This window comes from Pithys albifrons, chromosome 7 (assembly GCF_047495875.1).
Source record: "Pithys albifrons albifrons isolate INPA30051 chromosome 7, PitAlb_v1, whole genome shotgun sequence".
Taxonomy (NCBI): Eukaryota; Metazoa; Chordata; class Aves; order Passeriformes; family Thamnophilidae; genus Pithys; species Pithys albifrons.
Genome location: NC_092464.1, coordinates 15,382,699 through 15,443,646, shown reverse-complemented (window position 1 = coordinate 15,443,646; position 60,948 = coordinate 15,382,699). Strand labels below are relative to the sequence as shown.

Sequence of the window (60,948 nt, the reverse complement as noted above, 5' to 3'; positions counted from 1 at the left end):
CCAACAAAACCCCTCAAACTCCGTCCCTCTCAAACACAAACCAAAACATTCACAACTAAGAGAAGCCATTAAAAATTAACTACATCGTGCTTGTGTCTTTGGGGAAGTTGAAATAGACTGGAGGGGCTCAAAGTCAGATATATCCTGGCTGTAACCAATTTCTAACATTTCCATAAGCATCAACTAGAGGTTTTTTCCAGTTATTTTGTTTGGTTTTGGATTTTTTTGTGTGTTTTTTTCTATCATAAACAGTCTTCTAAAGATATGACTTACATATCCACATTTGTGTGAGGGAAAGCTTACTGGTATTAACTAACACAGACATAGGAGATCAAGAGACATCAAGGGGTCATGATTTACCAAGAGAAAAGCAATCATGAAACCTATCAAGAATTATATGGAGACAATATAAAAAACAGGTGTAGAGAGAATAAATAGAATAAATGCACAAAGAAGTTCAAAGATTTTTCTTCTCTTTATTTAAACACAAATACATTTACAGCATGCAGGTAAGTTAAAACTATATGGCGTCTTCCCCAAACCAATTGTTTTAATGCATCTTAAGTGTACTGAAGTTAAATCATATTCCACAGGTAGACTTGTCCTCATGTCAAATTTAGAGTTACACACAGTAGTGAGTCAGCATTTAAGTTATGTAAATAATTTAGTTGTTCACCAGAAATAAATATTATTTCACCAAGTTCCTACCCTAAACCATCTTTTAAAAATATGATCTAGAGGAACATAAAAATAAGAACCATTCAAAGACTGCAAGTTGAAATAGCAGTGTTGAACATTCTCCATATAGACTGAATATTTTAATTTACAAAATACAGTAACTGTCCCATCTGGCTGACCTATGACAGCCAAACCAGAAAGCAAAGAAAGTTGTGTGTTTGTTTTTTATTTTTTTTTTTTACATTTTAAGAGGCAGTTCTTGGTAAACTTCATAAAAGGTTTAAAATAAAAAAAAAGTTTAAATATAAAAAGGTGATGTACACGGAGCTACACACTAGTTACTATTTAATCTAATTTTTTAAACACAGCAATTTTCAGCACCAAAACCCATGAAAATTACCTACAGGAATGAAACCCCCACTCACAGGCATGAGAAAAAAATCCTGCTTCATTTGAGTGTGTTGGTTTGTTTTTATGATTGCACATTGACAAATGAAGGTCTGAAAACCTGTAGTTAATATTGAAAAACATAATGGACAGTGCTGTTTCCATTATGAGAAATTTAATTCAAAATAGTTTGCTGTTCCTTTATTTGTCTTTCCTCAGTATGCTGTCTCCAACCGTGCTCTAAAACAATTGCAAGTTTGGAGTGTCTGGCAGCCTTAATGAACAAAACTGTCTTAAGAGCTGAAAACTCCAAAACAGTGAGATTTCCAACTGATACACTCAACCTTTAAAAATCAAACTATTAAAAATTCAGACTACTGTAGATATAGAAAAAAGTGGTTGAAGGTCTAAAATTTGACTATACTCCATCATAATATAAATATTTTGCCTATTTAAAATATAAAAGTTGAAAGTGTTTTGCTGTCTGAACAGTCACAGAATTTCTACTGTTTCCACAATAATGGATGAATACCCAGCAAAAAAATTCAAGCCAGAACAAAAAGTGATACCAACCAGGTCTGGAAGGCTCACCAAATTCTTCCAGTATATTAAGCTCCTTCTTTCTCTTTCTCAAAGACCTGGTAAGTAATTTCTATACAGAAGAAGGGTGTTCTGAAAATTATAGTGGCTAAACCCTATGAATAAATTAAGCAAATTATACTACACAAATTTTAAACCCTGGACTCAGTTCAGTGGGAGTACTGGAGCTCAAAACAAAACATAAAACCCCCAAGTTTTGTTTTGTTAGCCACTTTAGAGGACTTTATTGCAAAGAGAAGAAAAATATTCAGTAACTACTACTTTGGACATTTCATATACCTACTTACAAATGGATTACAAATACAATTCAGGGTAGCACTTTATGGTTATTTTAAACACATGTCTCTGGGATTTCCAGATACATCAGTTTTAAAAAGTTGCGTCCTTTATTTATGTATACGAATTCATTCGCCTGTTGCTGAAAAAGGTTTTTTTAAATTGAAAATTTAAATTTTAGCCAAAAATTCCAGTACTGTATGTTGCAGAATATAAAGTTACATTTTGGATTGCGCCCACTGCACTATTACGACAGTGACAGTGAGCCATCACAGATACAGACAAATGGACAGACAGGCTCATCATAATGAAGCAGAACGTTTTCTCTCCACCAGACTGTACTGTGTGCAGAACCAGGAACAGGACAGATGGCATAATCCATTGCCAGAGTCTTTTTTGTAAACTTAGGTTTACTCTTATTACTGTACAATATCTAATTCTACGTTACCCGATAACCGGGCATTTATTCAGATAACAGTTATACAGCCTTGTTCATATTGAACTCGAGATCTGTGTGTCGCGGTCACAGTGCCTCATGGCAGTTGTCGTGAGCACTTCAGTCTTCTTACACTGTACAAATGAATTTAGTTCCGATACTCTTTGTAGCATTCCAAAAGAAAACCGTGACGTCGAGTGCCGCCCTAGTTCAGTGGGACATGTAGTGTTACGTGAAGTGATAAAAATGAAAGTATACTTAAACACTGTTGCATATTGCCTAAGACAGTAAGATGTACACAAATTAAGCTAGAAAATTCGAACTAAGATTTTCTCAACGTACATTCAGCTTGGCACAGTGCAGACTAAATTTAAGACATGAAAGACAAACTGTGTAATAAGCAGAGCTACACTTTAAGTAACATGTCATTTTTCAAGACGCCAAAATTGCACTCTAGGTTTTTTTTTGGGAATCAGTTAGCAGAATTTGTAGAAGGGGGAAGAGCTGTACAGGCCAGGTATAATTTATACATTTTCAGAAAATAATCCTACAGTCCCCAAACGGAGAGATTATTGTCATGGAATGACTCCCTCTACACAACATCCAATCCTCCTCATGCTGCGTTTACTTTTCAGCAACTGCAAATGAGAAAAATCAGAATTAAGCCAAAAAACCCAAGTTATTTACATTTACTGTAGACTACATCATTGTTTACACAGACAAGAGTCCAGTTCTTAGACCCCTCAGATAAGTGCTAATAAAACACCTACTTGAAAATAAGAAATCACTCAGGACAAAGCATTAAGCACTGCTGTCTTTACCAACCAATTTACAGCACTACAAAATGACTGGGTGTGCAATGTTGGCTGTGTTAATGGGGTAAACATTACAGACCACTTAAAACCCAGCTCCATTTTCTATGGCTGTTGCTGCTTAGTGACCACTGCATGGATATCACCTATCAGTTATTGCAAAATTTTGATTTTGCTATTTTGGAAAGATGGAATGGGAATGAAAAGATCATTTGGCATTAATCATCCTAAAAAAGTTTGATTTGCATAGGGAAATAATTTATCATCTCTGTATTTAAAATGTCTAGAATAATTTGTTTAATAGTCATCTCCAAAAGTGAAACAGTACATCATGTTCTGACTATTCCCAAAGTTCTTCTCTAACTAAAAGTTCAGATGCTTCTAATCTGTACTAATCCTCAAAAGAAGTATAGACATTACTAGAGAAAAATGATTCCGGCCACCAGAGTTTACACAAGCTCAGAACGAGTTTATATTTAATAGTAAAATAAGTTCAAAAAAGTTTTGTTCCTTTACTTCCGTAGGAGAGGAATCACACATTTTAAAAAAAACAATCCTGCAAGACAAACTTACACTTTGTCTTGCCGTCCCCCTCCTCGCAGTACGACTGGCTGGCTGTTTGGAGTGAATGCACCCCCACCACGAATTGCACTTGGATGAGTTGGAGAAGCTGCTGGATGCTGGCCAGGACGGATAGGCTTGGCTGCATGGAAAGAAACATGACTTACAAATACACACATCACAATTGTACCTTGGATTATTCAAATCTACTGATGCTTTATTACATTTGGATAATGTAAAATAATCAGAATTGAATACACTTTGAATAAGAAAACAAGTTTAGGGGATAGTATTCTGAGAACCTAACAGGTTAGTGTCAGCTACAACAAACCCTGGAAAATAGACAGTGTTTTGTTTTTCTTGCCCCAACCAGAACTAAAGCTTTTAAAGCTTCTGACAATGATTATCTTCACATGAATTATCTGCCCCACCTAATCTATTATCCTGCGAGAGCTGTATTTTTTGGCAATAAGAACTCAAAAAAGACACAACCTTGAGAATCTCATGAGGGTTATGTCCCTGAAACTAATTATTACTAATCATGTACTTCCCACATCTTACCTGACTGGTAAGTCACTACCTACTCCGCTCTGCAAGTGGTTCTGTGTTCCAATTACTCCACAGATAATGCTGCTTCATGAATCTACCACCACATAATAGAACTTGCTCAATAACTGAAGTAAAAACCCAGCAGTTTTGACAGGACATTCACAAGCTGCATACACTTAATAAACTGTATTTTCAATCAGTTTTGCACTTAGCTCTTAACAGAACATGCACAATGGTATGACTTTACAAAGCTCTTTAATATTAAACAGAAGCATTTAAAGTTTCAACAGGCAAGAGGGGATATAAAGCACCTGCAGGTAGCAGCTGCATCAGAGAAACACATCTCTATTTCTGTGTTACAGGAAGCTGATCTCCATGAAGACACAACTAGTTCATCTAGACATTTAAGCAAAAGAGGCTGTGTACCTCTGTAAGCTCACTAGAGAACTCTGGGGTTTTTTTCTTGAAGACCACTTGAGAGAAAGGTAAGACAGAAAAGCACCTGTCTGCAAGCTGCCACTTCAAGTGACCAACTATTTTGCAACAGCTCTTTGCAGACCTACAGAATATGAGCAAAATTTAACTGCAACACTCATTTCAGCTGTTGCTGTTAAAGGTCGACGGCTTCATATTTCCCCTTCCCTTGAAATACCTCCTTAGTCTTAGAAACTGGAATGGTCTAAAAGATTAAGAGTCACATTCAGTGTATTGCTTTATTCTAGGAAATGCAACACACGTTCAGGCCAGAATTCTAGGCTGGTAAGCCCTTTCCAGAGCCATTCGAAAATAAATAAAAAGCCAAACAACCATGCAGCACCACCCCTACACACTTAAGGTCTATTAACCAAAATATAACTCGTGGTAGAAAGTACCTCACATTCACACATGCAGCTCCAATGAGGGCTGAAGGATGCACATACGCACAAAGGTTAAAAAAACCCAAAATGAGAGAGATGAAGCTTTAGGGGGGGAAGGGATTCTTTACTAACCAATCTGCGCAGAATGTCCTCTTCTGGCCATATTCTTGGATCTTACAGCTTCCTTTATACGATCGACTTCTTGCTGATACCGTTTGCGATCCCGAGAAGCGTTTTCTTTGGCTTCCTTCAGTGCAGATTCCAAAGCTTTAACTCGTTCAGCTGTAGCTCTAAGTCGCTTCTCCAGTTTAGGAAGTTCACAGCGAAGATCAGCATTATCACGTACCAGCTACAAACCAGAATTGATTATTTCCTTGGTACCTCTTTTTCTCCACAGGGAGAGCTAATCAAATACCCTCCCACCTCTAAACAGGCAAAGCAGTAGGGGTAATGTATTAACTTTGCTTCAGCTTTTAATAAATCTGTAGTTCAGTAACAGCAAGACTGTCACTTGAAAAATCAGCTACTGTGGAAGAACCTGCAACCCAACATAAGCACTTCTACATCCTTCTTCCATCAGAGACAGGCAAGAATGCCCTAGACTGATATACTATGTCAAAACATTAATTTGGATCTTTCTCAGGTTTTAATGCAGCTATTTTGTTACATACCCACAAGTACTGAAAATAGCTAATTAATTTACATTATAAAACAACAGACAAAAGTTTTTCTGTATCAAGAGACACGCTACAGATATAGAAGTACTTAATTAAAACTTGAAATTAAGTCTCACTGTACCTGCTTGTGAACCTTTGTAAGCTGTTCAAGATTATTCTCAAGGAAGGAAATCTTCTGTTTTTGTGCAGCACTGCCACCTGTGTCATCTGAGTCAATCTCAGCGCTCTGCAGTAACAAAGCATGAGGAGGGAGACAGGAGGCTGAGTACAAATCTGAACTGTAATATTAAGATTGAGCCAGAAAATTACACTGCATAAACATCAATTCCTAACTTAGTTTGAAACTGAAATTTATGCAGCAATCTTAGCAACAAATTTATTACCTTTTTCACTCTAGTAGCCAGATCTTGAACAAACAGCTTCCGAAGATTGTGAAGAGTCTGAAGTTCTTTTGCCTACAGTGAAGAACAAGAAATTAACAAAACAAAACAACCCATACAAATTCTGAAAGAACAACAAAACAAAAAAGTGGCAAGTGTTGATATTTGCTTTGGAATATATTCTGAGTATCTTACCACAGTCTCTTCCAAACCCTTTAAATCTTGCCTTGCTTGTTCCCGTCTGTCCTGCATAACCCTAAAAGAAAATAAATTCATCATGAACATCATATTTTAGAAGACTAGAGTAATAAACACTCTCTAGTACAAACAAAAAATGTTTTTTGGTTGAAGTCTTAAATCAAAGATGTAACCAACAGATGATACCACACTCAGAAATCCACGTGGGATGGACTGGGAGAGGGGAAGTTGCAGGAGGAAAAGGGAAGTACTTCTAATACTGAAGAAATACAAACAGGTACATTCAGGTGCATAAATTATAAAAGTTTCTAGAATAGTGAAAGATGCAAAGTCAGCTTTAGACTGAATATTTGAGATCTTATCCTAAAAATGTTCTTAGCTCTGATCAGCTGATAGTATGTATCATGTGACAGATAAAGGATTTTTATTTTATTTTGTTCAAACACCTCACCCTAAACACCTGTGCCAAAGCCAGCAGCACAACCCACAATCTCAGTGTACAGGAATATAGCCAAATGATTATCCCTGTACAGAGCTCCTGTCTTCCATGGAACATGAAAGTGTTTTCTATGTGGGTCATGTCCTCTCAGAACTATAAGCCAGCAGTTACCAAGATGACAGAATGCAGGAAAGGAGTGGGGACTTCTCCTTTTATGACTCAAGGTTGGAAAACAAAGGTCAGGAAATGCATGAAAATGAAGTGTTCCTATTAATTAGCCAAAAAGCTTCTTTTCCTCTTGGAATTTCTCCTTACTCAGCCAGTTTCCCTGCTAGTTCAGTTAAATGAGTAAGTGTTCGAGGTAACAAAACATCCTAAACAATATCTCAACATCCTATCCATTTTTCAGACCTCTCTGGAAAAGTAGTTCCAGGAACCTTATACAACTCTAAATGAAAACAATCTGCATTATTTATGGTCTGTCATTTGCCACACACATTTATGACATACAGTGGAAAACAACTGGATTCAAAAAGGCTGAGGGAGAATACAGAATACCAAACTGCCTTTTTAAAGCTCTTTTGGACATCTTTTGAAGAGGAAAGTTTCTAATACAGCAAGTGCTTTTAAGTGCTCAATACCAGATATAGTTTAGGCTGCAAACTGAAATAAGAAGCAATAATGTGGCATATGTTTACCAAATCTTACAAGATACAAAAACCTACCATAATTAATATAACTTTTGTAACCAGTGTGGCATATAAATAAATCAATGTAAGATTGATTCACAGGACTAGAATACTGTTGACAGGAAAAAGAAAGAAAAAAAAAGGAAGCATTGCTTATTGGTTACCAATGCAGACCAATCAGGTCCATCTGATTACTTCAAATTCTATGACAAAAACCAGAAAAGCCACTGTGGGTGTTTTAAAGATAGCCAAAAAGCACTTTACAAAAAGTATTATGTATTTTTAGCTTCTGTAAGGATAAATTTGTATGTGCCAGAAAGGGGCTGCTACTGATCCTCTAGAAACATTTCCAGGAGACACTGGTCAGATTTCCATAAGCAGAGAACTGTTTTGCAGCTTGACTCCTGGATACACCTGCAAGCTGAACCCAATTTTTGCACTAACTTTTCAGTTTCTAATTCACTAATACATTGTATTTAGTTAATCAATGAGGCATGTGACTGTTTCATTTTAAGAATAAGTCAGGTAGAACCACCTAACTAATGAAATCACATAAACAAAAAAAGAGTCAGGGAACTGTTACAAGCCTTTTCCAGCCTTAAGAGCAGGCAACACTTGGCTGTAAATTGTAAAGTTCATTACTTCAGTCCTTAGTATATTAACAAAAAAATAGTTGTGGCCTTCATATATTTCATAATTTTATTTCCAATTTTAAATATTCAGGCAGTGCCAAGGTTTAGAAGAAGTTAAGTTCTAGAAGGCCCCAGAATCCCTCTCTTTAATAGGCATACTATACAGTGAGAGCCACTTCATCATATTAGGTCGCTAGTGTATAGACTAAGTGTTCCCACACACATTTATTTTATGCTGCAACATCATCACTTACGTAAGTTCATGCAGTTTTCTACTTTTTTCCTGATCAGTTGCTTTCAACTTCTCATGCTCAACTCTAAGACGTTCCTGTTCAAGCATCATCTTCTGGTTTTGGCTGAACACAGAAAGTAAATATTTTATCAGCTGAAACTGTTAGACAACACAGTAAGCAACACAAGACAGAAAAACATTGCTGCAGGAAACCCTTGCCATTTCCTTCCTATTGTACTTTGCTTCTGTACTCATACAGTCCAGAGACATTTGGCACTACCAAACTCATGACAATCACTTACTCTTGAAGTTCAGTGATGAGCTTCTCCTTTGCATCAACTTCATCTCTTAGGCTACTGATTTGTTTCTGATGTGTCTCACGATGGCTCTGAATTTGCTGCTCCACAGCTTGCTATTAGAAAAAAACAGAATGTATTAAACGCTTTGCGTTGCTGCCAGGCTTCACTTTCTGGGGATTTGTGTTCGTTTGTTTTCCTGGGTTTTTTTAGACAATGTATTTAACTTACCTTGACTTCATTTGCAGTCTGAACCTTATTTAAGTGCTCTTTCTCCATCTCATGTACCTTTTCTAGTAGGGACAGAGAACACACATTTCAGTCAGATAATTAGGCAATCACATGGATGACAGAGCTAATTTCCCTTTCCCTTGTCAACACCTTAAAATTTGGAAAAAGTCCCCTCCCACCTAAAAGAGCCTAAATTAAATCAGTAACATCTTTAATTTAATCTTATTCATAGCAGTTCTTTCAAACAACAAACATTTTCCTAATAGTTAATTCCACATGTTCAGTAGCAAAAAGTCTTCCTATGGCTCTACCCTTCAACCTAAACAGAACAATTCCCTATTTATCACTATATACTTGAAATGGTGGGTGGGGTATATGGAGGCAAGTCCTACCCTGTGCTCGGAGTTGAACCAATTCTTCATTAAGGGAATCCACAGATTCTTCCAGCTGCCTCTTCTTCTGTTCCACGTTCTGAAGATACTCAGTCAACGACTTGATCTTGGCTTCATGCTTGTGGAATAAAAAGATTCATTTACTTTGGAACTTGGTATCATGGAATTACATCTGCATAAACGCATCATACTTATTTTTAAACAATAAGTAACCTCAAATAAAAATTGATACAAATTAAAAACTAAGAAGAATATGACTACTCAAGTAGATCTGTGATGTAGTCTATAAGAATATCTCTTTATTCTGGACTGGAATTGTGCATCTCCTGATTAAAAAAACAGATGATCATTAAATTGCATATGTGGATCACAATTTTCAGAAGAGTTAGAGGTCACATTGCTAATCTTTTCTAACAATTGGATTAAAATGGCCTTTCTCACATTAGAAGTGATTTTAATGTGCTGTGCAAGTCTCCTGTAATTCTACTGTGCTATTACCACCCTTCTACTTCCAACTTTAGCAGTAGTAGGCAAAGTGCTCACCAGCCACTGCTTCTGTAAGACTTGTATTTGTAAAGGATCCTGTGATGGAGAAAACAGGGATTCTAATATTTAATACAAGTGCTACAAAAGCATTATCAGACTAGAGATAAGCTGCAGACATTCTGACATCCTGTCAGACTCAGAACTACTCAGAAGCATCCAAACTGAAGAGTACTGAGGAAACAGCTGAGTTGTGGCTGCTCTCTCACAATGTGCTCTGTTAGGTGACAAAAAGAAACTGTAACATTTTTCCCCCAACAGGTTAAAGAATTTAATTTGTAAAGAACATTTCAGTACACTGTAAAGAAACGTTTACCTGTGAGATACGGAGCTGGCAGGCAGCCAGTTCCTTTTCATTTTCTTCCATTTTCTTATTGCTTTCAGCTTGTGTGCCTTCCAACTGTTTGCAACGTTTTACCATTGTTTTCACTTCTGATTTCATTTTGCTAATGTACAGTCTTGCAACTGTGAATTCTTCATCTATCATGCCAGTCCCCTCAGGTTGCTGAAAAGTGTGGAATGGTACATTTAGAAAGCTCAGGTAACTAAAGTGAACTAAAGGTGTACGGGAGCAACTTAATGCCCAGAACACATCGCCTGCCACAAGAGATAATCACAGCACTTAAAAAACCCCAAACCTTTACATTTTGGTGCTCAAGTTTTCTGACTGATTATTTAGAAGTTTGCACTAAGGTAATGTAATGAGTCACCTTAACAGGGAAATACAGTTCACTATTGATTTCTAATACTGCTCACATTCTGGACTTACACTGACCTGGATTCATCTTTAATTTCATTTTCTCATTCCATTTTTTCATTCTGACTGTCACTGTAGGTCAGTATTACATTTCCAAGACAATGCAGTTGATTAAGGCCACTTCATACAGCAGTTTCAGAACAGGAATGAAAACACTGCTTCAGAAAAAAAATCATGCCTGCTCCTCCTTGCCTTTACATAATCAACTTCTGTCTGGGACTCAGTTAAGTCGCAGTACATGCAATGAAGAACCTTAAGCCCAAATTATTAATACATGAGCTTTCTATGGGGGCAATTTTTACCATACTAAGAAAATGAGCCCACCTATCCACAATGTATGCATTTAATACCTGGCACTAAAGACAGCACTGATTAATCCTTACCTTGACATCATTATTTCCTACTGCAATTCCTATCTCTGCAAGATCTTTCAGTAAGGAGGCCATCATTTCTGTTGCTCTCTTCTTCTGATGGTTGGTCATTTCTTTCAGTTTCTGAAGCTCTGCATCTATACTGGCTAAAGTGACCTACAGTAAAAGAAGTTACACTTTAATAAACAAAACACACTCCGGCTTTTGGAACTAGTTTCATACTATTTATAGAGTAACAGCATTTCTTCTGAGAAAATTAAAAAGTATTGGGGACAGAGACCTTCAGCTCACAAAATATAAACTTACAACTTTGCAACAAAATTAAGTGTCCATATTGTTACACAGGATTCGGAGTTATATACAATAAAATATTGCAGAGAATTGCATTTATAGAAAAAGGTACATAAACAGCAAATCCAACACTTTTCTTCACATTTTGGTAAAGGAAAACAATTTCTTTGCCTGCAGAGCTCTTAACTCTTCCCTACTTGCAAAGCAAAAAAATGGCACTCACTGCTGAGAGTTCATAAGCACAGTTTGTCAGCCAGTTTGAGATACTCTGTTGTAATGGCTGCAACTCAGCAGCAACATGCTCAAAAATCTGCTCTCTGTCCTGCAGGTCTAAAAAAATGCCCGAAGTTTTCCAGCAGGAAAGTTTCAGGCAGAGATGCCAACGGACGGTCAGTGCATGGATTAGCTGTGACAGGGAACACTGAAATGTCTTAATTCTACAAGAACTTAGAACAGCTTCCCTGTGGATTGAGTTATTCATGACAGTCAATGGGTAATAGTTATAATATCTAGAATCACTATCTATAAATAGTAAAACGAACATCAACAAAGCAAACTAAAACCCAAGACATACTTTAGAATCACAGACATACAGAGCAAGCCTACTGCACTCAATTTTAAATGCTGCTCATAAGACGACCAAAGAATTTCTGATTTTTGGCCAACCTTCAATGATGGAAGTTACCTGTAAATATTACTCAGCTCAGAATACTCAGAAGTTTAAAGAGAAGGTTCATGATCTTGTGAACCTCAATTTTAGAGTCAGTGTTCTATCAAGCCAAATCTTACTCCCTGAAAATTGAAAGTCAAATTCACTAGAAGACCCAGACATGCTCAGATTTCATTTCCAAGAACAGAGAAAATTGACACTTGTGCCATCACATATTGTCTGAAATTCCAGCAAACATGCTGATCCTTTCCAGTGCTTAGAACTTTAGGATAGTTTAAAACCGATTGAAGCCTGCCAAATAACTGGCTCCCAAAACTGTCAGTCAGTTCAGACACTTTGCAAGTACATCAGGAGGTGTATGGTGGTATCCTGTGGGCTGATGCTGCACCTGTATTTTAACCAGGACTATTTTCTGCAATGTGTCCTCAGTGTTCTCAACAACTCCCTTCAGAAAGTAAAACAAACTGCTTATTTTTTTAAGGCATAAATGTAAATTATTTCACATACAACAGGCAAATAAATACAAGAAAAGCTTAGCATGCCTAAGCTTCAAGATTGTAGGAAGCAGGTTCTAAAGTCAGAATTACCCCAACTGCAGCAGAAAAACAAACTGAATCAAACCACCAGCATGTCAGGACAGTGTTAACTTTTGACATTTAGGATATTTCTGAACACTTTTCAGGTAGCAAAATGCCACAGGCACTATACAGATGAGAGCTAACAACATCAGTATTCACCACGAATTTTTCTGAAGCTTACTAGTTTTAGTAAATCATCCCTTGCTAAAACTAAGTAAGTTTTAGACTTAGGCTCTCATCTCCCCTTGTGAAAAACCTTTAAATGATTTCAAGGAAGAAATAGGGATAAGGCAGAAAAAGTCACATTAAAGACTGTCAGTAATTTCTTATCCCAGTTTCATACCGATTTTTGATTGAGTTCATCACTAAGCAGTTCATACTCCTTTGCCTTATCTTCTACTTCCTGCGACTTCTGATCATAATTGACAGCTAATTCTTCCAGGGCTTGTAACACCTCTTTCACTTCCTCTTTAGATGCATCATTTTCAGCCTGCAGGCGATTCAGCTCTGCTTGCAGGTTGTCTTGGTCCCGTCTGGTTGATGCCAGAAGCTGAAACATTGAGAGAGACTTAATAAAATCCAACAACAAATAATCATGAACAAAATTCTACATATAACTTGAATTTTATTAAGGCTTTTAGCTACCACAATAGTTTATAACTATATGTTTAGTGACTAACATCATGCAATAAGGATGCCAAGGACAAACACAGTGAAAATATAACAAACAATTAAATTTACCACCTAAAAGCTAAAGAACTATGGATATAAAGTATCTTCAGTATGGAAGTAATTACAAATCAAAAAACGTACGGACAGCAACTGGAAATGCACATGAATACAGCAAGTTCTCAAAAAAGCCACTGAACACTACCCATGAGTCCCTGGTCAGCAGGTGAGGGACTGAACTCCCAGCATTTTAACACTGCCAGCTGCTGAAGAGTAACTAGTCAAAGTGTGCAGTTGCTAAAGAATCAGATTTCTATTTAAATAAGATTAAACAGTAGCTTCAACTTAAGTTTTCAACGTATTTCCTTCTAACCACCTACACAAGGATTACCATTTTTTTAATCTTTGTGCTATGGAGAAATATTTTTTCTAATATTTTGGCTAAATGAAATTAACACTTTCATTGTTAATAGGCATTTTGCCTCATTTAATCAAGTGACATGTCTGGCAACATATGCTGAAAAATTGTTTGAGTATTCCAGCAAGTATGATCTGAGTTAACACAGATACTTCCTTTTTCAGTATGGGCCAATACATTTCCCTTCTCTCTCTGTACAACTGACCAAAAGTGAACCTCAGAAAAGATAAGTTACCTTCAGTTTTGGCAAGCTGCTGACTTTGCATGGGGGAGACAACTGCTGCTGTGTTTGCATAAAATACTTCGATACTTTCAATCTTCACGGATACTTGAGATTCAAGTAAACTGGTTCAAATTTAGTGATTAGCACAGTGTAAGTGGGAGTAATGAATAAGCAGAGCATTTAGATAAGGCACAAATGAGGACTATTGTACAGTAGTAGAGCTGGCATTCTATTCCCTGTGACCTATTCAGAACACCTCCAGTTTCTCTAAAGGAAAGACAAACAGATACAAGAGCAAAACTCACCTCTTCCTGATCCAACATTTGTGTCTTCAGTTTTTCTACTAGTTGGCTCTGCTGATTAATTTCTTCATCCTGCAGTTGAAATACGACTGTGTTCATTAAACTGACAAATAGCACTCAGAAAAAATAATCTAAGAGACACTAGATTTTAGGCATCCAACTTTTCCCTATTCTGAGACAATTACACAACTGAATCAAAGTAAAAAAAATCCTTTTAATTTCACTGGCTCTTAACCTGGCATGTGTGTTTTAACACATTATGCTTCAAAGACACAACTCTTATACCTCTGCTTTTGCAAGTCTTCTCCAAGTTGTTCTAACTTCCAAGAAACAATTAAGATTCAATTGAAAGGTTTTTTCTCTCCAAATATAGTACTACTGCTTAAATTTGAGATTGTATTCAAATAAAATATACATAATATGGAAAGAAAAAATTGCTGTCTTCAAATTGCTCATTATCCCACTCATTATTTTCCAGCTAAGAAAGGATACTCACTAAGCATCAGATAAGATAACTTTGATTTCTCTTAACCAGAGCTTCAGATTAAGAGTAGGCACACTCAGCAAATATTTAAACAAGCTCAATTAACAAATGCATACTGGCAAATTAAATATTACACAAAAATGTGGTTCAAGATATAATTTCAAGAGGTCTTACATTAAATAAGGATGACATACCTTATCATCCAGTTGTTTATACAGTTTGGCAATTTCTTCCTCACATTTCCTTCTCTCAGCGTCAGTGAAATTGCCAGTTACTCCAATTGTGGTAGCTGGTTTATCATTAATAACAGTAATATCCTTGTCCACTGCAAAAGCTTCTAAGTTGGCCTTCTCCTTGTCAAACTGTTCATCAACTGGCACAGTCTCCCCTTAAAGAATACACTTAATTTTAGTACAGTCAGCCATGAACTATCTTCTACAAAGTTAGCCTTGAGAAGTATTATGTATTTCCAACTAACAGTATTGCTCCAGAGGTAACAACCAATTGAGGTCATGTGATTATCTGGCAAAAAAAAAAAAACAACCACTAGACCATTCAAACTATTTCCTGCTTACCATAAAACACTGTACTTCATCCAGTTACTCTGCTATGAGCCCCAAATTACACATCAAACCTTATCTTCTAGAAAGTTGCCTCACTTGCCAAGAAGACAGAAAATCCTTTCTTTCCCTTGGCAGTCTCCTTTGCTAGGTAGCCATATTTACTTTTAAATTGTTTTGCTTCTAATTTACGTCTTCACTTATTGCTTTATCTTTTATGTTCATAAAGTTTTTTTCTGATGAGAACATTAACTTCACATAGGAAAAAAACCCACATGCTAATTAAGGCATGTTTGATAAATTAAACTGAATTCCTTAGTGCTTTGTTCCAAACATTTTATACAGTCCTTGGAAGGCACAGGCTCTTTTCAACACTCCAGTATCTCGTGTCAATATTCTCAAACAACTACACTTAACATTTCAGGTCTGGCTTCATATCACCTCTATAAAAGAATAAGAAAAACACCTTGACAAACAAAAGACCTCCACATCCTACTAAACTTATTTTAGCGAACCCGTGTTTTTTTCAGATTTTACATCAAGACATAGTGCAGTTGCCTACAAGATTGCAAAATCATCTTCTGTAGCTGCCAAACTCCAGAATACAGCTGTAAGTATGACCTATGCCACTCTTTCCCTGAATTTATGGCTTCATTATTAACTCACATTTTGCATAAACTTAAATTGATAAGTTAATTATTCAGGAAGAATGAACTGGCGCACCTTCTGTACTGTCAGCAGTTTTAGATGGGTTTTTTGCCACTAACATGTTTGAGTTTCAAATTACAGCAAGATCCTGTGATATTGATTTGAATTAGAAAACTAAACCAGAGGAGACATTCTACTCAGTTTCTGCACTTCCAATTAATAGTAGTTTTTTCTTTCCCAAAATAAAACTTTTACAATGTATATAACTCTAGTCTGCTAGTAAACCAAGTGTTGAACAATCCAACATGAATACACTTTTGAACATTTTTGCCATTATGAGATTATTAGAAGTTGTTCCAGTTGCAATAAGGTGAAAAATATGAAGTTCCAAAGTCAACTTAGTAACACAGCTTTAATATTCTTAACACTGTCTTGCACACACTTCTAGCTATTTTTGGTATCCTTGATGCATATTCAGTGTCTGTTGCCTTGACCAAAGTTTGCAGAATAAAAACCTAATTGCTTCTCACCATTCCGCCACCTGTTGAGTTCGTTCTCCAGCCACTGTATCGTGTTACGCAGAGTCTTGTTCTTCTCTTTTTCCTTCTCATACTTCTTCTTCCACTGTTCTGCTGTGAGCTCCACGTTGACACAAACTGTGTTCTTAATGGTCTTTGCTCTACATAGAAAAAGCAAAAAGCTCTGAAACTCCATTTCCACAGATCACTGGCAAAAGTGAAAACATTCCCACTCTTCCCAAAGTTTATTTCTACCCCCTATCAAGTTACTATTCTTTCAGCTGGATTGATCCAACTGTTAACAGACTGAGCAATACAATAAACTTTTGGAAGGCTGAGAAGTCTCAAGCTGATTGAGTTGGAAAAATTCAGCTGCACACCTTCACCTGAAAGAATTCAGGTCAGGACAAAGGACAGTATTCACATCTAACCAACACTTGTACAATGGAGAACATAAGGTGTTTAGGGTGCAAACCATCTGGCTTATCTAAGAAACTGCTCATTTCAATCAAAAAACTCCAGTTACTCAATCTCCACTAACCGAGAAGGTGTTACAAGCCATTTAGATAATTTCTGATGTGATTATCTATGTTCAGTCAGGTGAATCCCATCCAATTAGCTTTGGAGACAAAACCACAGGCACTAATAACATAGTCATGAAGTTAATGCCTGGTTTTTACTTTAGTGCCATACATCACTTATCTCTAGTTTTCCTGTATAGTCTCCTACTACCAAATACCCCACCCCAAGAGATGAAAACAGGAAAAAAGCTTAATGGCAGTTAAACATTTCCCCAACCCCACATTATAAACTCCTCTAAGTACCTTTCTGCAAAGTTTTAGTGAGACATTACTATCAAGAAACACATGATTTTTCTACTATCTTATGTGACATTTAAATAGCCTTCAGGTACTATAGCTGAGGGTTTCAGCATAAATTTGACACACCTCGAAGGCTGAATTTATATACTGGATTAACTACGGTAGTTGAGACAGAAGTGTACTCTGTTAACTTCTGAGAAAGCCCAGAGCACAAGGCAGTGAAACTACGGAGCTGCAGCTGGAAGACACTTTCCAGTAGCTGATTCAATGCATACTAAAGGGAAAGGAAAAGACCTCCTTACTTCTAAGAGGAGACCAAAAACCTCCACTGTTGCAGAATGCAACTCCACACTCACTAACTAATCCCACACTCCCAGATTTCTAAGAAGTCTGGTCTACTTTCCAAAATACAAAACTTCACAAAGAAGACAAGTAGGAGACTATCTTGTTGAACCAGGGTGAAGATGTACACTAACACCAGAGACCAGATGAACCAGCGAAACATTGACTGCTTTTGTAATGTGCTCCAGCGATTCAATCCAGTGGTCAGGAACTGGAGTATAACAACAAAGCATTAACAGTAGAATGTTAAAGAGCTACCTAACAGAGTCCCAAATCTGAAATGAGAACTTAAAATTTCGGTTACAAATGACACAGAAATTTACAAGTATTAACTCAAATGTTACTGGAATGCTAGATGGGGACAGGCTCTTCTGGCAAATAAAGGATTCAACTTGACAGGAGAGAGCTCCTTTCTCCTTCCTTCCAATTTAGGAAAAAAAATAGAAGTACTTATTACCTCCAAGACTGCACATTAAACCACATTTTGAATTAAACTATACACTGTCCTCCCAGAAATACAGTCTTGAGGATCCTGCCCGATTTAAGGATTTTTATATAAGATAGATCACAACACTTAGCCATATGTACACTGAGGAATTACAGAAAGAAGGTAAACATCCTAATTAATTTCGTTAAGGAATCTTAGAGTAAGTAATTTCCCATTCTGCATTTATTTCTATCAAATCACTTACCTTTGGCCAAACAGAAGTGTAGATTTAGTTTCAGATTCGTTGTAAGAAGATGGAGAACAGCAAATAACAATAGTGGTTCTGCAATTACCGCCTAGTGAATCTTGAAGGATTCTGGTCATTTTGCTATCGCGATATGGAACATATGTCTACCAAGAAAATGGATAAATCATCAGTCACAGTTTTACAGACACATTTAATTTGCTGAAGTATGAGCTACACATTTTAGAAAGACATTAAATTCTACTTTAGCACAAGAAAACTTCCAGTATGATGCTCAGCATTAAAAGTAACCTACTGATCTTCACTGTCAGCACAAGAGTACAAGAGTAATGGCCACCTGCAATGCACTGATGCAACTGGAGTAGTTCAGAAGACTCCAGACATTTCACAGATATTAGTAAAGATTTCTGTGTAATATCATATGCAGAGATAGAAACCTTTAATTTTTAAGTATACAAGTACAAAAGAGAACACTTACACTGCTTTCAGCCAGCGCTGAGATGACATTTCCAAGAGCAGACAAAGACTTGTTGATGTTCTTGGCCTCATCCAGCACAGCACCTTCTGCTCCAGTTTTACTAACCTATGCAATATTTCAGTACATTACCAAATGCATCTTGAAAAAACACCTTTCACATTTAAGATAAAACATGAGTCATTTTTCCACTTTTAAGTCAGTCTTCCTGACTTTGAGAGATGCTCATAAGCAAGTTGGATTAAAATAAGCAAACGCTTCCCCAGACTCTTTCCCCAATTCATTATCAATTTCTCATTCAAAACTCAAGTGTGTATTTGACAATGTTTCTGATGTTTTAAACTGAAGTGAATGTTCTCCCCGCAAAATAGGTCTTTTTGTAGAAGCTAAATGTTTAGTTAAAAACTTCTGCCAAATGAACAATTTAAAAAGTTGTTTGAAGTTTGTAAAAAAAGATTAGATTCCTTAAAAGAAAAAAAGTATCATGAATAGTTTGTCCAGAGGTCACCCTTAAAACCAAACCACCATCATGCCCCCAAAAACCAAACCATAAAATACAAACTACAAAACCCAAACCACATATCACCACTACCCCTGGAAAACACAGCAGAGTCTTTATTAGCAGAAATTTTTGAGAACAGTTTTCAGAGGCTGAATCTGACCTACATGAGTGATCCAGGAACTTAAGGAGAAGAAATGTGAAAAAAAATCTAACCCGACACCATTCTATTTACCTTAGCTCTTCTGCCTGAAGGGCAGAATTTGGCTAACAGTTCTATAACCCTCCCTTCACTATTTGCAGCAATCATGACTATGACTAAGCAATTTTTTTGCCTGTGTTTAAACCAACTCAAGACAAGGCATTAGAAAACAATGTATTTCAAAGACTATGGGAACATACAAGAGTAAAGTTTGAAATAAACAGTGAAAGGAACTACAGAGAAAGCAGACCTGCAACCCAGCCCTTTTCTTTAAAAGAAAAAAAGTCTATGAGTAAAGAAACACATTTTAAAATAAACACAGATCAGAGACAACAATAAGGTTATAGAACAACTATGAAAGGGAAGACAACAGCAAGCAGAAACAAATGAAAGAACTGGAGACAAAGAGAGGGATAAACCCAGAAGCAAAGATGAAAAGAATGTCAAAAATCCAGCTCTTGAAAAGGTAATTACAGTACTTATTTCCTTCCCTGCCCTAAGCCACTGACATAGGAAAGCAAGCTGTCATTTTAACCAATTAATCAGAATTTCAAATTAAGAAACTTGGTACCACCATATGAGAAAATTCGGTATTCCACATCCATAGAGCTCTTTATTCCAGTACCTGGCTAACTGACACACCTGTGCACCTGTTTTGTATTCTCAGATACCAAAACTGAACTCTGCACTTTTCCCTCACCCTAGTCCACATTTACAAACCCTCACCGCAGAAATGCAGATCAGCTTACAGTGGTAGTACACAACAACCAGCTCAGCTTAGGATTCAGAAACAACATTTTAAAGTCAAAATTAACCCACTGCAGAGATGACAACTGAACAATCAGTATTACACTGATGTAAAATACTTGAACATGAAGAAAAAAATCAGAGTTTTTCAGAGCAGAAGAAGAAACTTATAATTACCTTCTCACTACCTGCCAAGTCCACAAGGTAAAGTTTTCCACTTAGCTTCTGTTCTGTTTGAGTATTCTCTTGTTTTACATTAATAAGAAAAATACTATGACTTCGGGAGCTGTGTTCATTCATATCTGTAATTCAAAACATGCACATTGTCAAAAAGATTTGTACAACCAAATTCTCTTAAAACATCTTCCCACAGTGCAACAATAGATAAAAAGCTGAAGAAACTGTATAGCGTAATATCAGAATGACAATAGAACTAGTGGCAGCACAATCAACGGTATCATCTAATTAAGCAGTAAAGACCCAGTTTCCCTTGCACTTCTATTAATACCTCATAAGCTCATTGATCAGGTTTGCTGGCCTGCCAACTATGGAGTTCACGCTTTCAATTTACTTTATTGGAACAGAAAGCATATTTAGCCTTTGATACCACAATGTTTTCCATAGACTTCCAGTGCATCCATTTTATCTTTTTTGTGATAATTTGAACCAGATGGCAGTAACATTTTGGCCCTTTCTTGTACTGGCCCCTCTGCCACAAAACGTGGCAAAGCAAACAAGACTTGTTGAATTTTAAGAATTATTTTAATTCATTAACAAAATATAAGCAGACTGCAATCTGAGTACCTAGTTCTTCTTCCTTTTAACTAAAAATCCCTCACATACCTAGAAGGACCAGCTTAGTGATGCCACAGAAGCAGGTCAACACAGAATAATATCCTTCTATGCAAATTTCTGCTATTTCTCCTTTACTTAGTGTGCTCCCACTTCAGAGCCTTTCTACCTGGGAGCAATGAAATGGAAGTGCAAGACTGAATCATTCCGTAAAAGGAACATCATATGTCTATTATTGATCTGTAACCAAAGAAATGAGAAAGAAAACCTTATATTTTCTTAAGGATTAGTTCTTTATTAAGAAAAAGAAAGAATATAGATGTAGGATGATTGCGAAACACCCTCAAATTGGCTCTCAGAGTTTTCTGCCAGTTGCCTCAGTTGCCAAGAACTCAACTATTATTTTGCATGCACCTCATCTTTCCTTGTCTTTTTTAAACCTCTCTGTCACTTCCTAATCCTGTTACTGGTGAGAATTTGAAGACCTATAATGTGGCTCTTTGCAACTCAGGTGCACTCTACAGCCAAAAATCCTGGATACTGGGATGTTGCTTAAATCTGCAGCACATCTGAATGTACATTCTGGCCAGCTGCTCTTGGAATATGCAACAGGATGGTCCAACTGTCAATGAGCCACAGTGTCTTACTTACAGATTTCCAGGTTAATTGAAACATTCCGAACTATTCCTAAAGCAGAACTACACCTTTTTCTCCAGTGATCCAGAGCAACTCAGTAATCACACACTTTCTCTTTTCAATCCAAGTCTAAGCAATCATCTAACAAGAAATTAATTGAAATACTTGTTTTGGATGGACATGCAGAAACTGCTTATGCCAGACTCTTCAAAAAATCAGAGTTGTTTAGCTCATTATTTTTGTCTTCCCTGCTGTTTAAGGCATACCAGAAGCAAACCAATAAGGTACTGAAAGAAAACAGAAGATAATACTTACTTGTAACTGCTACATGTCGATTTGATTTTCCTTCATCTATAGTATCCATAACTTCTTCTGGGCTACATACAAAACGCTCTGTGCAACCCTTTGGAAGATAAACAAAAAACAGGGGGGATGTTGCAAAATAACACCATACCAATAAGCCAAAAGTAAATGGTGTACACCAGAGGACTGCAAGATGAAAACATATCAGACTGCTGCTCACCTTTACATAGGGAACTCTATTTTTGTCCTCGTGAACAGAAAGATTGGTCTTGGAAACTGGAAGAGAAAAAGTTCCAAAAATAAGGCAACACATGATTCCATTGCAAAATGAATGAAAGTGCAGCGTGCAATGCAGGGCTGAGTCATAAATGTTACCTCTCAGCAACACTTCTTAAAAACTTAATATACAAGAAACCACCACCACTGCAGCTTTAATAATATTATAAAGATGAACTCCAAGTTTTCTCATTTTGATGTACCCTTATCATGTGCAGGTTATTAGCATAATGCATACCTAAGTATCATGATAAGGTTTTTTTCCTATATTCAAATCAAGTAAAAGGCTCACCATCCAAAAGGTCCCTTATTTTATCCAAGTATATTTCAAAATATGACACCTAGAAGTAGGAAGAGAAAAAAAAGAGACACATCATCAGCAAGCAAAAATGCTCTGCTTTTTGATCACAAGGATCCAGCATGACTACCATGATCTCCCACATAACACCACATACAGCTCATGCTCTTAAGGCTGGATTAAAACATTCCTCAGAGAAGAAACAGTTTTGAACAAAAGTTTCAAACACTATCAGCATTGGCAGAGGTTATCAGGACAGCTACATCAATGTCCAATGTAAACAAGATTAAAGTGTTACCATAATTCTTCTTTAAGAAGAATCAGTTACTTCAGAAATAACTCAGGTTATCACGTTTCCAAGTTGGAGGCATTTAAAACAGATACAGAACATCCATTTACCCCAACATCACCTTCCAGTTTTAATACAGAATAAGTAAGTAAAAATGAAGAAAAGTTTACCTTAATATGAAACTCAAGATTCTCATCCATGGAGTATATATAATTAAAAATATCTTGTACTATTCTTGGAATAATGCCCATTCCATCTGGGTCATGAAGCTTCCCCTTATTAGAAAAAGATATAATAAAATGAAACATTCCTACTGAATTCAACATCACAGACAGTACCCAAAGGCAAAACAACTGATTCCAGTCAACAAATTAGTTTTAAAATACTGAGAGATATGATGCACTTATTCTGTCTATCAAGGAGTCTTGACCATCCATTTAGCCCCAGCATTTGCCAGAAGCGAAAAGAACACTCCCAGAACTCTCCCAAACTATTCCTACTGCTATTAACACCACTCTGGTGTTCCTCACCCTGCTGCTGAAGGCTGAAAAAAATACACTAATTGCTACTGTCAGTCCTAAAAAAAAAGGGTATTAAAATGTTGTAATGGAAAGGGGAAGATAATTAAAATTGCAAGAAGAAAACAAGTAGATATGACAGACACATTAAGAGAAAAGTATTTTAGTATTTCTTACTTCCATAGTGTGTGTCTTTCCAGATGACGTTTGTCCATAAGCAAATATTGTTCCATTGTATCCTTCGAGTACATCTAAAGGGAAAGAGTATTTTCATTAGCATTTCATTTCCTTCCTCTAAACATAGAAGTCAAATCAAACAGAATACAAGCAGGCAGTTCCTCAAATGTCCAGCACGTTTGGGAACTTTGTGCTAGAGTTAGAGGGAGGGAGGGAATTCCTCCATGCTCCTTTTAATGAATAATGTCATCATCGATGGTCTTAGAAGTTTGCTGCCTTAGAAGCATCAGTTTCTTTAACCAGAAAAATCAGGAATTTACAGTCAGGAACAAAAAAGAAATTGATACAACTGCTGGCCTGAACAGATGGTCTTTGATATCTCAAAAGAAGAAACCATGAGAATGCCATCATATTTTCTGCCCTCAGGAAAGTTTAGTCATCCAGTTGTGATGAGGATCAGCTGTGCCCAAAGTGCCAGCACCTCACCCTTGGGCCATAAAGCTTCTCCTCCAAACTATGTATGAGCCAAGCCAAAGTTTTAGATTGAGCAGTGAGGGACTGGTGGGTTGACTTGTTTACAAGTCAGTTACTGTAACATCACATCTTGCAAGCAAACTTTTCCAAAAACAAGCATGAGGAGATGCTCCAAATGGGAAGGTCTTTGCCACTCCATCAGACTCATAAATCCATTTGTCCCACTGCTAGAGCTCATTTCCCACTTGTAGCAGAGCCTACAAATGCCACACATAAATCAGTTTTACACAGAAAAAAGGGGCAACATTACAATTTTTAGTTAGTTCCAGTTTTTAATGAGCAAACTTTTGATCTAATCCTGATTACTACTGAACTCATTAAACTGTTCAATACTTGCAGCAGCATTGATTTTCCACAGTAATTCACTTTTCTAATGATCAACCCCCCCTACATTTACCAAATATTCTCCTGTCAGTAGGAGCTGACATTTCAGGGGTTTCTGACAAGACTTTGGAAAGCTGTTTTGAAAGTTGTGTCAATTATTATCAATGTCCTCAGGAAACGAATCAATTTCATTTTCAGGAAACCAGCTAATTGCTCACTCCAAGAACTCACTACAGTGTATCTGTCTTTGTGATAAGACTTGATTTTCTAAAGTTATTGGCCAATTCTGACAATTCAGTTTTGCACAAACTGTACATCCTGACACACACAGCAAAAACTTGCATTTCGCAAGTTTCATTTCCTCATATATTCCTGCAAACAATCTTATGTAGGATGTTTTTCACCAATAAATTTCTGGGGGGATAGACGGACAACATACCTCAAATGTATTAATAAGAGTTATTTTGATTAATTTCTGACTAATTGTTTGAAACAATTGTTGCAGAGAATTGTAAAAAAATGCCAACCAAAGGTAACAGGTAAGTGTTATCAATGTTGCAATCAACTGAAACAAAGTTAAGCATTGACAGGATTTATTAGCTCAACTACAGGATGATTTTTTACTGCTACAATCCATGCTGGCACTTATTAAACACTGAGAAGATAAAAGGTAGCAATAGAAGTATCAGTTTTCAACACTAAACCACGGGAATAGGAGACATTTTCTTACTGTGAAGTTGCTCTTCCACCACCTTACCTTTGACAATCTTTTTAGCACAGTCATTGTATACTTGTTCCTGTGAGGTGTTTGACTGGAATACACGGTCAAATATGTATGGCTTGGACTGCAAAAAGAGAGAGAGAGAGAGAGAGAGACAGAGTCATTAAGATGCAGTAAGTGGACCTGGAAGGTGTTTGTTCATATACTTCAGAAGTATTCTACAATGTCTCAGCCCAATCCTCTATTTTAAGCACTTGAAGACTAACAAGAAAATCAGCTTATACAGTGTTGCCTAAATCTTCACATGCTCGCTTACAAGTAAGGCTTTGAATTAAATATATTTGGGTTCTAAGTGTTATCTAAACAGTTCTCCAAAACTGTTCTGCCACATGACTTGAAGTTACTTGAATTACAAGGTTAGCCAGTGCCTGGTCTGTGCATACAAGAACCCTTTATTCTCTTCTACTCTGGTCACAGGTTTACTACGGTAAACCCAAATTATAAAAAACTGCTCATACTCCACAGTAATATTTGTTAAAAAACTCAAACCAAAAAGAAACATGCAGCATAAGAACTATTTTGTCAAACATGATATTCTTAAAATAAAGCTCCCCAAGCAGAAGAAAAGGCCATGCTGGAGGAAGGGAACCTTTCACAAACAACTCCATTTGAAAAAGAGTATATGAGGAACCTCTGACATAGAATTTTGAGAGGACTGTTGGATATTGATTTGTTTTCAGAAAGAGGTGTTCATAACAGTTCAAGTAGCTGACAATCCACTAGGATATTATGTCCTTACAAAGACTACTATATCTTACAAAGTTCAAATTTTTGTATCACTTTCAGAGTTTCATTCTGTAGGTAGCCAAGCAGATGGGCAAAGTTTACAAAGGACTTAGGTCAGTTACCACTGCTAAACTCCCTCCAACTGTAAAGTGTTCCATTTTGCCTAAATTAAATTAATTGTCATCCTCCCCCAAGGGTGTTCTTGAACTGCCTCTCTGGCAAAGGAACAAGTGTACCTTCCATCTTTCATCTGTCCACCACATTTCCTTCCCCAGCCTGACCTCCCATTTGTCTTTAATCACATCTAGCACCGTACCAAACAAAGCCTTTTTAGATTCAACACATTTATTGTGGAGAGGCCTTGAATCCAGATGGATGAGCTCGCTCTTGGAAAAAAATAATTAGTGCTCACTGTATAAATAAGTTCAAGAAACCACAGGATTCAGCAGGCAGAAACCATCCCTAAGGTGCTGAAGTTTGTGAGAATTCTTGTTTCACAGCAGGAAAGCACAAGCCTCCTCAGTTACTCATTTCAGCTTCAAATACACCTCAAATCACTGTGTTCTACAGGGAGGATTGAGGCCATTGCATACACAGGGAGACAAACAGCAAACAAGTTTAGTAACCCTGAGGTAAGAAAATGAAGACTGAGAACACATTACACCAAAAGGAAGTCAATACAGAAAAGTTTACACAGCTATGCATGTTCTCTCTCACTAGCAGCTGTAGTTTCAAAAAACTTCCAACTTCACAGACATCAATCAGCTACATTCCAAAACATTAATCAGATCTGTTTCATGCTCAAGGACATTTATATACACTGAAATAATTCCACTTTGGAGCATTATATTTACCACTGCACACTGGAAAAATGCAGCGAGAAAAGTGATAGTGTCCAATGCACTGTAAACAATATAAATGGTATTACAAAACTTCAAATTATTGCTCCAGAAAGTACACAGATAAAAATTGGTCCAATAAAATTGATTTTAGAAGACTCAGGGAAAGTTCCTGGGTACAATCTGCTGCCAGTCTATGGGGCAATTGTTAACAATACTCACTATTTCTCATAGATCTCAACATATCTCATCTTTGCTGTTGCCAACAAAGCATGATGAGAACAGAAAAGTACATTAAAATGTCAACATTGTTTTGCATAGTATGTGTTTGAATGTATACATACACATCATGGTGTATTGATATATTACTACAGAATATTTCTGATGCCAAACAGCAGGAAAATACCTTGTTTAGAAAGAACTGAAGGCACCACGTGCCTAATCTGCAACCATCCTGCAATCTACAGGTATTTGCAACAGATTCTAAAAAAAGCTTCCCTTCTCTACATTTTTAAACAACATTTAAGAAGGGTTTGTTTCATTTTTAATTCTTTTGCCACGGAACTGTTGACTGAATTGTGGTATTATCTGTGGTAAAGAAAAATGCTACTAAGTTGAGAGTAATCTGTAGACATAGAATACTTTTAGAATCTCTGCTCTCCAATTGACATTTAAATGCCTCCATAAGAGAACAGAGCCCAGTTACAGTATCTCTCACAACTGCAATGTCTTTCACTTCACAAAATGTTAATATAGAGAATAGCACATATGAACACCATCGACTAATAAGTACAGAAAATCAAGCTACAAGAACTTTGCTCAGGCTGTAATGCCTTTAATTGATCTTGTTTATTTATAAAGTGAAAGCTGTCAGGCACGTGGCAAATTCCAATTTCTCTCCAGTTAACACCTGCCACCAAAATACCCACAAAATCTCATCAGCATCCAAAAGTATCCTCACAAGGAGTCCTACTGTCATCTGTCACTTCTCCATCCCTTGCAGGTGGGAAGTGGAATATTTGTTTACATGTCCTCACTATTACAGGTTCCTAGATGAAGCCACAATACAATCTCAAAGCACCGAAAAATGGAAATACTTATTTCCCTTCCAGGTCACAGCACTTTTATCACACCTATGGAATTCAGTATTAGAGACATGTCTCTTCTCCGTCATCACCAAACCAATATCTAACCAAGGAGGTGTGCACAAGCAGGTTCCGGGATGATTGATTATGTTTCAAAGAATACAAATAACTCCCACTCAGCATGAACTCACATCTTTGAAATCTGCAATGCCACATCTTATCACTTCTCTTTGCAGCCTCCTTTCTGCTGTAAACAAAGCTAAAACAGTATTACAGATTACCATGCCCTAGAAAGCCTCCTCATTACCTTTAAGAGATTAATCAAGAAAGATTAAAGTGCCAGATATTTTTTCTGTACCAGATGCCTTTTCTTCCCCAAGCAGTAAACAATTGGATCCAATGAAGACCTGAAGACACAGAAGGTCCAAGCAGTCACCACGTGGTGTCCACAACAGGCCCAGCAGCAGAGCCACCACCACGGGACGGAGCTGCTTTCACACACTCCAGACATTTTCAGCAGGTGCTGCTCAAGTTGTGTTGAGAACTTAACACATATGACCTATAACAACACATAAAATACTAAGCAAACAAGCAGAGCTTCTGCCTTCCTCTCTCCAAGTAAGTGAGCTCCTTGACCAGCGTTTCTTCTGTCAGGAGGCGACCACAGCTGACTGCACTGAAGGGATGTGGCCTCACAGCATAGACTTCCCAAGTGCTCTCACAGCTCTCCAAAAAGTACAGCTGCCAACATGATTTATCAGCAGTTACACTGATCTTAATAAAGAGCTTAAGTTGAAGTACACAGTTCCACAGTTAACTTGAAGATGAGTTGCCTGTTACATAAAAGGATGCTCAACTCATCTAAAAAATATGGAACATGCATGAGTTTATTTGGAAAAGTTATTAAGTCAATACCTTCAATGAGGACTACTAAAAAATCTGCAATCACAAACTGCACTGAAATCTTATCTCAAAAGTCCAAGAAATACTTAAACGTTATCTCCATAGAAATAACGGTAAAAAGCCTTCCTATTACTGTTGTAACTTTTCATAAACTACAGAACTGGTTACTCATAAGAACACCTGAGTTCACCTTATTTTATACATTAATATCCGAAGCTAAGTCAGCAGTGAACATTTACATGAAAAATCAATAGCCCATTTTTCTATCACAACAAATCCAGGAGCTCTTTACTGCTTTGCTGGAATGGACAGTCAGACCAATGTCCTATTCACCCACAGCAGACTGTTCTCAGTGAAAGGCTGAAGTAGCACATCCATGGCCGTACTTCGCCTTCAAGTTTGGCATCTTTATCAAGGAATGTGCTCCCCATCAGCATAAAACACGTGAAAAGAATAATCCCCCATTGAACAATGTCTGGAAAGCATCATGTCAAGTATCTGACCCAGCTCTTCCTGTCACTGAGCTAAGGTATTGCTGCTTCACCACACCCCAGCCCAACACTCAAACGAGTGAAAAGGCACAGGTACAAACTGGTGTTTTGGTTTTAGGGTAAGGAAAGAGAATTTTCTTCTTGTCTTGGCTCCACGTACACAAAAGTGCAGCTGATACAGAACAGTCAGTGGATCTCACCTTTTTGTCCTATTTTTCTTACTTCTGTACAAATACTGCAACTCAAGTATCAACTTTCACAGCAGCTATTTATTATTACAGAGTGACTAAAATTTGATTTTATTCAAAATATTGTGACTAGAAACTCAACTTCTAGCATCGAAATAGAGAATAATTTTGGAACAAGAGTTTCAGCCAAACTTTGCTTTAGTAAAATGCTTCTTCTAAAGAGAAAAGCAAGCACAGCTGGCATAAAAAATGGTCATTGAATTTCACTACAAAAAAACCCCCACCAAGTATGAGTGAGGTGTTTCTAAGCAAGTCACAGCAGCCAGAGAGAACAGCTCTCCCTCTACAGATTAAGATAGAATATTTCCTTTCTGTTAAATCATAGTATCAGTATCATCTGAAAAGCATCTTTTTTTATTCACCACTTAATGGAACGAAGTAAGAAAAAATTAGATAATAACACTGGAAGAATAGCATTATTTCAGCTACAACTGCAATTTCCTCATTGAAATTGCAATGAGCCTTAATAAAAGTTTAAGGTTGCACCGCAGACATGAAGCAATTTTACCTGTGTGTCTCTAAGGAAACAGAGTTTTCCTTCACCTTAGCAAACAACAGTAACTAAAAAGTTGCTTTAAGAATGTCTTGCTTTTTGCATTTATACAGCTCAGCACAGCCTTTGGCAACACATGATCTACATTTCCCTTTTGAAAAAGCAGCTGCCAAAAGCTGCAGTAGCAGCAGGTGATCATCCCTGCCTGATTCTAATATAACTTAAACTTGGCCTTGCCCTCATTTATGATCCAACACTAGTTTAAAAGATAATGAATACGAAATACAAATGTCTTGAGCTCTTTCCAGGACCACAAGGGTTACATCTTCCATTAAAAAAAAAGTACTCTAAACAAACATGCAAATACAGACAGGTAGCCACAATTCTCTCTTAAAAAGTCAAAGAAATAAGGAATATACTATGATCATTACCAAACACATTAGTACAACCCAGGCACACTGACCTGTGTGAATGCCCATAACAGTTCACCCCTTCAGCCATTGGGCAGTGCTGGTTTTGGTTTAGGCTTCAGTCAGACACCCCTGAGGTCACTGTATCCAATAACCCACCTTTGGGGCAGGTTTAAGATGAGCAAGACTAGGTATGAAAATGTTTTTAAAGAAGACTTATAGATGTGCTATGCAAAACTATAAAGCTACTCAGTTGCAAGAAGTTTTATATTTGAAAAAATAAAGCACATAATCCTGTATCAGACTGATACAGGGTCACATCTTACTCAAAAAGCCTGAAACCCATGAGCAAATGCCATCAATTTTTATACACAGATATATTTCTAATGTTTAACAGCAAAGTCTCTATACTAGTGAAAAAAGTTTCGTCTTGTAGAAAAACAAGACTTTGTTTAAGAGTCTGCTCTTTAGAACAAACCAACACCACATGTCCTGAAATTGCTGTTACACACCAGTTACAGTTAACCAAGTATTTAACATAAACCGAAGGGACTCGCTTGCCCAGAAAGTCAATGATGACATTAATTACACAGGCGCCAAGAAAAGAAGGGAGGATGGACAGATAGCTCAGAAAGGACAGAAGGGAGGAGGGTTTGGGTGCAGTCACTGATTCCCTCCACACCCTCCTCCGGAGGAGCCCAAGCTGCAGCCTGGGATAAGCTCTGCCTCCGCTGCCTCCCAGCTCTCACCTCCCATCCACCATTACAGCCACTCCCAGGTGTTTTTAAAGCAGCCTCTGCTGTTCCAGACCAGACACAGAAGGTGCAAGTCCTGCAGGAAGCTGAGGAAAGCAGCGATAAAAACCCAAGGGTGGCTCAATCACTGTTCACCAGGGACAAATCAAACAACTGAAGTAACCAAGCACAGAGCTTATCACAGGATGTTTTTAGGAACTGTTTCATGAGGGCTGTTTCTGTTTCTGTCCTCCCTTGGGTGACTCTGCAACACAGAAACAAGCGTGGCTGGCTACTGACTGAGGCTGGAGGGTCCCCAAGTTTCTGAAAACTCAGATTGCTGAAATCCCACACCCAAATGAACGTAATTGTCTCAACAGTTTTAAAGAATTAAGTCATAATTTTGAGAACATCAACCATGTCCTGTAACCACCATTATAAAAACAAAATCACAGGATATCAACATGTCATTCAGATTTTGTGACACAGGACATTTGCACTGTCACTGCTACCCAAGCTAATAATTTTGGGGGCATTTTTCCCCTAAGTCAGACACAGCATGGACTGGATCAAGGACAACTGGGGAATTTTTTGTTGTGATTTTTACCAAAGCAGAAATCCCCAAAGTAGAGCTGGCAACAACAAACATTAACCCTGAGCAGGAAGCCTCACATGATCCCTCAGAGCATCAGACTGTTCTACTCAGATATTGTACCACCTCAGCACAATTTACAGTTTAGATAATTTTAAAGCGTTCTTAAAGAGCATTTAAAAATATAAACTTTCATTTATATTAGGACTAATGAAAGAAAATGTGGAAAATTAATTTTTTAAGCCAGAAAGCAAAGTTTTTAAACTAAAGCGTGGATTTTAAATAGATTATGCAGTGTCACAATGAATGGGCATTCACTGATGGAAGTGAGATAATTTGTTCTAGTTAAATTTTCCATTTTCCAGGTTTGATTCCTTACTCTGAGTTTACCTGTGCAGCCTCAGGAAGAACAGATATACTTCAAGATAGTAACTTGCCAGCTGAAAAGAGTCCAAATTACCCCATTTCTCAAGCCCGCTATCGTTCTTGTCACTCCAGACTTAAGGAATTCCAGATTTTACTGACAATTTCAGCTGAATATTAACAGACTAAAGTACTAGCATTTAGTAATTCATACAGAAAAAAGGTATTTTATTAAATCTCCTCCTGCAATTTCAGATACTTTGCAAAAACGGTTATTACCGCCAGCCTCAAATAAAGCCCAGAAAACAAAGAACAAAATTCAAAGACAGATAACTGCCCTTTAAGTTACTTTCAGCAATGCAGAACCTGCACTCTCTCTCTCAAATAAAATGTTTACATGAAAACACAAAAGTTAACGAAAACAAAACAAGCATTAGGACTAACGTGAGCTTGTACAACACCAACCAAACTAGACAATAAATACTTTTATATTCCAGTTCGTTTGTACCTATATATGACACAGCAAACAAAATGCAGAAAATTATCTTTTCCCCTACAACAGCCTGATTGTTTTGTAACAGGCCTCATACCTTGCAAGGAGATTTCAGTTAAAATACATTTACAAACATGCAGTAAGGCAAACAGTCCGTTTATTCCGATTTAAGAACAACAATAAGAAGTTGTTTGCTGAGGGCCGATGTACAGATCGCAGGCACCAAAGCGCTGGAACCCGCACTGCTGTTCTGCATTTCTTCCTCAAAACTCTCCGCAGACAATCGCCCGGCGGCAGCTCCCACGCTGCATTCTGGGCGGGTATTCAGCGGTGACCCGTGCCCAGACAGCCCGGGGACGGCTCCAGTGCGCGCCTCGCCCTGCGGCCTCTCCCTGGAGCCTTTGTCAGGCCTCCCGACCCGCCGCCCCCGCCGCGGCCCCGCAGCCCCTCGGCCCCCGCCGCCCCCCGCGCCTCGCCCGGCCGTGCCCGCACCCAGCCCACCTCACCCGCCGCTCCCCCTGCCCTCCTCCCCTTCTCCCAGACCCCCAAGGCCGCCCCCCTTCCCGAGGCGTCCCCGCGCCGCGCCCATCCCCGCGGCGCCGGCCCCGCCACCGCTCCCTGCCCCGCGGCGCCTCCCGCCCGGGGCCGCCCCTCACCGCAATGACGACAGTGTCCTCGCCCTGGAACTTGGCGATGTACTTGTCGCCGCGGGCCACTTCGGACTCATTGAGGGGCCTGAAGCGACACATCACTTTGATGTTACACTCCGCCGGGTCCGCCATCTTAGGCCACCGCCGCCTCCGGGGCGCTCAGCTCCGCCGCCACCCGCTGCTGCAGCCGCACCACCCACGCCGGGGGTCTCGCAAGACGCCGTGGCCGGGAAGCCCCCGACGGCCCGGCAGGAGGGAAAGAGGGAAGGGCTCCTTCCTGGCCGCCGCCTCCCGCTCTCACTTCCTCCCCAACATGGCCCCGGCCATGGCGGTGCGGCCGCGGGTCCCGCCCCGCCGGGGGGCGGCGGTGACGTCACCCTCCGCAGCGCCCGTGCGCAGGCGCAGCGCTGCCCTCCGGCGGGCGGGGTGGGTGCCCGCGGGGTCGCCAGGGCCGGGAGCCAGGGGCGGGGCCGCCTAAGGGGCCGCCTCGGGGACAGGCGCGTTCTGTGGTGCCCGTGGTCAGGGAAGGGGGGGGGTTACAGAAGCGTGGAATTAAAGAATTATAGAGTCGTCAAGGTTGGAGAAGACCTTTAAGGTCATCCAGTCCAACCACCCACACAGCACTGCCAGTGTAACCCCCAAACCGCTGGCCCAGGACACCTAGAGCCATGTCCAGGCGCCTCCCAAACACCTCCAGGGGCGGTGACTCCATCCCCTCCCGGGGCCACCCCGGCTCCCTCCGTGTGGGGCAGCCGCTCAGAATCACTGAGTCACAAAGTCAGGGGGGTGGGAAAAAACCTCTGAGCGATCACCGAGTCCAAGCTCTGACCGAACAACACCTGCTCAAGCAGACCATGGCACTCTTTCCTAAACACCTCCAGGAGCAATGGCTCCATGACGTCCCTGAGCAGCCCATTCCAATGTCTAACTACCCTTTCTGAGAAGAATTTCTGCCTGATGTCCAATGTAAACCTCACCTGTAGACTGTCCTCTTGCCTGTGTCTCGTTGCCTGGGAGAGAAGGCCGGTCCCCACCAGGCTATGACCCAGGCACTCAGCAATAGCACAAGGGGGCACAGGCTTCAGTTCTGCCAGGGGAAATTTAAGTTGGAGATCAGAAAAAAATTCTTTACAGTGAGAGTAATCAGGCATTGGAATGCCTGCCCAGAGAGGTGGTGGATACACCATCCCTGGAGGTTTTTAAACTGAGATTGGACGTGGCACTGAGTGGCATGATCTGGTAAAGGGACTGAAGTTGGACCAAGAGTTGGACTCAATGATCTCAGAGGTCTTTTCCAACCCAATCGAGTCTATGGTTCTATGATTCTATGATTGATTCTATGCCTTCTCCTTCCAGGCATCTGTAAAGAGCTATAAGGCCGCCCTGGGCCTCCTTGTCTCCAGGCCAAACACCCCCAGCCCTTGTGGGGTGTGTTTATCGGGCAGGGGCTGCAGCGTGGGACGAGACCTCTCCGGGAACCAGGCACCAATCCACCCTCAGCCCCCTGGCGGTGATGTCGGGAGAGGTGTCGTGACAGGGCCCTGTCGCCAGCAGGACACAGAGCAGGGCAGTGCTGGGTGGAGTCGAGCTCTGTGTGTGCGACAGAAAACTGAGAGGCCGGGTGTAAAGTGAAGGCTCCAAGCGGGCAACTGAGTCAGAAACCTACCATACTTGGAGAGTTTTTTTTTTTGTTCCTTTTCCTCACTCAGAAAGGGAAAAAAAATCATAGAATCATAGAATCGATTGGGTTGGAAAAGACCTCCGAGATCATCAAGTCCAACCCTTGGTCCAACTCCAGTCCATTTACCAGATCATGGCACTCAGTGCCATGTCCAATCTCAGTTTAAAAACCTCCAGGGATGGTGAATCCACCACCTTTCTGGGCAGGCCATTCCAATGCCTGATTACTCTCACTGTAAAGAATTTTTTTCTGATCTCCAACTCAAATTTCCCCTGGCAGAGCTTAAGCCTGTGCCCCCTTGTCCTACTGCATGAGGTGTTCACAGATGTTGGGGGGCTGCTAGTGCCAGCTGAAGTGTCTTGTTTTAGTGTGTCCCCTGGAGCTGAACCTGGAGAGTGGGCTCAGAGCACACGGCAGTCCACGGCTCTTGGTGTCAGTCCCAAGGGTGGAGTCTCTCTCAACCTCTTCATCCCAATTTACAAAAAAAGAAATCTGCACAGTAAATTTATTAAACTTAGTTTATTATAAATTTTACTGATTTATTACAGTGGATCTAATTCTAATCAGTCAAAACTTATAGACTGTGTCTAGACAAAGAAACATCAGGTGACCCATTCTGATAGACCTTCCCAAGAGTCTCAGGACTTTACAACTGTGCCTCTTACATCCAGACTGGAACTTCAGATTGGAACAAAGTCCAGACTTGCTGCCTGGCTAAGTTCAGTCAGTTTCCTAACAGAAAGCATGATTTGTACTGGAAATTTTTCAAATAGCCTTGAAGTCAATAAAAAAAAGTTAGAAAAAAATAGGGAGCCTTTCTTTTAAATTAGTACATTTTAGTAGGCCAGAATGACTCAGAATAGCAATGTCCTTCCCTTAAAAGTGTTCTTTTTTTCATTGAAAAAGAGGGGGGGATATTATGAATTTTGACAGGGACCATCTGTAATCAGGCATCCCCCATTTTCAAGACTTCTCAGTTCAGGGATTTCAGTGGTATGTTCTCACTTAGGCTGGGTGTGCAAGCCAAACGCAGCTTCAAAACTCTTCCACATGACAGAAGAATTAACTAATAATCTAGTTTGATCTACAAGTTCTTTTCACACAGTAATACAAAAAATATTTCTGCGCCAAGTTTATCTTATGAGGTAATCTAAATCTTCTAAATTGAGTTCATGTTGTAACAAGTTTATTTTTCCACTGTGATTACAAATGCTGGAGGATTGTGCTGTCTTATGCAGGGCAGCAGCAATTACACATCCCTACCTACCAGTACATGTGGAAATCCTTGTTTGGAGAAGCCAAGATATGGGCTCAGCCTGTAGAAGGTGCAATGCTGCTCCACAACATGTAGTACATGAGATATATAGACATCAAACTACTGTTCTGTTTGTGTTTTCAATAAAATGTTTTAAACATAATTGTTATTAGCCTTTATGTGTCAGAAACCCTATATTTGTTGATTACTCTTTTAGAAATTATTAATTTGTATCACAAGCAGCAAGATATATTAATGCTTCTAACTCAACTATTTCTGGGATTCTTCACAAGCTTATTTCTAGAAATGTTCTCATACAGCTGCTGAATTTGGATCCTCACAGATTTCCTTTTTACGAAAGTACTGTGAATTATTTACTGTGTTTTCAATCAATTTGCTTTTGCAGATGAGGAAAAAGAAATGTTAACTGTATAATGAACAACTTCATGATTATTGCTCCCAGAAGTACAAGTTTCAGCTGATAAGACATCCTTTACCCTAATCTATGGAAGAAACTTCTAGTTCTTGTTATCCACGAGCAAAGGGGATGTAACATTAACTACGTTTACTGACATGCAGCTACCAGTGTAGAAATATCTCAGTTAAGGAAGAAACCTCATAATGACATGATTCTCAGAAAGACAGATGCTTGGGCTTGCTTACCTTTTCAATGTTTGACATAGTAGACACTCCGCAAAGACAACACAGACACATGGTAGGAAATTACTCATTGTAACTATGTTGAAACAGAAAGTGTCAGCATGTGAACGCTGCAGAAGGAACTGCCCTCTTTGAAGCTGTTGTTTCTCTGTAAGCTCACAGGAGAACTGGCTGATGGTGTCCCATCCTGGCTGTGGGAGCCCCTGCTAAATGAGCTCTGCTGAACTGCATCCTCTCAGATCCCTTTCAGGGACTCTGTTATGAAGTTTCTCTTCTCTGATGTGCTGTTCAAAATAGCAACCGTTCCTTGACATGACCTACTTAAAGTCTGACACAACGAAGCAGTGTGCTCAAAGAGGGCAGTGTGTTATCTCTGCTGGCACCAAGATGTGCCAAAACAGCAGTCTTGAGGACTTGTGTTTAAAGATGAAGCCTCATGAGACTCAGACAGAGACCAAACATCCTGATGAATTTCCCTTTTTGTCGCAATTACAGAATGGTCTTCCTTTGTCAACTGGGAATATATTTGCTGTCTTGTATATTGTTATGTAATGTCTGTAACATACATATTTTGACACTTAGGAGAAAAGACTCTTTAAAAGTAATATATTGTAATGAGAAAAAATGGTGTATCAGTTATCATAAAAAGTGAATCTTTCTGTTTGATGCTTAAGCCTGGTATGCTCATGTAAATCAAATGTGTTTTCTTTATCTGACAAATAAGTTTGGTAAAGTCTCTCTGTAAAGACCAATGTATTTTATTAAAGTAATTTATGTAAGGAATTTGTGTTTGTTAGTTCACTAACCATATTTCTTTCCGTTTATGATCTGTGCAACAAACCTCTACAAATTCTTTTATGATTTACAGCTCCTTTAGATCTCCAGTCTTTCCCAGCAATAAAAGCAAGTTAGGTTAAGGGAACTGGCAAACCCGAGGCTTACAGGGAAGCTATATCTGGATAATGATGTAATTACCCATCAAAATTGCTCCAGCAGAGCAAAAGTGATCTTGATTTGGTCTTAAAAGAACATTACATATTTGAATAAATCTTTAAACCAGGTGTTTGTGGAGAAGCAAATTAAAGGTGTTTCCTCCTGCCCTTTAAGGAATTAAATTCTGAGATTCATCAGTTGACTGCACTTGTTGACATTCACTGTGCCTAATGCAAACACAAGTGCTCTTCTCATTTTAATTTGCAATGTGCTGGGAAAATACAGCACACAACTTCTGAGAGTTTAAGGTGCATCCCAGGTCAACTTTATTCCAAATTTGCAAGTCAATTTGTAGGACAAAAGAGTGATTAATCTGCCACATTTAGTGTACCTCAAGCAAAGTTCCTTATTGCTTGTGAAACACTCTGTAAATAAAGGCTATTAACATGACTTATGAAGTCCAGCAACATACAGTGACACTGTAAAAGTGTAATTAAAATTAACAAAATTTTATGGTTCAAACAGCTTATACAAATATATTTTAAATAATATAAATATTTGATAAGTCTCTCTACCAACAGACTGTGTCTGCTCAGCTCAGCTTGAGGATTCAATAACCGATTGAAGGTTGGTGGATGGAGCTCAGTGGCCTAAGATACCGTTGGAGTCCAACTGAGCTATTTGATGCTCTCACACAGTTACAAAATTTAAAGCTTCTTTCCATTGCAGCAAACAATATGATGTGGAATGTATCTCCTGTCCCAATCAAGTTTGAGATTTTATGTGAACTGGAAGGATGAAATGTATGTTGAGGATGTTTCTGCAGACACATATTGACTTCCTGGCAAAAACAGAAGTAATTATAAAAATGAGTTTTATTTTACTTTTTAACTGGAAACATATAAAACCTGAAGACCTTCTAGTTTGTCCCCAATCACCAAGATCATATTGAATTATTTCTGATAACAGTAGACTAATTAAAAGCAAAAGAAAGCTCTGGGAATAATGTCACATTTTAGATGTTTATTTCAGCTGATTTGTGCAAATTCATGCAAAAAAAAATTGTCTGATCATTACCTAAAGCATTGACTCCAATTCTCTTTGAAGCAGGAACACACTTTTGAACCTCATTTATATTTTTAACCATTAAAATCATCCAGCATATGTTGTCTGAAACATCCCATCATAAATCTCTATTTTCAGTTGCTTTTTGTTGTTTAAGACCCTTATTAAACTTGGCACTGGATTGTGTCTTAGCTTCTATGTCCAGGCAACAGAGTTTAGCTGACTTTCCTTTTGCAGTCTCTCTGTTTGTTCTGGGAGCCAGAGCTGAAGGCAAGGAGCAGGACTGTCTTGGATTCAAGAAGAAGATGCTTTATTCACAGAAGGAAGAGAGAAAAGTACTTGGGAAAGAAGAGGCAAAGTGGAAGAGACAATTTTCGGAACAAAGAAGAACAAGGCAGAAAAGCGTGTGGTTTCTACAGGAGTGGTTTCAGCATCAAGAATAGGATCCAAAATCCCTCACTTCCCAATGTCAGAAAACAGATGTGGAATAAGCAGGTGAAGCTTTGCACATGCAGGGGGACACCACTCTAACCCAACTCGTCATATATGTCTTTAAAATCTAAAGCTAAAAGACAGTAGTATTTGGGAAGGTCTAGTTGATTTCGTATGGAAGGACCCAAAAGGCCTGGTTGAACAGAGCTACCATCTTCCCTTTCTTCTTGTTTATTAATTCTTGCAGCTAACCATGCTTCTATCAGCCAGTGAAAATTAAAGTCAGAATGAGTTTAAGATAAATGGGGTTTACCTCCCACTGATATTGTTCCAAAAAATTATACTTGGCTAGGTCTTTTTCTGCAGTTCATGCATCAAAAAACCTTGGGGGCTATGACTGCTGAAGTAAATTGTGGTTTTCACAGTCACCACACACACACACAAAATGATTATAAAATTAATATTTATTTTGTAGGTGTCATTCTGTTTAGAAAGATGACCATATACAGCTTTTTACTCAATAAATTTGACATATGCTTATACTCAAATTTATGTCTGAAATCTATTGGTAAAATCTTAATTTATGAATCTCTGCTTTATCAGCTCTGCAGAAATAATGCTGGAGGAGAGGAACCCAACCCTTTTTCTAGTTCTTTTATCCACAGAAATTTCTCAATTCTGATAGTTATTGTTGGTGACAGTACTTGACTAGGCAGAACAGAGCTGACTTTCAGAGTCCAGTCTGAAACTGCTAGGCTGAAAATGCTTTTTCTTTGTATGCTGAAGAAATTTTTCTGGCAATGGTAAATGCGCCATGCATGAGAGGCAAGAGGGCAGGACAACTGTGCTTCAAAAGCAGCCTTTCAGGTGAAGTTCCTGTTGACCTCACACAGACTCACCATCCTGACTTCTAATCTTCCCATAAATGGGTCTGTGCTGCCCGAGGTGAAGGGAGTGAGGCATTGTGGGGTGTGTGTGCATCATCAGTGTTTGTCAGAGTGCAATTCACACCATTTCCTCCAACTCCTTAGTCACATTTTCATCAAGCTTATTTACCATGCTGTCCACAGGATGCAGTAGAGAGGTTTCATCAGATTTTCAAGCTATTTAGTGCAAGTCTTCTTTTTTTTTTTCTTTTTCTTTCTAATCTGAATGTCTGCCAGCTCTTACAACATGCAGTTAGTATGTGGGAAAGCAGCAGTTCTTAGTGGTTATTCAGAAGCTCTGGTGCTAAAGTGCTGATTTAGCACACTAAGGAGTGGCTGAGTGAAGAAAAGAAAATCAGGTAAGGGATGAGACATGTCCTAATCACTTTTTGGCAACATATACAGAGCTTGTGTCACCCTAAGTAAACTTCCATCTCATCCATATTTCATTCATGAAGGTGGTCACTTTTCAGTTTCTGGTTAGCTCTACCATGTCTATCCAGGCCTGTAATGGTTTTCCCCGATATATCTGTTGCTTTCCCAATGTCCAGCAGGCTTCTCAGGCAGTTCAAAAAGAGTATAGCTACTAATAAAACCTTTCCTGCCCCATTATATTTAATTCTTCCTTAAGTACCTTCACAGCATTAAAGTTCATGGTTTTGCATTCCATGATTTGGATGATGTTGCCTCTCTTAGTTTATCTGCCATTGACTCTGCTCATGATTCCCTATCCTGTTTTCTTTGGTAGTGATGATGGGATACAGTTTTTATCTTTGTCCCAGAGTTGCCACAATGCTTTCCATTGCGTCTCTCTAGCTATCAAATTTTCTGGAAGAACTGCTTTGTCAAGATGCCAACCAAAATGGTGAATAACATGGGCAAGACAAAAGAACAGTGAGAAAAATTTATGAACCCCTTTTTATTTCTGATATTTAGAAGATGTGAATTCATCTTAAAAGCTATTAATCCTTTTTACTGTGGTTCTTTAAGTTCTTCTTCTTCAGTAGACATCAGTGACCTTGTTATTTTCCTAATTGTTTGTAGAAAATTATATTATTTGCCAGAAATACAGAGAAAAATGGAATAGCGGAACTGAAATTGCCTTTGTGATTCCCACACCTCTTGAATAATTGTATTCTGATTTGTCCATGTGCATCTCTTTCAGAAACAATAGTATCACCATTCCTGGCAAGAACGTTTCCTTCCTTGGTTACAGCTGTGAAGACAAGGTTTGTATTTAGATGGAAAAAAAAAAAAGGAAATGGATTCCTCAGTTGGTATAGTCTCCATTTTTGGAACCCCCAAAAAGCATTAGACTTGTAACCAGCTAAAAGGGAAGGATACATAATAAATTCCTCAGTAAGGTTTTTGTCCTTTAAAATGGGGACCAGTGCCCCTTGCAGTAGCTGGAACTTACATAGCATAATGTGAATAAAATTAGAATTTTCTTTGTGCCCTTTTTCCTGGCCAAGCATTGAACAGGCAGCACACAGGGGTGACAGATCACTCCTTTCCTCTGAATATGGTTCAGTGATGTGAGATTAAAGGTTTACATTGAAGAATGTGTGAGTGGTGAGGATACAGGATAAGGACTGGGAGCTGAGAGAGAGGAAGCTGAAGCACATGGTTCATTGGTCATTGCAAATTGGCAGATCAACCTGTAAAAGGTCATTACTGACACTGGATTTGAAGCCTTGCATGTCCTTTAGTGCCTCTCACTTGATCCACCAGTCATGGCCCTACACAGTAGTTAGTCCACAGGGACTTAATTATCAGTGAAATGCTTTTAAAATAAATGGTAAAATAATTTTATAGATAGACTTGAAAGTTCTTCAGAATATTTTCTAAAGTGAAGATGTGTTTGAAATTAATTTAGTTAATGTCAGACTTCTAGTATGAGGTATCAACAGTCCTTGTATGCTGTAGGCCCAATTTGCATTGTTCTTAACACTGGTCAGAGTTAGCAGCCCTGTAACAACTGTCTTTATGGATCTCAGAGTCCTTTTCCAAGTGTTTTCCCTGGAATAGGCCCATCTATGTTTGCTATAAAATTCCATATTTGTTTACCTGTTAATTCTAAACCTCAACAACATAATCTTTCTTTTTACTTCCAAGTCAGTAATATTGATAATTTCCATTCTCAACAGTTTAGTTCCTCCTGTTTTCAGAGATAATATCAACAGCATTAACAATATGAAGTAATTTGAGTACAGAAAATTTCCACTTCTTTTGTTATGTGTATTTGTCATTATTTAAAAGTAAATAATTTGTATTTATTTACTTTGTAGATATACTCGAAGAATTTTATGTGTTAATAAAATCAATGATCAAGTATCCAGAGCAGATATAATTCCCCAAATTAATTTAAAAATGGGAGAGAAAAGAATACTTCTTTAATCCCACCACTGCTTCAGAAAATGTTCCATCGCTAACATTATCAGCATCTCATGGGTCACAGTGGCATAGGTGGGTACCAGTATGCCTTGAAAAGAATTTTGCATGTTTGTGTTTTGCATTTAAATCTAGGACTTGCAAATTTAATTGTAGCAGTGTTTAATGCATGAATTAACAATCTGGAGCAGCTGTCCTTTCTGTGTCAGGATTACAGATGACACTGATTACAGATCCATCAGCCCTCCTTCCATTGCTAGAGGGTACAGCCTGGTCTGCAGGAAGCAGCACTGGTCACTATTATTTTAGATGTGTAATATTTAGCAGAATAATGTAAGGGTTAACACACAAGTTAATGCTGTTTTAATGGAAAAAATACATGACATTCCTGTTGTATTCCCCACGGCTAGATTTCCCTGGGAAAAGGTAGACAACAATGGTACATTGTTATAAGAAACTTAAAGTGTTTTAAGATGGAGGTTGATAAGTTTATGGATGGAGATCCCAAAACAAGATAAGAACTAATCTGAAGTTAGAATTAAACCTTGAGAGAACTGCTCTTTTGTATCCAATTTCTTGGTAGGGCTGGTACCCAGCTGCATGTTAGAGAGGAGATTGTGTGTGTTTGCAGTGCTTTAGCTGCCTGTTACAGGACTTCTGTTGCTCAGCTGCAGAGGAGGTGGTGGGCTCAGTGCTCAGGGAGAGGCACTGCTGTTGCTTCTGGTGTTAGAAGGTCTTGGAACATCTTAGGGTTTTTAGTCAATTTACTTCCAATTCTTACTACTGGAAGGGTGTTGGTAAATAACACTCCTGTTTTTCTTCTCCTGGTGCCCCAGAGGTCCAGCTTTAGTCCTTTTCCTTTGTGTCTCATGTCTGCAGGCAATCAGGAATGATGTACAGGTTGAGGTTAGGGGCTGTGCATGGAGGAGCTTTATGGCTCTTTGAAAACTAATTATCTGTTGCAGTGGTTCTTGGATTGCCTGGAACATTATTCAATGACCTAAGGATTCTTTTTCTGTCCTTTGTTACCATGTTCTAGACTGTGCTAACACCTGAGCCCAGAGAATGAGAAGCAGTGCTTGAAAGCTTGCACAGCTGCTGTCAGTGCCTCTGGCCTGCTTAGGGCTCTTCTTTTTTGGCCAAATTAAAGATTTCTCAAGAAATCCCTACTGAGCATTTTGTGGATGTTGAATATGTCACAAGTGCTGGTTTTTGCTCCAAGTACAAAGTGCATTTTTCATTTCTTCTCTTTGCATGTAAATGTGGAAAGTGGCACAGCTCTTTCCCCAAGGGACTGGCATTCCCTTTCCTTCTTATACTTCAGAGCTCAACAGCATGACTTGGTCTTTTAAAAAGACAAGTACAAACATGCTAGTCACATCAAGCTGCAATTAACTAAAAAGTCCAATGTGGTATAAATCTTAATTAAGATCACTGAAGGTTTTATGAGATACGTAAGATTTCAGAGAAAACCCTTTCAGAAAATCTCATATATATGAATGAAAATACAGTAGGGTGCTCCCACCAGTGTGTTCTGATATGTAGAATTTTTTTACTTTAAACAGCATTTCTGCTCTGAGAAAAAAATTCTTTGAACTTGACAGATTTTTACTTAGGAAATCCATGTCTTTTTCTGTAAGATTTTATCTGCATGCAAAAGTGACAGAAGTAATTTTGCTTTGTTTTTTTTTATTTCAGCTAGACAGGGTAATTATGTATTAGGTAATAAGCTGAATTCTGTTCCTTTTTTTTTACATGGTCAACAGAATTTACTGCATTGCTAGCAAGGATATTTATGTAACTTAATGAGAACACTGAAAAAGGAGAAAAAGTTTGGTTTGCTTCAGACAGGCTTCCCACGAGATTACCAATATTCATTGTTTTGATCTCTCCTCAAGGTTCAACATTAAGAGGCAAAATAATATAAACAAGGCTTTAAAATTGCTGTCAACTGGCTAATTGATTATTAATTGTTTGAGATTACTTTGCTCCCACAAAGAAAAAAGCAGCCAAAATAGTAGTCTGTTATCTGTAGGAACACTGTTCTTCTGTTAATAACTTTTTGTGAGAAATATCAAGAGAAAACACATCATCTAATAAAACATCCTATACCAAAGTACACAGGAACCTTGGTATTCATGTTTTGTACTCTCACTGGTGTCTGTGAGAGTCTCTTCAGCATTTTTAACACGGAAAGTCTGTCATAGAGGTGTTACATGCTGGGTTTTTTTGACCTTGCCTGGGGCAAGAGGCATCCTAGAGTGTTAAACAACCAGAAGAGTTGAACAGAACAGTTAAAACCTAGAGCAGATTTCACCTAACCTGTTATAAGCATCTAGAAACCAGCACATAGTCTAGTCTTCCTAGTCTCCTCTTACAGTCTATGAACAAATTTAAATACCTCAGAATGTGATCTATGTCACTGTAAGATAGGTCAGATAAATTGTCCTCTGGAAAGGGCACATCTACCTTCTGTTGCCTGTAAAAGAGCCCAAGTAAACTTTGGACAACCAAGTCCTAGATGCTTAAAGCTTAGGTAGGACGAATACTGAGATGGACTCCTAAACAGGGCAGGGGTTTTTGAGATGCTTAACTTTACTCATGGAACTCTTAAACGTAAATTTGGATCCATCTTAAGGAGATATCCAGAAAAATGCAGTAAGACATGCAGCAATATGCAATATATTGATAACATCAATGCATCACTCTCAGAACATCATCTCTAATTACATGAGTGTCTCAGATGTGCTGCATGTATTTAGTACACTTTTTAGAGCAGTTTTTCCAAAGCAGAGGCTGTATTTGGCACTCATTTGAAGGAGAGCACTCAAATGATGCAGAATCAGATCAGTTCTCTGTATCTTGTTAAGATCAAATAGAATCCATTAAAACATTATTGATTCAAACTTTGTGCTGAAGGTATGGCCTGTGAGAGCTCCACCATTAGCCTTCTGAAAGGGCTGATGAGCCTCTGACATGAGTTATGGGCGTACAGAAGCTACAAATGGGGTTTCAGTGTGCACAGTGAAGGGCCCAGGGCATCAGCAGGGGTAGGACTGGACGATCTCCAGAGCTCCCTTCCAGCCTCAGCTATTCCAGGGTTCTGTGATGGCTGCACTTCTGGCACCCCCGTACTTACATCCCCCCTACCCTGTGCTGTGACTTCTCACTGCTTTGTCCACTCTCTTATTGCATTTTTTCTATTGAAAAACAAACAAGTGAAACTAGATTTTTAAATACTTTAAAGAAACCTTTTACTTTTATGTCAAAGACATAAATTTAGCAAGTGCTAGTGGTATATTTGAAAGAAAAGTAAGGAACAATCAGCTTCAAAATGGACTCCTGTACAGACTGACTAACCAGCCTGCAGCAATGGACTGCTCTGCGCTCTCCCCACCAGGTGGGAACAGGAACATCAATATCAATGAACACGTCAAATTGAGTGGAAACAAACCCTAAGGACAGAGTTGTGTAGTGAAGTTATCTACCCACACAGTGTTACAAAAATTGATCCACCAGTGTATTTTAAGTATTAAATTGACAGTTTCCAACTATCAAAATCAGAGATTCCACTGATATAGCACAGCATGCACTTTTCCTTTTAATTTATGTATTGTTTTATGTGGTTATCAAAGTGATAATCTTTTTTTGGAAGGGATAATAAAGACAATTGTATGAAATATAAGCTAGCATATGTTATGTTAGAGGATATTCTTGCTATTTTCTTTTTGCCTCTAAATGCACAGCTTATTTTCATAAGCATATGAAATGGTCCTTATTTCAGTTTAAAGTATTTCAACATTTTAAAATCAAATCATAAACTCTCAGCATGTGCAGTCAAAATCAAATCTAAATAGAAGAGCAATGTCAATATTTTGAACTTCTCTGCAGCCGTTTTTCCCAGTAAGAGAATGTTTTCAATATTGAGTTATAACTGAAAATAGTGAATTCCACATCATTCAAGATGTAGGATTTGTAGATAGGATATTGTTTAGTATTCTAATTCCAGACTCCTGAGGCAAGCGCTCATAGTCTGATTCACCTATATGCAATAGAACTCCTTCAAGCCATCTCTATGAATTTTTTTGTCCAGTTTTAACCCTGCAGCAATGCTTATGATTTCCTAAAGAATTGAAGAAAGTTGATGAATAATAAATACCATGGAAGTTTTATATGCTGAAATCAAAATATAAAAGTATTATTTTGATTGAACAGATTTCCTTTTGATTTTTTCTGCTTTGCCATATGGTGTTTTTAGATGAGACAGCTTGATGATTGAAGAATAAGTATCATCTCTAAACATTACACACATATGATGACATGCTGCCAAAATTCAAATTACTGCATACTGTTAATAGAGCTTCATGTCACAGAGAGAATCAATCACATGACAGATGATTTGCCTTACAACTATGCAAATGAATGCAATGGATGTATGTCATAAATGTTTTGTTATTTCTGAGTTTGCCACAATAAAATATCCTTTTTGACAGAATTAAGCTTTTTGTCCAAAGAACAAATATGTCATTGACAAAACTTGAAACATTTGCCCTAGCAAGATATATAATTTCAATCACAAGCATTATGTCTGTACCACTGACTGCATTATATTATTTTGGCAATGTGCTGATGGCCAGACATCTGACAACCTACTGTGAGCAATCCTTCATAAACTACCGTGAGTCAGTGAAGGAAATCTTTCCATTCAGTTTGGAAAGAACAAACTGTTTTGTTTTCTTTTCTTAGGGCATGTATTTTAGCTTCTCAGTGTGAAATTATCATTGTCATCTGTGATCTTGCAGTTCAGGTGGGGAATGTAATGGAAAGAATACACAGACTCAGCCAAACTCATAATCGTTCTGTTTGCTCTGCATCCACAGTTTTGTACAAACAGACCCAAGTGTTGGCTTTTTACAGTTAGTGGTTATCTTGCAACACATGCAGAGAAACCATTCAGTATCAAAATGTTAATTAATAGCTTAAGTCTAACTGCAGATCAACTGAGCAGATGCATTTTACTCTTACCTTGTATGTCTGTATAAAGTTTGTAGAGCAATATAGGGTCCTTCAGTGTGGAGATTGCTCGGGTATTCACTGAATCTTCATTAAAAAAGCATTCCCAGTGCCCATAGAAGGCAAGAACTGCTATTTACAGAGGCATTAATGAGCCTTTCCAGCACTTTTCTTCTTTGCATGCCATTTCTCTGCCTGGTTACAAGTGCAAAGACAAAGTTCCTGTGACACAACTGGCAAAGAATCAAACTGAACCATACCCCTGATCTCTAGTACAAGATGCAGATCAACTTATTTTAATCCATTTATTGAAGTCTAATACATCTACTGATGAACTCTTTCTTAACTTTTGCATTTCCCAGTGATTCTCTTCTCAGTGAGTTAATATCCAAACCCATAAGCTTTTCAGAAACAATTGCAAACAGTTCTGCTTTGTTTGACCTGCAAACACAAGCCATTAGGAGCAGAGTTGGTTGGGGTTTTTTACATTTGGTTTTACTTTGTCTTTTCTGCCTGTTACCTTGAGTACAACATCTGTATTACTTAAAGAAGCAATGAATCAAAAGCAGATCACACAGTGTCTGTAAGTATTCAGGGGGTATAGTAAGTCAGCTGCATATTGAACAAGAACCAGCTCTTGTTTTTATAAGACCAAGATCAGGTTCACTGTTCAGTAATTGGAACAACAACTGGTAGTTGTTTCAGGATTTCCCTTTCATGCTTGAACAGTACAAGAAAACCATTCCAAATTTCTAAATGCCCAGGTGCTTTGCAATGCGAGACATAATTTATACTTCAAACAAACAGTTCAGGTCAAATCTCTCATTGGCAGCAGCTTATTGCTGCCAGGTGTTTGTTTGGTGTTCTGCAAGGAGTATCAGGCCAGTTCCCAGCACAGAGGTGTCCTCAGCACCCAAACTACCCTTTTTATCACATGTGGCAGCAATCTGGGCAGCAGCAAGTGAATCCTGAACACAAGAGTGACATAAATGTCTGATCCTACTGGTGCTCTTTTCAAGTTAGGTCTGAGCTACATTAGAAATGGGAGGAAAATGCAGCTGCTGCTTCTCCCTTCAGTCAGGCAGTTGCAGCTGTAAATGCAATGAGAACAGAAGGCCCACAGAGACTATTATTAAATTTCCCCACAGTCTCAGTTTGGCCATAGTGGGATCAAAAAGAATGTCATTTAGCCATGTGCCTCAGAGCACAACACAGCTCTGCTATTGTCCTCTGAAAACCATGTTCTCCTCCTGATCACTACCCATGGTACAGTGCATTACCATCTTGGATGGGATTTTTCACCTGAGAAGCAGAACAGGACACTTGAAATTCTCATCCTATTTTATTGGTCTTTTTTTCCCCCCTCCTGCCCTATCTTCACCCAAACTAAATCCAGAGAATTAACTTGCATAGGAAAAAAAGTCCTGCCATCCTGCTCTCTGAACTCAGCACTGCTATTCTGAACTAGACCAAAATAATCTGAGGAACTAATAAAAAATAGAGCTAATTTTTTATTGAAAGAAGAAAACAATTCCTGCTTCCTTGGTGACAGGATTACTCCTCCCTCATGGTGAAATGGATTTCAAGGTAAATGCATCTACAGGTATATTTTGGAAGCTGTAAAGATATTTGACATTGCTGACAGCAGAGTCCCAAGAAAGAATAAATAAAAATATCCTAAACAGCCTGTGTGGTGATTATAAACACACATAGAATGGGCTTCTCATTGCTATCATTCCTCCTCTTGCCAACTGACCCATCTGGTCTCCAGGGAGGTCCTCTCATGTGATTTCTGTTTGAAGTGTTGAGGTGTTTTCTGACTATTGACAATGGTCTCTCTGTACACTGAGCAGACCAGGGTATACTCACAGCAGTCAGCTGATAGAGAAATTATTTTAAATTTTTTTCTGGGTTGAAAGTTGGATGAAAAGTTATTTTTAGAATTCAGTAATTTAGTTATTTTTCCCTGTTCAATATAAAAAAGGGGGGAAAAGAGAAATTAATCATAAAATGAGTAAGTGACATTTGAAGTTAAATAGATACATTCTAACCCCCTCAAAATTTCCTGAAGCGTGGCTTAATTGAAGAAAATAAAGATAATTCTTCCAGCAGTATCATGTGCCTTTCCTCCTATGAATTCAAATGGACCAAAGAGGCCAAACTGGTTTTTTGGTATCCCTCACCTCTCACAGGGGTGAAAAAATGAGTGACACTGCCAAGAAAAAAACAGTATAAGGACTCTCACTGACCTGTACAAGTATGTTTTCACAGAGTCCTAAAGATCTTTAGTGATGAAGTCTGGGTAGTGCAATAATCTGCATCCCCCATGGCCAAGGAGAGAGTGCAATCAGCAGGGCGAGGGCAGGGAGATGTGCCAAGCCCTCCTGCTGGACCCACATCTGTCCTGGAACTATTTAGCAAACAGCCAAAGTTAGCTGGGAACAAATGCTGCTCCTGCCCGCAGCATGTCTCTCATCCCCACCCGCTGAAAGGAATCCTGCCCTTGGCACCAGGTTGCTGGGAGCACGGGATCGCTCCCCTCTGCTTGTTCCTGAGCCTGTGGTGCCAGCCAGAGCAGAAGGCAGTCTGTGGAATTCAGATTTTGGAAACTAAAGAGCAGTAATTCAGCACTTTGCCTCCACTTTCCAGCAAAGAGGTCTTTTTAAGCATGGTTTTTTAAGTTAAATTTTGCCTTAGTGTCTGGTCAGCAGAAGATTTCATCTGTTCATGATACCAGGAATGCTAGTAAGTATCTGAGCCATTATTTTACCATCACAGAGACAAATATATATATTAGAAAGATGTGCTTTGCTAAAATGGTCTTGGAGCAGTTTCTACATGCCTCTGTCCCTGCTTGGATCATTATTGCCATTCCTCCTGTGTTGGCATTCCAGAGCTGCTGATTCACAGCCTGCATCTGGTTCTGTAATGTTCTTGCCAACTCAAAGCCTGATGGATTATTTGGAGTCTTAACTTGCTCAAGTCATTCTCCTTCTGTCACTGACTTGTTTGTTTTAACATCCTGTGTATTTTAAGTACAGTTCTGCAGGGACTTTCCTCACTGTTTCCTTCCTTTCTTCATTTCTTCCTTCCTTCCTTTCCCTCTTCCTTTCCTTCTTTCCTGCTTTCTTTCTTGGAAATGGACTAGACACTGGAGATGAGCTGGAGCAGTTGTTATCCATAGCACTAATAAGCAAAGCAATCCAGACTTGACAGCATCCTGTGTTCCTGCAGTTGGATGTTCTCAGCTGCCCCTTGTTCACAACAAAATTTGTAACATCAGTTTTTTTCCTCCAACCCATCATTCTTGGGGTCTGACAGTTATGTGGGGATTTTCACTTTCAGGGATTTTCTTGCTAAGAAGTATGTCTCAAGTCGTTGAAAAAACTGCTGAGTGTACACTCTGCTGGCTCAGAGCCAAGGGACACAATCTGTGGGGGTTTTATTTGTTTTCAGCTAGACATGATTTTTTTGATTACTGGAGTTCCGCCTAAGGAAGGAGAAGTATTTAGTCAGATCTACCCTTCAAAAATGTAAGGTGTTGATTCCAAGTTAACCAAAGGAGGAAGCAAGTTTTAGAGATCCTAGTTCTGGTTCCCATAAGGTTTGCATCTCTGTGCTGCCCTGTCTCCTCCTTCTGCTTTTCTGCTCCCGGACACAAATCCTCAGGAGCTGAAATCGCTCTGTCCGTGTCTCCCACCACAGCAGCAGAGCAGCCGCTGGGGCAGGTCAAACCTCCCTGCTGAGAACCAGGCAACAAAGCTGCGCTTCTGGTGGGGCCCTGCCCACCTCACCCTGAGTGAGCTCAGCAACCTGCTCTGCATTGCAGACAGGAGCTGAGTTTTCACACACAGCCTTTCCTTACCTGCAGGAAGGAGGGAGAGCTGAGCTCCAGTTTTCATCTTCCCTCTACACATTGCCCCAGAGCAGGAGGAGACAGGAGGCATTATCATCTCCATTGCCGGCATCATCCTGGAGGTTTGCAGTCTAAATTATTTAAAGCATTTTGGACATTATGTCCAAGAATAATGTCTCTATCAGCAGATGGAGCTGAGCTGAGGTCACAACGATCCCATTTGCCATATCCTGAATAAAAGCCCTCAAAATGAAACAGAAAAGAAAGGTCCTCAAGATGCTTCACCAGTACTGAAAACAACACAGTTTAGTGCTGGCTGGGAATGGTGAGATAGCTCTGCCTTCCAAACAGTACAAGTTACAGAGCTCAGGGCTCCTACCCCATGCACCAGCTCCTCTCTTTGAAGTGTCCTTATCCTTTGTGCCTGCACTGGGAACCATGATCCATGGCCTGCTGCACATCCCTGGGGATGACCAATCCCTTTCTTCCCATGGAGTGGCAGCTGCTCTCAGACACTGCAGCTCCATTGCCAGCCAGTGCAAAGTCAATATTCTGGCAGAAGGTCAGAGTTCTGTTCTGGGTATTTTCCCTTCTAATTCTCTGTAGTCTTCTGACTACAATTCCCTTTCCTGTACTTTCACTGAAGCCTTCTGAAGCCTGGAAGCTGGCCAAACAGCCACATTCACAGTGAATTGATAGAAATTCGTACCAGGAAATAGAGTGGGAAGGACAGAGAATAGAAAAAATTTATCCAAAAGTACTAGCAAAGAGACAAAAAAAAATTTAGAGACCTGAGACTTCTAGGTGTCAAACATATCACTAGAAATCTTCTAGTAGCTATGGTATTGGTATTTTGAAGCTATTTGAGGAAAAAAGTACATAAATGGAGGTGGATGCTAAGTCACTGTAGGAATATATAGTAAGGACCATATGAGAAAGGCCACTAAGTCCAGTGGCATGGATATAATTCACTCTTGGGCACTGTGCCCATCCAAGACCTAATCTCTGCCAAATTATTTGGGGCCTGGTCTCTGTGGTTGCTGCTGAATCTGCCTTTTTCCATCTTACTGTAACAGGGCATTTAGCCCCAGCAGACACATGAAATTGAACCGGCAATTTATTTCAGGGAATGGGCTTAATGTTCCTGACAAAATGGAAAGTTACCAGCTGGATTATCCTCTGCATCTTATCCAAATCAAACATTTTCATCATAATGTCTGTTAAACCAAGCATAAGTGAAAGGTAAATTTTCCCACTATCCATAAAACTCTGGAGCAATTGAGAGACACGATTTCATTGTGTCATTTCTTTTCTATTCAAAAAATCTCTATCTAATAAGGTACAAATCCTTGACAGATTTCCATACACCAATGAGTGCAATTTTAGTGGCATTTTTATACCAATAATTTAATAATTGAAGGTTGTTTGTTCTGCTGATCTGTCAGAGCTAGAGGTATTATAGAATGACAAATTATGGGATATCTCACTGAAACTTCCAGGTTAAATGTAGAAGTCTTCTTGGAAAAGGCAGTGTCAGAAGATATTCAACATCTCCAACCAAATTGTTCTTGCTGCTGAGAGTTATTCTAGGATGGTCTACCCTCAGGTCATCACTGGTAGCAGTGTCAGATGCCCAAGTGTCAGCAAGATTTCTCCTATTCTTGCTACAATTTCAGCACAGAGCATTGTATGCAAAGTGGGTCCTAATTCCCATTAGATTATTTTGTTTTCTGGTATGTCAATATTGGGTAAAGTTTTTGTGCTCGTTGCTTTCCTTACTGCTTAGTCTTGTTGCTTGTCTCTTTCTGTGGATCTTTGTGAGACCACAACTTCTTCTCTATGGAGTATTCTATATAATTATTTTGTCACTGATTTATAAACAATGAAAGAAGGCATTATGTCCCTGAGAAACCATGTTTGTCATCACTTGACTTAGTCTGTGGGAAGGTTCTTTTGAGACCATCAGCAAGGAAGTAATTACATAGCTGGATTCAGTGTATCCCATCTTTTTGGTGCCTTTACTTATATAAAACCGGTTTTGTTTCCTATACCTGCCTGATGCAAAACTGCAGGATTACTTTAGTACTGCTGAATCTGAAGTGGGAAGTGAAAAAGCAGATTCCCATTGAAAGGGATCTTTTACATCTGTGTTGGGTCTGTCAAAAAACCGAATCTTCAGTGCTGATCACTGAAGCACATTTATGTTATTTTTCAGATCTGAGATTGTATCACTTTCATGTCTGCTTACAGAGGTCCAAATTAATTGCAGTTATGGTGATTGGTTTCATGATAACAATGATCTATGTCTGTCAGGACTTGACCTGAGACAAACTGTGCGCTTTTATGCTACCAAGCAGTTAAAGATGTCCTTTGATGAGCTCTGGCCTGTGCTGTAAGCAGACAAATGCCCTCAAGGCAAGCCTCTATCCCCTACTGCAATGATTTGGAGTCCTCAGAGGTCTCTGAACCAGGCACCTTAACTATGTCAATGTTCTCTATATGGAGAGAAACAGTAAGGTAGAGCAGAAGGATAATAGACAACCAGGGGCAGTGGCCAAACCTAAAGAACAGCAGGAAAAGAAGTCAGTGACTGGTGAGGATCCTGGGAGGACAGATCTGTGAATTGTACACCAGGGGAAAAACAAACAGTTTGATAGACAAGAAATAAAAGCCTGTGAGAGTGGGTTTGGCTGATGGCATCTGATTGCTGTCCCCAGCCACAGCCAGGCATTGCTCCAAAGCACCAATACAGTCTGACAAACTGCTTATCCCAGAGGCTTGCCAAGGGCTGTGCTCCAGCAGGAAGACTGCCGGCGCCAAGGAAACTGCAAAGGAGGCTGTTAATTTTCATTCCCAAGGTTTGTTCAGTGTTTACCCACATCCATCTTCTCTTCCTGAGCAATATTGTCCTCCCACCCCCCTTCCCAACCTGCATAAAGTGACAAAAGCCCTCTGCAGAAAGGACCCTGCAGTCAGTTCTCAGACGTGACCCTGAGGACAGTGGTTACTGTGGCCCTCGAGGCTCTGCTGGTGCACACCCACACAGACATGGATGGTGCCAGCTCCTACATATAAGGAGTCTGCTTATGGAAATGAAGAATGAAATATATGATTTCCCGGTGGGCACACTTTATTGCCCTTCCTGAGCGTTAGCTTGTGCTTTGCTTTCCAAGATACACATGATACTGATTATCTCTAAAGCACAAGCAAAATGTTAAATCAAATGAAACTCAGAAAGTTTTCCTTCAGAAATCCTTCATTTTGATCATGTTGCTGACAAAATACCAAAACACACCACTGACTCCAGCTGTGTGGCAGTCTCCTGTGCTAAAGCAACAGCTATTCCCAGAGTAATGACCCAAATGCTTGAAGTTTTACATCAGGCACTTTTTAAAACTTCAAGTTATGCCTGCTCTACTAATAACATCAATGGACCACAAAGAACTTAATCTAAAGAATAAAACAAGCTTTGAACTCCAAGGAGATGCCAAACTTCAGGTTTATCTATATTATCTCCATTCAGATTTTTGATGTGGCTGGTTTCCTTTATCTGTGTATAATCAGACTTTAAGAAAGCAGTTTATCACACTGAGGATGGGCAATTATAAACAGAATGAAAACTTTCATGACTGATGAAACACGTATCTCTAAAACCAATATTACTCTTCAGATGATGCCATCTTTACTCTTAGAAAATAGTATTGAAAATGGAAGTGTATTTGTTCAAGTGATTTGATCCCATTTTATCCACAGCTTCAATTATATAATCAAACACACTAAACAAATTATCTCTTTTTTCAACTTGAATTCTTTGATGATAAAAATTGCTTTATCCCAGAAACTTAACAAAACAGAAAGCCAGTTTAGAAAGCAAGTGGTTTCTACCACACTCTCAAGAAACTGGACCATGATAGCTTATGTTGCAAAGCTGGGATTTGGCAGGATAGTTGTTGGTGTCTGCAGAAAGTGGTAACCCAGTGAACCAGTTTGCTCTATTGCCATGACAAAGCCATGATCCTGGACCTTTTGTGTATATGTCATCATCTCAGACTTGTATGGAGACTAAGCACTTTCTTGGGCACCAGATTTTGGTCTGGCCCCTGGACCTTGTGTCCATGTCCTTCACAGCATTAATCTTGCCTAAGTATAGTTGTTTGCCTCCATTACAATCAGTCAGGGCCAGACCATTAAGGCTTTTAGATAACATATTCAGTGAAACTCACTTTAAAACATTACCAACATTATTTACAACCAGTTTCAAAGGTCTGCTCCTCAGATAGGTAGGCTCTAGCATTCACATCTCAGGTTCCAGTAAAAACCACATTGTTGTGGAGGAGTACAGGAAACTGAATTCAGCTACAGTGGCCAGAGTGGTTTTGATCCAGTGATGGAGAAATTCTCTTTTGCCTTCCAGAAGCTTTTGACTTCTCTGCACCTGCTGCAGCCTGAACCTGGGCTGCCCATGCCTCTGAGTTAATCCTTCCCTTCCTGGTGGTACTAGAGCTGTTCCCCAGCTCGTGGTTATCTGCTGAGACCTAGGGATGTGTTATTTCCTAGCACAGCATGTTTACATTGTAAGGGGTTGAAGGGAGAATAAAAGGCACACTGAGTTTTCCAGTGTGTTTTATGGTCACCCAGTGAGGAGACCTTCTCAGCTTTTCTTTAAATAAAAATGAACCCTGCAGACAGGTCAGAATTGCTTTTGCATGTTGCACTGTCAGTTGATAACAGAGAGTCTCCATTCAACCAAGTATACTTGTCAGTAAAATAGCTCAGAAATTATTTTATCATTGATATTACAAACTTCCTTTTTTTTTTCTTAAATTCTGAACTGATATGGAAATGTCTAGATTCAACTTCACCAAATTAATTTCATAACTTTGCAGATGTCTGTAAGAACAAATATATTTTTAATATTATCTATATCTCTATCTGATATAAAAGCCCACTAAGCTTAAAATACTAAATATTGTCTTCCCAATTTGACAGTTAAAATATATCTTATCTTCTGAATGTTTTTCCAGTTTTCTTTCACTTTAGCAGTCAAAGGAATTAGTTTTGGTAGTGATTTGTTTGAAGATACAGATTTGGGTGAAAGAAAAGCTGAATTATGCCCTGTTCTTAATGAACATTTATATTGCTGATTAAAGTTAGCTAAAAGGACATGAGCCTCTAGTCCATAATTTCATTAGTGCACTGTACCTGCTGTAGTGGTTGTATAAATTTAGCTTCCCCAAGATTCTGTTTTTCCTGCTTGGTACTAAGACCAATTCTTCAGCTGTGGTTCGAGCACAACACAGTAAAAAATGAGGACAAATTAAAAGCAGTGATGGAGCAATTTTAGGACTAAGAACATTTGCAGTTCCAGGGGACTTGAAGACTGTGATAGCTAAATGGGTAAGGTGGGTTAGAAAAGCTGCTTTTTTTCCAAAGTGGGCCACAAATACTACTAAAAATTACAAGAAACTCTTAATTTGTGAATACAGGAACAACAAATAGCCCAAATTTAAACATATTTGTGTTACTTTTATTATATTTATATTATTTATTTGTGTGTAGCTCTGAAATGTTTAAGTCATGCCTACTTTTTTCAACTAGCCTGATTTATTTTACAACACAGTTCCTTTGTTGGAGAGTCATAGTGAGCTCTGTCACATCAGTTGGTATTTGGAAATAGAAACACAATTCTGCCAGGGCCAGAAGAGGCCTGGAGAGCCGGGGCAGCAAGCCCCTTCCCTTGTGCTGTGTTGACTATGGGCTATGTCAGAGCAGGGAAAACCTCCTCAGCACCACCCTGCACACCTGTGTGGGGTGCTGTTCCCACGGTGGTGCCAGCAATCAGTGCTATCTCCTGTGCTCAGCAAGAGAGGGATACGGTGCTAACCACTAGTCTGGCTCTTTCTTTCCCTGCTGCTGAGGCTGGGCTGGTGAAGGTGAACGCCTGGGTGACTCCTCACTCTTGGGCTTTAAGTTCATTTTACTTTCACACTCCTGAACCCACCTTGCTTTTTGTTGTTTGTTCCTTCTCATTCTCCCTTTCTTTGCGCTTCTTTTATTTCTAAAAAAAATAATAACCAACTGTTTAATTTACAGCTCGGGGCTGTGCATAAAATGAGCTGATCTGCAGCTCTAAATAAGCAGAGAACACGATGCTTTATCCAGTCCTTCTGTGAGTCAGCAAAGTCACATTCAGGTGTTGTACACTGCACTTTGTTCCCTGAGAAGCTGCAGGGATTGTTTTATTTGCACTGCCACAAACCCTAGAGACGACAGATTTAGTGGAGCCTGCTGTGACAGGATGAAGGGAAATGGTTTTAAACTAGAAGAAGGTTGATTCAGACTAGACAGAAGGAAGAATTTTTTTACATTGAGGATGGTGAGGCACTGGCCCGGGTTGCCCAGAGAGGTGTGGAAGCCCCAACCCCTGGAAACATTGAAGGTCGGGTTGGATGGGGCTCTGAGAAACCTGATCTAATCAAAGATGTCCCTGTTCATTGCAGGGGGTTGGACTAGATGATCTTTAAAAGTCCTTTCCAACCCAAAGCACTCTATGATTCTGTTGTGACACTGTGATTCTATGTTCAAAGCCCCTTCCAACCAGCCTTGAACATTTACAGGGATGGGGCACCCACAGCTTCTCCAGACAACTTGTTACAGTGCCTCACCACTCTGACAGTAAAGCATTTCTTCATAATAATAAATGTAAACCTACTCTCTTTCAGTTTGAAGCCATTCCCCCTCTGCTACAGTTGCCCTGTGTTTAAATACAAAAAAGAAGGGTGAAATTTTCAACCATGAACAATTCAGTCCCTCATGTATCATGAGAATGCATTGGAGGCCACAAATATTTACATATTTGATTACACTACAAATTAGATGCCTAGACATGTTAAGGCCTAATTTGCTTTGCTAGATAACTACATATAAACTGGATATGGAGTTTGAAAATCTGGCCATAATTTGACATTATTACTTATTTACGTGTGTCAAATCTGATCAGGTATTCCACATCTGAGGAATGTTCCCTAAATCTTACAACCACTTTGTATTCAATGAACGTTTATGTGGGAAAATAATCAAAGGTAGAAATACTAACCAGAAGGTTTACAGAGTTTCTAATCTATTGATTCTAGAATAGGTAGTCTAAGTGTCTAAAGAAACTTGAAGATGCATCAGAAACTCATGGAGAACACACCATGAATTCAGTAGAAGTTACATAGCAATAGATGTTGCTGCTCTAATTATTTTTTTAATGTACTAACTGTTCCTGTTCTTTATCAGGTTACCTTGTCTCCTTCAGGTATATGATGGGGAGAATTTTCACAGAGGTAAAGGATGTCCCTTATTCTGTTCTCTAGTAAGACTTATTTTCTATCATATTGTTTCAATAAAGTTATAATAGACTAAATGAGCTTTTATCTGGAGACCACTATTGTATTCCAAATTGCTTCACCATTTTGGTTACAGTTCCTCTCCATAAACCATTCCCAGCTCAGGGCACTAACACACAGACAGAAATGGTACCATGCATGCCTGGGCTCCACTGTTCCCAGAGATTCCTAACTGCTGTTCTTTACCCACTATAGTATTTAATACTATAATGCTGAAGGTAGTCAGCTGCACTACAGAGGTACATTGAAAGGCTTTTACTAAATATAGATTAAAACGTGAAGTACCTCTGCTTCGCTTCGTGTACCTGAGGATTAGGGTAATCCCTCATGGCATGAACTGAAATCCACTAAACCCACAGAATCCTGGGCACTGCTGTGCAGAACACAATTTCCCTGCTCATCACAGGAACGCTTGGAAAGCTTGCATTGCTCCCCTTTCTGCTGGAATCCCTGTCTGGAGGGTGGCTGCCTCCCAGGGAGGGAGGGAAGCAACGTGAAATGGGGAGAATGGAAGGCAACTGCTGCAGCAGGGACAGGCACAGATGAAAAGATGAACACAGAAAAGTTGAACAATTGGAAATTTGTCAATTTTGGTAATCTCTTCAGATTCCTCTGAGCATGTTGGGTATATTCCTTAGCAGTTTTGACAGAATACTAGAAATATCTCTCCAGAAAATGGTTGGAAACTAGATAAAAAATAATGGGAATCAGACAATACAGGTCAGCAGTGACAGGTACCTCTGAGGCTGAGAAAATGAATCATAATGGAAATATCACCCTCCACGTCATTTTGCCATTAGATGTACCAAAGAATTGTTGCTAAAGTCAATGCCTGGTATTTATGGCTGGGGATTGATTTGACCTCAAGTTCTTTCAGTTTGTTATTCTGCCAGTAGTTAAAAGTACACATTGTGCTGCCAGGAGAGTGGCTACCCAGGCTCCACTTCAGGCACTTCTCTTGTCTGTCTTGCCTTGAATAGTGTAAAATAGCCTGTGGCCAGAAGCTCTTTCCTATTTAGTTTAAGTCATTAGCCCATTTGCTGTACGGCTGGGAAAGGAAGGGATTGATCACAGACACATCAGAATTAGCATGAGTAAAGCACAGGAAGTTTTACCAAAAGGAATTCTGCATGACCAAGGGTTTTTTTTTATGGCTAGTACTTGTGTGTTTCTAAGGTAGATATAATTCCTGATTTCAGATGTGGAATTAAATACATGATACATGTGATTTGTCATCTGACAATGCCCAAAACTTTACAGATTACAATAAATTGACTTGGCATGGTGACTGAACTCTCTAAAATGGGTAACAGTCCCACCAGACATGGTGAGTAATTAATGATGTAGTTACCCAAACTGTATTTCCTATTTTGCTAAAATGTCTCTTAAATCTTGCAGATTTCTTGCTATTTGTATTGTATGTTATAAAGAGGAAATTTATTTCCTAGCACTAATAGGCTTGTGTCTCTGTTTACTGTCTAGCTGGGAGCTATTTGTAAATATTTCTATACCACTGACATGTCCTACTTCCAGAGACATCACTAAATACTGGAATACCAAATTAGCTCTTATAAGCCTGCTAATCACTATAGTGGCATTCACAAAGGCTTTCTTTAGCCCAGACAGGTTAATCTCCATGTGCTGCCTCTACAGTTGGGATGAAATTTCTACAGCACAATGTGGAGTAGAAACTAAAAATTTAAGTGCTCTGAACAATTCTGTGGAGAGGACTTGGCAATAAAGAGTCTCCAGAGACAGCTCCCCTAGGCTGCAGGTATCCCTGCATTATACTCCATGATTTTTTTTTCTATTTAAGAAAATAAATACTAATGAATCAAAACAAAGAGCAGTCATGCAAAGGACAAAAATGAACAAAAGGAGAAAGCTGCTGATCTCATGCTTCCCTGCACAGAAAGTGAGGAAAGGGTGGAGAATTGCTGAGGCACTTTCTGATTATCCTATGAGATAGGATGGGAACAATGAGGTGAGCCTGAACAGAGCACTTTCTTTTTTGGCACTTCAACAAATGTTGGCAGCATTTTCTTTTTTAATGTCAACATTATGTGCACAGCTTCAAGGTAAGAGTTCCAAGTCACTCAAGGTAATTGATACATCAGGATGCGGAACTGGAACACTTTGTCCTTGCTGCCACTTAAAAATATTGCCAAACTATATGTTGTCTTTGCAGGAGGAACTAGAAAAAGCTGAATGCATTATAAAAAAGTGTTGGCCAGAAATGGGGGATTCACTGCAGACAT

The 60,948-nt window shown here is 39.0% G+C and overlaps 1 protein-coding gene across 1 annotated transcript; it reads right to left on the bottom strand.

The window, feature by feature from the left end:
- Nucleotides 1-456: 456 nt before the first annotated feature.
- KIF5B (kinesin family member 5B) lies at nucleotides 457-33,444 on the bottom strand. The gene is made up of 26 exons (XM_071559947.1): nucleotides 33,094-33,444; nucleotides 25,037-25,124; nucleotides 23,422-23,495; nucleotides 22,897-23,001; nucleotides 22,432-22,480; nucleotides 22,084-22,139; nucleotides 21,876-21,963; nucleotides 20,310-20,434; nucleotides 18,688-18,792; nucleotides 18,210-18,355; nucleotides 16,367-16,515; nucleotides 14,823-15,016; nucleotides 14,148-14,216; nucleotides 12,876-13,082; nucleotides 11,006-11,149; nucleotides 10,182-10,370; nucleotides 9,323-9,440; nucleotides 8,931-8,992; nucleotides 8,706-8,815; nucleotides 8,426-8,527; nucleotides 6,409-6,469; nucleotides 6,217-6,288; nucleotides 5,955-6,059; nucleotides 5,289-5,505; nucleotides 3,763-3,892; nucleotides 457-3,015 (listed from the first exon to the last, which is right to left on the bottom strand). The coding sequence occupies exons 1-26, from the start codon at nucleotides 33,217-33,219 to the stop codon at nucleotides 3,009-3,011; spliced, it is 2,898 nt and encodes a 965-aa protein (XP_071416048.1). The 5' UTR covers nucleotides 33,220-33,444; the 3' UTR covers nucleotides 457-3,008.
- Nucleotides 33,445-60,948: the final 27,504 nt, after the last annotated feature.

Coding starts and splice junctions, on each gene's coding strand:
- KIF5B (XM_071559947.1), bottom strand. CDS start 33,219: ATGGCGGACCCGGCGGAGTGTAACATCAAAGTGATGTGTCGCTTCAGG. Junction 18,793..20,309: donor ACTTGGCAGGTAGTGAGAAG/GTAATTATAAGT, acceptor AATATTGCATAG/GTTAGTAAAACTGGAGCAGA. Junction 11,150..12,875: donor ATGAACTCAATCAAAAATCG/GTATGAAACTGG, acceptor CTTTTACTGTAG/GTCACTTTAGCCAGTATAGA.